Source organism: Pinus tabuliformis, chromosome 4_1 (genome assembly GCF_031772625.1).
Source record: "Pinus tabuliformis cultivar Carrire ecotype Pingquan chromosome 4_1, CPIR1, whole genome shotgun sequence".
Lineage (NCBI taxonomy): Eukaryota > Viridiplantae > Streptophyta > Pinopsida > Pinales > Pinaceae > Pinus > Pinus tabuliformis.
The window spans coordinates 414,007,061-414,079,149 of NC_142303.1; positions in this window are offsets into that span (position 1 = coordinate 414,007,061).

Genomic DNA, 72,089 nt, shown 5'->3' on the forward strand with positions numbered 1-72,089 from the left:
CTCCCTCTTTCACTTTTGGATTTTGATTTGATCACTTTGAGTGTGTTTCTTTGATTGGGCTTTGTTTTCCTAGTTGTGACACTTTTGGAGTGCTTTGCATTCTTTCTTGGGAATTTTTACTTTGGTTTCTTTTCATTTCTTTGGTTTGCCTTGGTTTGTTTTGGGTCATTAATTCAAAACATATTGGGATAATTTGCATTTAAAAAGATTTAGTGAAGAGGTGCATCAAAATAGGCATTGGTGTGTTATAAGGCTCTTACCCTCCTGTAGTTAGCATTCATCAAAGTGAAAATCGAAAATTGCATATAGCTGCATTAGGGTGACTAACTAAGAGTCATTCACACCATATTAGTTTCATGCCACATCCCATTTGTGTAAAAAACATCCACTAAAATAAATGCGATAATAAAATTAACTAGATTCGTCTTTCATTTTTACTGGTAGTACACCAACACTAGCTTAGGCTAGGGTCTTGGAGATAGGAGTGTGAGTTAACTACTCTAGGACTACAAAATCCATTTGCAGTAGTGCGGTCTGGGAAACCCTTTTCACAAGAGGGTTAAGCACGAGGTCACACTTGGACTAGGGAGTGTGACATGACCCATTTCACTTAGTTTCGGGTTCCGTGATATAGCGGAATCTCCACACATACAAACAGTCTCATTATCACTTGGGGACCACTTGGGAGATAACTATCAAGGGGGTTTCAGTCTTAGCTCCTTTTTAGGGTTAAGTTTCTTTCCCTTGCATGTGAATTTTTCCTGGTACTGTTCCCCCAGGTCATGTTATTGTAGGTGGTGACCATAGTGGCCTATCTTCTTAGGGCTCATACATAGGTGCAGGGTCGGGGTTGTCTTCTCTGTACCTAGGATAGATATTAGTCATACTCTCTCAATCCTCTCGGGGGGTGTTCCACATCTTGTGAGGGCACTTGGTCCGAGTTCACAACTAAAAGTGCTAGGAAGCAGGTCGCTAGTATAACTGTTCCACCACCAACTTCTTTTTATTTTGGTTTGCATGTGCTATCTTCTAGGACATTTCAAGTGTGTGTCGTTTGGTCCTAGTGAGTAGTTTTGGACTTAGGGTGTTTTCACTAACATAATTGTATTTAAATTATAAGTTATCATCCTGGTTGAATTTGTTCATCAACAATTTTTTCGTCTTCACGATTTACCTCCTGAACGAGGTGGAATTGTTAAACCTTCAAGTAGAGTGCCCATCAGTTCTCAAGACTTATACCAACACATAGTTTGGACTCCATACCTGGTACTTCTGGTACTAATATAGTTTCTATTGAGACTTTGGCAGATGATTCTACTACTCTTGCCAACCCAACTTTGACCGATCCATTGGGACCTGAGTTATTGCAACTAAACACTAACGGTTCCACACCAGCCTACCCTTATGTGCCTTTGTCTGTACTTTACCCTATGAAGGAGCCTGAGACTTCCTTAGCTTCTACATCAATAGTATGAGCTGCCATGACATCATTTCCACCTATTAGCATGGATATACCCACTCCTCCATCCACACCTCTCACTTCTTCTTCGGGAATTCCATCAGTTTCTTCTATGACTCCTGCAAATTTCTCAAACATTTCCATGCCCACACTATCTCCTATGCCGACCATGGCACCTCAACCTATTTAGTTGGTAGGTTCAGGAATCTTTGCACTACGTTTTGCCCAACCAACTATTCATGTCCCTTAGTTAGGCATGGTTACTTATAGTAATATGTGGGTGGGATCGCTAGTTGTCCCTGGTTAGCTTGGGGGCAATGCCACCTCTAGTATGTCATAAGCCTAGTACAATTCGATTTTTAGAGAGGCACCACTGACTAGTACTTTTACTAGAGGGTCTAGTTTACTTTGTGTAAAACCCCCTGCTAGTACCATTTCTCACATGAATTATCACCCTAATGTTGGTCCTATTGTGTAGAGTGGTCCGTCTTCTATTCCTAGGTACAACCCCATCAACAAAAATTCTTTTGGGGGTCCCTCGCTCTCTGGAAATACTTATCCTAGGGTGAAACATCCCTTTACTAGTCATGGTGGTCTGCAATAATCCTATGTCATGGTGAACCCTTTTCTTCACCAACAAGTGCATAATTCCACTCCTTATATGGGAGGACCACACAGTTGGTTAGGGGCTTCTCCTGCCTATGACCCATTTAGTCAACCTCAAAATCCATGTTTATCTTCTCTCGATTTACCAGATTTGGTGCAATTGACTAATGACCCCATTCATCATGATCCTTGGTGGCCACCCATGCCTACAAAATTACCATATGATATTCCCAAGTTTAAAGGGAAGCCTCGTGATAATCCATCCACACATATTACCACTTATCATTTGTGGTGCTCGTCCAATTCTTTGGTGGATGATTATGTTAGACTTCATTTATTCCAATGTACATTGACTGGGGACATTGCAAAGTGGTACATCGAGTTAGATATTGCATCCTACAATGACTTTGGCTCCCTAGCTCAATAATTTTTAACACACTTTCAGTTACCCACTGGGTATGACATCAATTCTGACCTCTTATCTAATTTTAAGCAAGCCAATGCAATGTTAATCTCTGATCATATTCATGAGTGGTGTTGTCGCAAGAGGTTGGTGAGAACCAAGTTACTTGATGAGATATTACATAAATGATTCATCTGATCTCTCTGACCTCATATTGCCAAGGATGTGTAAATGTTTCAAGCTGTTATCAAGGAATAAGCAATTTTAGCTACCCAACAGTTGGATCTTATCTATTCACAATTAGGTATGCTCTACGAAGTGTTGCCTAATGTCCCTAGGTCTTCTGTTGACCCTCCCAAACTTGTTCCTAGCCAACATGTTGATGGCATGATTGGGTCTATTTTCGATTCTATGAGACAACTTGCTGCCCAAATTGGGTAGTTGATTATTACATCTCAAGCCCCAACAAGTGTTTTCGGCTCTTCTAAATAACCTCCTCCTAAGTAGTCCATTGATGTTCTCATGGTAAAGTCCACTCAACCGAAGAACAACCAACAATCAGGTGGTAAAAACAATAATAAGAAAAATAAACAAAAAGATCAAAATGCTCAAGAGTCTCAACCTAGCCCTTAGAGTCAGGGAGGGGGCACTAGTGAACATCCTCGTAAAGTAAATTTCCCCTATAAAATTTGTCAAGGTGACCACCTACCCATGAATTCCCTCGAATGGATGAGGTCCATAGGCTTATTTCACCATTGTCCACTCTACAACCTCCCATTTTGACTCATCTGTTCCCTGCAGAACCCTAGCAACAAATGGTTGCTCAACCTCCTCAACCTCCACATGGGGGTAATGAGCGGTCATCTTCCCATCCTCCTTATAATTTATCCATATTCATGTGCAAGGAAGATGTCAATGTGACTATGCAAGCCAAATATTACAATTTTCTTGAGTCGAGTTCTACTTCTAAGGACTCATAAACTCCACTACCTTCCATTAGACCTATCACTTTTGATAAACCTATGGAACTTGTTAATCACCCTCCAAAGGGTGTTCTCTGAAAGATGACACACAATCCTTCTGCCAGGGCTACTTAGCATTACAGTATTGTTGAAGATCTCTCCCACGCTCCTTGTGCCATGTCTGCCTTGAAGGTCTTACGAAGCTATCGTCATGGTCCAAGTGGATGTTGGTGGCCACCCACCTATCCCACTTGGATCCCCACAATTGTCTCTTTTACTTTTTCAGTTCCCATAATTATAGCAAAATTTACTATTTTTAGCAGTTTTTCGGGTCCTAAACTTCCGAAGTCGTTTTGAGGACCTAAACGACGTTTTTTCGGAAAATCATGAGCAACATGGGTCATGCACCAATGTTCCTCTTCCCAAAGTTATATTCCTCAAATATATCTTTCTAATGAGCTATTGTGCATATCAAACAGAGATCGTATGTCAAAGTTACGACCCCAGGAAGTTGATGTACCAATTTACCCAAACGGGGCCCACAATTTGGCGTTTCATATTTTAGGGTTAGGTTTTTGGATGTTTAGGGTTTTCTATTGTTTCTCAATAATAAATAGGCCTTTGAGCCTCATTTTAACATAGTTTAGAGACATGTAGCCACCACATCTCTTCTCAGAGATAAGCTACCATCGCCCTAGCTGGTTTATTTCCATTTCTATTTGTAAGCATATTTTAGTATTTTACATTAATGAAATGAAGCATTATTTTTGCTGCATCTCTATGTTTATGGTTATATCTGTAATTTGTTGCGTTCTTATTTAAATCTAGATCAGTGGTATCAGAGCGGTCTGCTTTTTCTCTATTTTTCTTTGCGTGTCCCCAACAAGGTTGGGATATAAGGAGTTAGGGCTTGAACTGGTCGTACCTTTACAAGACCAACCTCTCAAAGCCCGATGGCCTCCCATGGCAGATGAAAAGAAAGACGAGGGGGTAGGATATCTTATAAAAATCTTGCTCAAAGAAGCCCTCGAGCAGCAAAGGAACACGATGATGGACAACTTTGCCCAAATCCTTCAGCGACTACCTAGGGGTGATGCATTGGCTTTCAACACATACTCTAGAAATGCCACATCATTTAAGGTACAATTTGATTTTGAAATCCCCACATTCGAGGGTCAGATAGATGTAGATGTCGTCGATAAATGGTTAAATCTGCTAGAGGGTTATTTTTTGGTTCATGATTTTTCTAGTCAGGAAAAGATTATTTTCTCTCTTCTCAAAGCAGCCCCCCACGTCAAGGACTGGTGGGAAACCTACTGCAAGTAGAAGGATGAAAGTACAAGCTCACTATTTTCAACCACACCCACCTGGAATTCATTTCAGGATGCTGTCAAGGAGCAATACTACCCTGTCAGAAGCTATGAAGACAAATACATAAAGTTGACCACACTGTGGTAGGGAAGGGACCAAGATGTGCCAGAGTTCACCAACATTGTTCATACCCTTCGCACGCAGTTGGGTATCAAGGATTCTGAACTACATTTGGTACTCAAATATCGTGGCTACCTACATAGGTACATCCAATAAGAGATGGAGTTCCTTAACATCTCCTCGCTCAGCGTGGCGTACCGATACATTGCCAAAATCAAGAAAAAGTTTAAATAGAAGAAGCGAGACTTTGGATCTGCAAATCCGAATACCAGGACAGAGCCAAGGCGGGGTGACCCAAGACAACTCATCAAAGACACAAGAAAAGAAAAACACCACGAAGTCAAAGAAGGAAACAGGAAAGTGGTGTGAGTTCCACAAGAACCCCACTCACAACACAAGTGAGTGTTGGACCAAGCGGTCGCTGGTGGCCGATTTGAAGGCTTTAGAATCAAATGCATGTTCTGAGAAGTAGATCATTGACATAGAGGCCAGTGCCACTTTTGCAACTGCCAAGGTCCAAGAGAATGAGTCCAAAGATCCAGAGGAGGGGGAGCGTCTTTTCCACTCACAGATGTGGGTGAAGTGTTCGTCACTGCAATTCATTGTCGACAATGGTAGCCAAAAGAACCTCATTTTAGCAGAGCTCGTGAAGTGGTTGGGCCTAACGACTACACCACACCTAGAACCGTACAATATCGGGTGGCTTCACTAACGACAAGATCTTTGAGTCCGCCAGCAATGTTGCATTCCCTACAGCATCAGGCCCTTTATAGATGAGGTATTGTGTGATGTTGCACCTCTTAATGTTTGTGATGTATTATTAGGCCAACTTATGGAGGCAACATGCTATGTATGAGTCAAGGCCTCGCTCTATTATTATTACTTTGGGTAATTCATTATACAGGTTACCAGAGGTAGCCCCACCTATCACCACCTCTTTGATTACTACTAAGAAATGTAGCAAGCTCATCTCCCAGATTAGGAAATTCATTTTTTATCTGGTTCGCTCCCAAAGTAAGGGGAAGATCGTCGCCACATCCATGACCACTATGAAGGGTTCCTCCATGAATAAGATGGATACAATCATGAAAATAAATAGGAACATATTATCCTCACCCACAGGGACACTATTACACTATCAGGTACCACACAAGTTTCAGGTGGGCAACAAAGTCTAATTGCATCTGCAGAAAGAACACCTTACAAGAGCCCCTTAGAAGCTCCAACCACTCTGACATGGTCCTTACACTAGTACCAAGGCTGGGGGGAACAATGCTTTGGAGCACAACATTCCCCCATTCCTTCACTTTCATTGAGTGTTCAATGTGGACTGCCCTCAACCATGCTTCCCACCATTACTGGACACATTAGAGATCACAGAACAACTCACCAAGGACCATGTTTAGCAGATGGAGGAACTCAATGCAATGGGGACCATTGCTTCCTAAGTGGGGAGGAATGATCCATGTGGATGTTGGTGGCCACCCACCTATCCCACTTGGACCCCCACAACTGTCTCTTTCAGTTTTTTAGTTTATGTAATTGTAGCACAATTTACTATTTTTAGCCATTTTTCAGGTCCTGAACTTTCAGAGCCGTTTTGAGGCCCTAAACAACGTCTTTTGGGAAAATCGGGAGCAACATGGGTCAAAAATCGATGTTTCTCTTCCCAAAGTTATAGTCCTCGGATAGATCTTTCTAACGAGCTATTGTCCGTGTCAAACAAAGATCGTATGCCAAAGTTACAACCCCAGGAAGTTGATGTACCAATTTACCCAAACGAGGCCCACAGTTTGGCGTTTCATCTTCTAGGGTTAGGTTTTTGGATGTTTAGGGTTTTCTATTAATTCTCAACAATAAATAGTCCTTCAAACCTCATTGTAACACATTTCAGAGGCATGTAGCCACCACATCTCTTCTCAGAGATAAGCTACCATCGCCCTAGCTGGTTTATTTCCATTTCTGTTTGTAAGCATATTTCAGTATTTTACATTAATGAAATGAAGCATTATTTCCACTGCATCTATGTGTTTATGGTTATATCTGTAATTTGTTGCATTCTTTTTTAAATCTGGATCACCTCAGCTGCGCAAAGACTTGATGTCTGCCATTGGTGGAGTTGACCTGTCCGACTCTAATCAAATCTTTTTTAACAACGATAAAGCCACTCCTCGCCTTTCCCTTCAAATTTCTTTCCACATAATTGTGTATATTTTCCATCAGAATATTCATCACACATTGGTGAATGAGGGCTCTTCCACATGTGTTATGTCTATATCTTGCTGGAAGGATATTGGCTCTCTGGTGCTCACCACATCCAACATGACTCTCTAAGCTTTTGACAGACACAACTTTGTACCCAAGGGGGTTCTTCCAAATTTTTCCATTGAGTTAGGAGGGAAAACTGTCCATGTTGATGTCGAAGTTGTTGATGCCACGTTAGATTACAACCTACTCCTTGGACGTAGCTAGTTTTATGTGATGACCAAAGTCGCCTCATCTATTTTTTGTTTGGTTTGCTTTCCTCATGAAGGGAATATTTCCACTATCAATCAAATTGACTTATGCATGCCATCTGCTCAAATTTCCACTACTAGGAATTATGTACGACTTGTGCGAGATCACCCTGATCAATTTCAAAGTGTTGGGTCTAGGCTCCTCAAGAGTTCCACTCATATGGGGGGTTTTCCTCAACTCCCTCGACCAAACACTCCATATACTCCTACCATTTCTCACTGCCATATGATCTCTTCGCACACCAGTGTACCCAACTTCTTGATGATCCCTGGGTGGTGCCTACTGAATCTAAGCTTAATCAATATGGCATGTCTATGCCATTGAGTCTAGTGGAGCTGGCTTATCAAGCCATCCAACTAGCTTCTTCATCTGGTAAGTCTTGTGATGCCACCTCCGAACAACCTGACGATCTCTTCTTACCTTCTTGGGCTATTAACCCTCCTCCCTCTTATGAATTTCTTGACTTCTCGTTACCATATGATGAAGTTATTCGAGAAGTCATTTCCATTTACGACCATCCTTGGGGGATCTCCATCATTGTTCTTCTTTTCATGCCCACATAGAGGATTTTGATGGATTCCATCAAACCCTGGCTTCCTCTAGCGATGCCAATAACTCCCTAAATTTCCAATGGGTTTTTACCATTTCTTCTTAAGGGAATTTGGACAATGTTTCTATTATTATTCCTATTAATATTGCCACAAAACTAAGGGTCACGGAAAATAACTTGATTTGGGATGATTGTACTCGTTCCAATGTTGATACTTACACCTCCCTTATCAAAAAAATCCATGATGTTTTTGCATGGTCTTACTGTGGAATGCCTGGCATTGATCCACAATTTGTCCAACACAAAATTAAGACTTATCCTGGAGCTAAACCTATTCGGAAAAGGCTCCCTCCGGTTAACCTATGTAAAGTAGCAAGTATCAAAGATGAGGTCGAAAAACTCCTTCATGCTGGTTTTATTTATCTTGTACCTTTGATGGAATGGCTCTCGAATCTTGTTCTTGTCGATAAAAAACAAGGAACTATTTGCATCTGCATTGATTAACATGACTTGAACCTAGCCTTCCCTAAGGATAATTATCCTACCCCCTTCATTGACCAGATTCTCGATGTGTGTGCCAATAACACTATCTTTTCCTTTATGGATGGCTTCTCTAGCTATAACTAGATTGAAATTAAACCTGAAGACCAACACAAGACTACTTTTATCTATCCTTGGGGTACATTTTCCTATTGTAAACTGCCTTTTGGTCTTAAAAATGTTGGTGCTACTTTCCAGCGGGCCATGTCCTATGCGTTTCACGATATAAAACACATCGTTGAAGTGTATCTCAATGATCTTACTACTCATTCTTTGTTTCATGGGGACCATCCTTCCCACCTTCGAGAAGTATTCCTCTAATGTAGTTTTTACAAAATTTGTCTCAATCCACACAAATGTGTTTTTTGTGTACAATTTGGATGATTTTTAGGCTTCATCATTTCGCAAGATGAGAACCGTGTCAATCCCTCAAAGGTCGAAGCAATTCTTAATCTGTCTCCTTGCATTGTTCGCCAACTTCAAAAACTTCAAGGAAAAGCCAATTATTTACAACATTTCATTGCCAATTATGTCCACATTACCCAAGGCTTCATGTGCTTTTTGAAGAAAGGAGTTCTTTTCATTTTTGATGACCAAGCCCAACAATCATTTGATGATCTTAAACAAGCTTTGTTGTCCACACCTTTACTAAAACTTCTTGGTTTCAACTGTGATTTTCTGTTATATCATGCCACATCAGAGTCTTCTTTAGGAATGGTTCTCATCCAAGAGGATGGTATGCACAATGAAAATCCTATTTATTACCTTAGAAAAGGCATGATTGGTCTTGAACTTCACTATTCCCATGATGAGAAGTTGACTCTCACAGCCGTTGTTGCTGTGCTTTGAGGAAATAATTTTTACTCTGAAATACTACGTCATTGCTAACTCCAACCCCATGAAAAATATTTGTAGCCATCAAATTATAAGGGAAAAGTACTCCAAATGGATTTTTATCCTTCAAGAGTTTGATTTGGAGTTTTCTATTGCCAAATATAAAAAATCCCTTGCTTTTGTCGAGATTCTTGTTGAGTTTCCTCCCACTGATGAGGAAACCGCGGATGTGGATTGTTTTCCTGATGAATCCTTGTTCCTCATTAGTACTTCTGACCCTCGGTATGAAGACATTTTTCTGTATCGCCAAAAACAACGATTTCATCCTGAACTGTCTCATGATGACCTATGACATATACGCCATCAGTCTCAACACTATCTAATTATTGAGGATAGTTTTTATCGTCAGGGTGTTGACACTATTTTATGCCAATGTCTTACTCATACTAAATCCGAACACATATTGAATGATTTCCACACAGGGGCATGTGGTGGCCATTTATCTGGGCTTGCCACTGCTCAGAAAATATTGCGTGCCGACTACTTTTGGCCTACACTTTTTAAAGATTGTATTACAGCTATCCAAAAATGCCATCCATGTCAAATCTTTTCTCGTAAGATGTGTGCTCACCCTGCCCCATTACATCTAGTCATTGCTGTTAGACCTTTTTCCAAGTGGGGAATTTATTTTATGCAATGTAACCCACCCTTTCCCATGGTCATCGTTGTATCATTATCTTCATTCACTATTTCACCAAATCGGCAAAGGCTATGCCTACACATCTTAATGATGGTGATATTGTTGCCTTATTCTTCTTCAACCTTGTCATCGCCAAGTTTGGTGTACCCAAATGCATCATGACCAATCATGGCAAACATTTTAAAAATCATATGATGCAATAATTAGCTGCCAAGTTAGGTTTTCGCCATGAACATTCCTCACCTTATTATCCTCAAGCCAATGGTTAAGTAGAAGTTGTTAATCGAACTTTGAAAACCATGTTACAATAGATTGTAGGGAAACATAAATCCAACTGGCACATTATGCTATTCTCCACTTTATGGGCATACTGAACCTTAGTGAAATCTTTCATCGACTTTACTCCATTCCAATTGGTGTATGGGGTCAAGTCAGTTCTTCCTATCTAGTGTGAAATCTCTTCTCTTGAACTAGTTGTCAAGTTACTCCTTGACACCTCAGCCGAGGAAGCATGCCTTGTACAACTTAACCAACTTGATGAAAAATGCCTTCTCTCCTTGGTCAATCAAGAAATTCATAAGAAGAGAGTGAAGTTCCAATACAACAAATCTATCTGACCTCGCGTATTTTTTAAGGGAGATCATGTTTTGGTTTATGACCAAGACCATGATAAGTTAGGTGCTAGTAAACTCGAACCACTGTGGCATGGTCCCTATATTTTTAAATGTGTTGTTAAGAAAGGGACCTATGAGTTAGTTGATTATGAAGGGAATCCACTATCGGAGCCATGAAATGGGCTCTATCTGAAATTCTACTACGCTTAGTCTATCTGCATGGTCCTTTGCACATAGTGTATATAGGTGTAAGTGTGACATATTTTCTTTAGTTCTGTGTGTAATTCATGTTTCTGGTCTTTGGTGCAAAGATGTGAACACCCTCACTACCTTATAGAGGATTTGTAGATGGTGCAAGTCATTACACTTAGAATTCCACTTCCGCCGCTTGGGTCCTCTTTTAACCCACTGATGAGCTTGTGAATTCTAGGGGTATTTGTCTTCACTGTGTCACAAACAATGTGGTCGATCATACCACTATCATTTAGCTCTTAACCGAGTCTAGTCATGATCCAAGTGGATATTGGTGGCCACCCACCTATTCCACCTAGACCCCCTAGTTAGTTTCATCTGTTTCCTTGTTCATTTCAACATTTACTATGTTTAGAAAATTTTCTGGTCTTGAACTTTCGAAGTAGTTTTGACCCTCTAAACGACATTTTTTGGGGGTCTGCAATAGTCCTGTAGCAGAGGTCGTGAAGCGGATTGGCTTAAATACTACAACACATCCACAGTCATACACCATGGGGTAGTATCACCAAGGACAAGATCTTAATGTAAGCCAACAATGTTGCCTTCCCTACTATTGGGATGGGGTTCCTAGGGGTAGAATTGAATAAACTAGTCATTTTTTGCAAAGAATTTTGTAAAATATGTAAAGTCTCCTCGAAATGTGGAAGTAGAGCATGCAGATAGATAAGAGTCAAAGGGCTTTTAGCCCCTTGTTTTTGGTCAATTTTGAAGACTCACCCATGAGCCGAGGGCCATGGTATTGTATTAGGAAAGCTATAAATAGTTTAGTCTTGGCGAGCCTTAGAGATAACTAGGGATAGAAATTTGGGTATGTTGAAGATTTTTTGTTGTCTTGAGCAAGAGATGAGGGAGGAAGGCTATGCTTCCTATGCTTAGGTAGAGAAAGGAAGGCTCTTACAGCTAAGTGCACAAGAGGCTTAGGTAGATTCTGCAACTGAGTGCACAGACCCCTACAATTGTGTGCGTAGGGTAAGAATAGTTTGTAATCAGTGAATTGAAGATCAATAAAGACATTGACTTTTTGAAGAATTACTGAGTATTTCCATTGAATCTATTTATGTTATATGTTGTTGATTAATGATATGTTTTCTGAAATATTGAATGAATGCTATGCGAATTCACTAAATCTGTCTTAATAATATATGAATTGAATGGTTATCCACTTCCGTGAAGTTAGAAGCTATTTCTATTATGTTTTCTGACGAATTAAGTAGAGCAACACGAACTCCAATCTAGGGTTGCTTTTTGATGCGAGAAAGTACGCGAATCAATTGTTTAAGGTTCACAAGGACTAATTGTGGACCTTCGCGAAGGTCTAGAAGCAGCTTTAACTTAGTTACAGTAAAGAGCCCTAGGAGTCTACTGATCTACACGAAATCATATCCAAGGCGCTGGAAGACATCACACTAGTCCGTGGATGAAAAAAATTGGTTCTTGCATCCCCCAATACTTCTTCAGGTGAGACTACAGCCTATGCTGCACTGGTTGTTTCTGAAAGGGTCAGAAGTGTATGGTTTTGTTGGTTGGCAAAACTAACTCTGAACTTGGGTTAGGACCCTATAAGCCAATAAATGGTTCCGCTACCAGGACCTGGATCTACTTAAAAGAGATGTGTGATGTCGCATCATTGGAATCTGACTAAGAAAGAGATTGAAAAGTGGTTAGATCAGAAGATTCATGAGTTTGCGGCTCAAGAAAACAAGAATCTGCGCTTGTCAAAGGAAGATTGGTTGAATAGGTATCTGTATATAGAGGTACACAAAATTTTCTTTAGCACTTTTCCAATTGAATTATATGAGTGGTTAGCTAAATTGGCAAACAATCAAGGAAGGTGGAAGCTCGATAGTCCTATAGTGTGGATGCCAGAATTGGTGCGAAGATTAGAGACATTTGATAACAAGATCACGCGGGCTATCAATCATTGGCTTGATCGAATTCTAGGAGGATTTGTTACTAAATTTGTAGTAGATGCATCAGTTACTTATAGCGAAGCGGAGAAAAAAATCTTCAAAGGACTGTGTGGTAAGTACGTTAGGTCATTGAATACTTGGATTAAAATGTTTTTGTGTGAAAAGAATATGATTCCATTACCTTGATGTTCGTAGCTACATGAAGTCGAATATTCTTTATAAATCGTGAAGAATCAGGTCTAGAGTATAGCCCATTGATTGGACGTCCTTCAAGTGATGATGAAGGGGTGGTGCAGACTACGCCACGCACCATTGTTTAGCTAATAACTTAGGGTATTCCTAGAACACATCTTCCATCCACTCCACCTCCAACGCATACACCTTCACCCACACCTCCACCTCCACCTCTAACGCATACACCTTCACCCACACCTCCACCTCCACCATTCAACATAGAGAATGCAATGAAGATTCCGATCTTCAAGGGGATAAGAAGTGAAGAACTAGAGAAATTTTAGTTTGTTGCAAATGATATATGGACAATGCAACAAATCATTGATGATAGTATAAATAAGGCGCAATTGGTTACCGCCTTGTAGAATTGTGCGCTAACCTGGTATATTAAGTATTTCACTAATAATCCTCATGCATCATTAGCAGAGACTCAGACAACTTTGAAGAAAGAATTTAGTAAACCTATAGTGGAGGTGCATTCAGTAATTGAATTTAAGGAGATCCTAATGAGAGTTGAGGAGACACCTTGGGAATTTTATCAGAGGTTGAAGTCCCAGATCAGACAAACTAACATGCAAATCTCAGATAGCTAGCATCGCAACTGGTTTATCACATCTCTTTCTCCACATTTAAGAATTTATCTATCACAACAGAAGATAGAAACACAGGAAGAAGCCTTGGAGATTGCGATGAGGTTGCACACATCACCTATTCTGGATACAAACCTGGGGGAACAATAGATCCACTAGTAGTTAGCAAGCTTGCACCTAGAATAACAGAGTTTAAAGAAAGAAAGGGAGACTAAGCTAGAAGTGCACGTAGAGGTTTGGTGCTTGAAGTGCAAAGGCCATAGGCACGATAAAGATCATTGTCTAGTCTACATGAATTATATTATGGGGGGGGCCTAGTCCCCCTAACAACAGAAGCCCTAGCTAGGTCAAGCATGGGAGTTGTGCTATGGTGCTCCATTTTTGAAGTTACCAGGAATCATGCGATGAATAACCGCCATTTACTTTAGAAGTTCGTTCAAACACTCCAACAACTGTTCTGTAATATATATAAATCTGTGGGCCATGATGAGCACCACTATCAAAGCTATGAGCTGATGATGGAAAGAACCCCTACTTATCGTATGAAAGCAGAAACTCGAGCCTCCAAATCAAGGCATAGAAGGAGGGCACAGGGGTTTTCAAGGCCGAGGATGAGGATGAGGAGGAGGACCTAGTAGAGTTCATGGTTATATTATCTGCTACAACTACTGATAGAAAAGGAACTTCACACGAGACTGCTTGAATCCTACATACCCTTCGTGTCAATACTGTAGACATTTCGACCATGCCATAGAAGAATGTTTGGTGCTAATAGCTAAAATGCAAGAGAAGAAAATGTAGCCTCAGTAGCCTACGCAGAATTTACAAATGATGAGGGTTGAGCCCCATGAGGAGGATTAGAGCATTAATATTGTACTAAGAAGTGGCATGACGACTAACATATATAAGGGTAAGAAGCCTAAAGAAGAGAGATGGGTACACAATGCTCCTGAGAAATATGTTTCCTTTAACCTTAATCGTGCTAAGGAAACATTCATGGAGGCAAAGAAGAGCTTCACTGAGGCCTCCACCTCAGGAAGCCAGGAAAAGACACCAGAAACTAGTACGACACAAGAGGTTGACCCTTCCATACTCACTACATTTTTAGAGACCTGTATGAAGTTACTGCACGATAGGAAGGTTACGGAAGGATTATAAGACTTAATAGACAAGTGTGACAATAAGGAAAATACTTCTACAGAGCAGCGCATAGTTAGAAAGATTGGTAAACATAAGGCACAAACAGGATGTGAGATGAGGCTAATAGCACAGATAGGTGATTTTGAAATGGATCAAGTCATTTTGGATTTGGGGTCCGATGTGAATGTTCTACCAAAATAGACATAGGAAAGGATGGGGAGACTTGCACTACAGTGGTCTCCGATTTAGCTCAGGATGGAAAATCAACAAAAAATTGTCTCCATGGGACAATTATATGGAGTAACAATTAATATTGAAGGTGCGAGTGCATTAGAAGACTTTGAAGTTATTGAAATTGTTGATGACAGTAATCCCTACCCTGTGCTCTTAGGAATCAAATGGGATATTGAAATGAATGGGGTTATTAATTTGAAGAAGAGGACAATGTCGTTTGAAAGGAAGTCGCTAAGATTTGTAGTGCCATTGGATCTTGTGAAAGGGGCACTCTATACTGAATGAGTCCACGATTATGTAAAAAGTGGTGATGAGATGGATCAAATCTACAAGCTAACAATGTGAGATCAAGATTGGATCAGTCCAACAATGGATCGACGGATTGCATGGGACCGGGAGAGTTCCTGCACTTCTGACTTAGATGAAGAATTAGATCATTGGAAAAAATGCTTACATGAATTATCTACATTGTGATGCAATATGATGACAAGGTAATTGTGTTGCGTTTCATCAAAGGTAAGAAATTTGCCTTATTATCATGGTTTGACTTACATAGATATATTTCTAGATCACTTTGATCGTGAAGTCTGTGAAGACCACCGTTTTCAAGCATTGGAGTTCGCGATGTACATTATGCTCACATAATGGTGGGATGCGCATAAGGATAGTTTTGTGGACGGCAAGATTATAGGAGAATGATGAAGTTACGATTTGGGCATGCTAATACAAGAATTATTGAGAAGTATAATGGGAAGGATGATCCGTGTGATCACCTTGCAAAGTGGAATAATGCGTGGGGGATAGAGCCATACCCAGAATGGGTACATATATTTTGTCATACCTTGGATACAATCCCCATGAACTGGTACCTTGAAACATAGCTTTGCCATGACACTGCAGAATGGGATGTATTGAAGGTGTTATCACTCAGATTTTCCCTTAGAAGTTATCAAAGTAAGGGACACTTTGAGGTAGCCACAAACCAATCTTTTAAGTATAGAATCTAGCCAATTTGTACTTAGAGAGGGCTCTCTCTTTATGATTTAGTTTTATTTTGTGAGATATTAGGCTAGCTATGAAAGCTTGTAGGGGATTTTTGTTTGGATGGTGGAATTCTGGGAAGAGATGGATAGAGCAAGGCCTTCAAGCCATTGGGCTATGGAGTCAATCGAATACTGGCTTAACTAGATCAGATCACTTACTAAAGGGAAAACTCACAGGGCAAGATAGTAAAACAAAAGGAAAATGTCAAGTTCAGGTGGATGAGATGGTCTTAACCAGGGAGAAAGGGCAATGAAGAATCCTTTAACTGAGGTCAAGATGAGGAATAGAAGAGGTTTATCAATAAAGGGAAATTAAGAATTTTTTTTTCAATTGAGCCAAAGGGATAAACTACGAAGTAAGGGAGCATTCAAGAATTCCCTAACTATGATAGTCTAGAAGAAAACATTAAGAAAGATAAACCTTTTAAAACAGATTGCAGCAAAGCAAATTCTGAGATATCATTATTTCATTTATCATTCAGATTTCATGAAAACACATATGATTATTAATAAACAGAGGAAAAACAATAATAAACAAGAGATATAGAATACTTATTTGATTTCTGTTTGACACAAGTATCCCGTGAATAGTCTTTACTTTATTCCTTGATCCAGTAAGCCATATAAGTCTTGGTACAGTAGCACTTCAATCCCAGAAGAAAATGTCTATAGAAAGGTCTTTGAATCCACCCTTAATACTTCAAATAAAGAATTATTTATACAAAATTTACATAAAAAATATCTCATAACTAAATGAGATTTATTCTAGGAAAATAAAAAATCTATTTACACAAATATAGAGACAGATGGTCTCAAATATAGTGACAGATAATGAACTGATTTTTGTTGTCCCTGTTTTTGTTGAAGGAGTTGGAGGTATGCTCTATGAATCTGCATCTTGTTGTTGTCTTCGTAACTTTGTGTTGGACATCTGATTTGATCTTTTTAACTGATACTCTTTCACCTGTAACTAATACTCTTTCACCTGTAACTGATACTCTTTACCTGTTCACCAGTATTCATCCTTTTTACCAAAATTTACTGTGGTAAATTTTTCTATTTATCTCACTGTTTACCATGGTAATTTAAAAGATGTCAGTCATGTTGGACCACCACTCATCCTTTGGTATTCTTGTTTTTGTCAGCTTCCTGTAAATTTCATCTACTTCTGTATATTTTAAAAATTGGGTTGTACTAGGAATAAGTGATTTACTTCATGTTCAATGAAAAAGAGGTTCTCTAAACTATCGTACAACACTTTCCCTGTTGGTAATGCCTTGGATAAAGATGAACTAGCTTGACTGTCAGACTACTGATGTAATTTTTTAATGTACTCAATCTAAACCATAAACTTATCATTCATGACTAAAGGGCTGGGGAGTCCTTTCATTCTTAAGATGTCAAATTTCTTCTTGAATTCATCTATATCTTCCTGCATGCTTTGACATCTTCGTTCCAGGACTTGCATTAGATTTCTTTTGGTCAACACTTTCTTTATTTCGAGGATGGTAGCAGTCCTATCCTCAATGTCTAATTGTTCTAACTATTACATGTTTTTGCTGTTAAGAAAATTGATTAATCTAGTGGCTTCGCCAGGTTTTATGCCCAGCTCTTCTCTGGTCTTCTTAATTTCTTCATGAGAAAGCTTTATTAAATCAATCTGTTCAAAAATAGTTTGAATTGATGACCAAATATCATTGATGGAATCAATGATATTGGTCCATAATATCTTCCTGATGTCCGTCAAATGTTTTTCAAATGATAGATCCTTCTCCAATGTTTTAATTTGCTGTGTCATTCTTTTGTTTTTCCTTATTTCTTCTGCATAATTCATCCTGGATATATCATATTTCTTCTCCAAAGTAGAGAATTTCTCTTTTACTTTCTGCAGCTCTGTGACTTGGAGTTTCATTTCTTCCATAGACTTGATTAAGTCCTCTGTGCTTTGTGTTGTTGTACCTGCCTGTGATGTACCTGTTGTCTTTATGGGTGTAGCTGTTGCCAGAGGGATGTTTGGTGCTAAAATAGTTGCCAGTGTGGGAGGGACTGCTATTGAAACTATTTGCACTACAGTTTGAGGCCATGTGGTCACCTCACTCTACCTTGACTGCATTGCATTCTCCTATTCCTGCTCTGTTTCCTTCATTTGCTCATTTAAATTAAGGACCAAGTCCATAAGTTCTTCTTCACTTTTCTTCTCTATTACTTCAATAGTCTGAGGGTGAATGAGTGGTGGTAGCTTCAACTATTTTCTAAGTGTAGCTATGTCTTCATTCTTTTTCTTAATTAAGCTCTCTTCTGCCTTAACATCTTTTGGGTCATGACCCAACTCAATTACTAACTCTTCCAATGATTTTATCCTATTATGTTTTTCCTGTGAGGAGGCTTTCTCTAGTTGCAATTGGGCTGTAGTGTTGCTCAATGAATTTTGCAATCTATGAGCCATTGTTGCTTTGCTGGTTAGTGTTGAGTAGACCATCTCACCTGTTTGCTTGTGTAATTAAATCTGATCAATAGGGTTGATTTCTTTAGCCATGACTTCAAAGTCAGTTTTGAGATAATCTGCCAATGATTTTGGCTATAGAACCGTGGGCTTTAGAAAACTCATTTGCATTTTTCCCTCTTTGATGTTAAAGGCTAACATCAATCTGGTTTGGTTTGAAGGGGGAATCTTTAAGTACTGAGCATAGGCTTGGGCCTTCAGTTGCTCATTCTTTGTCTTGATCTCTTTAAACTTACCCTTTATATCTATAACCTTCTCAGAAGAAGACCTGAGAGATGAAACTTCTATACTCTATTATCTTTCCAGCTCTTGCCTCTATGAACTTAAGGGTATCCCACGTATTGGGAATGTGCGCAAACTGTCTATACCTTCTTTCCTCAAGCTCTCTTTAGTTTTGTCTATGAACTCCTCCTCTGAATAAGGATTCAACCTTTGCCTCTTAGCAAAGCTTTGATCTATAGGTCTGCTAGAAGGGGTAGCTACTTCCGTGTCTCTTTTCAAATTCTTTTCCTCATTCTAGGGAGTCTGCATAATTGAGGGATTTCCCATGTTTGTAAGAGCTAGGTGTGGCTAGGGTGGAGCTCTTTCTTCAGAGATTTTAGGCTACTCTGATAGCTCTGGATGTTCTGATGCTTGTGGTTGTCCTGTTTGTCCTAATGTAGGAACACTATTTTCCTACGTTTGTCCCTGTGATGGCTCTTCAGAAGTTTTAGCTGGCACCTGTACAAAAGATTCTAGGTCAAGTCTCTTGTCCAAATATTTCATCACATTCTCAACTTCAAATTTATCACTATCTTTCTCTATCAATGTCCCTTCCCTCCATTCATTTAAATTGGCATAATGTTCTATCTCATGGATCCTGTGATGGATGTAGGGTGACAACTTATGTTTTGTCCTCCTATCAATGATGAAACCATGAAGGTCATAAGCCCAAGCAAAGATATTCTTTAAATGCATCTTCCTCTCTATGATTTGTTCTGCTTCTTGCCCTACTCTTCTGTTATTATACACAAATGGGCCTAAGTGGTCTTTGATCCTCAGCTGGGCTTTCTTCTTTGCTTTCATGAAATGGATTTGATTAGAGTTGATCAGTTGCCTATAGTACTCCAGGGCAAATAATCTCATGGGGACATGCTAGGGTAATTTGAATGGAGGTAGTTCACACCCATAGACTTTGATCTCAGTATGATTCTGGTATAAGTACAAGTCACCTATCCTATACTGTTTTGACAACTGAAGGATTCTTTTGATATCATCACTAATTCTAGGGGGAGAACTTCTTGTCAACATGGTAGTTATAGGATGGACAAACTGATCAATGAAATCTATATATGAATAGTGAGAAGAGGGTGAGTAGTGAAAGATAGAGGTCTAGAAAATTATTGACCTAGGGTTACCTTTGGTATCAAGCTTCTGCATAGAGAAGGGGAATTTGTCAGTTTGGTAGTAAAGGAAGAGGTGATACAGGACTATGGAATACTTAAAAACTCTCTCATTTTCTAGTCTCATGAACTGGTCATGGATTTTTTCAACAATGAATGCAGCATAGTCATATTTGACAGGAGGAGGCTATCCAAGGGTGAAGATAGACATGAGAACTAGGGTCAAGTCATCAACAAACTCACTAGTATTGAAACCCATAATGGTAGCAATCATATTAACAATATCTTTGCTTATCTTAGTGAAAAAACATGTCAAATAGGGAGGGGGATCTTTGGGTAGATGATTCTTATCCATGAAGGTATGGCAAATAGGGCTGAGTTCAAATTTATACATTTTGGTGGATTTTTCAAGTAATTCTCCAATGGAAATGGGGGTGAGCTTCTGGCCAAGCTAAAGCTATAACATTTCGTTAATTGAATCGGTAGTAATGGTAAACAAGACTGACTGGTCAGGGGACATTACAACTTTGAGGTTAGGGTTATAATTGGCCTGACATTGGTGGATAATGTCCAGGAAAATGTGTACAGAAGAGAATGTGTACTTTGGGAGATTTGATTCCCAAAGTCCTATGGTATGAAAGTTGTTCATGTAATTGTCTCGCCATCGACAATATACTTTCAAGGGGCTTTTATCAGGTTCAAGGTCCATTATTTGGATGTCTTTATCTGCTAATGGAAGGTAATCCAAGTCTTTATAGGGAGCATTGGCTGGAGCTACATTGAGGGCCACGAGGGTTTCCCTTTCTGGTTCTTATGGATTCAAAAATGAAAATGGGGCTTTTTTGAGTGAGATAGGTGAAACAGGGGTCATGGGAGTCTTAATTTTAAGTTTAGCAACTAAATTACATTGGAATTTTGGGTTTCAACTTAATTGTAGCAGAATTTTAGTATTTGATAGGGTTTCTGGAAAAAAAATGGTAAATACCTATATTTGAGCTACTGGTAATGGTGCACTAGTTGACTGGAAGAACATTGTGGATTCGAGTGACATCGAGCAACAACTTTCAGGGTGGTTGATGGTTTGGGTATGAGCAGGTTGATTTTCTACATACTGGTTGTGTGCATGAGTATTTCATAATAAGGGACGAAAAAGGATTATACTTTGTTTTTTTATGCAAAGTCAATCCTTGGCGGGTTTGTGACATGGATAGGTTGCGTCAATGGGGATGATTTGACATTTTTTTTCATTTACGGGAAAGCAATAAGTGGGTTTCATCGCACTGCTTATGGGAGGAAAATGGGTTTTAGGGAGGACCGCGCGATTCCACACATCTTTCAACACGTAGCATTGACACTATTTTGGAAACCACTCACATCGCACGCTAAAGGTTGACCAAAAGGCCCGTGCGATATGGGTGATAGCCATCAGATCTGAGGGATCCGATCAGACAGTGGTTGGGGTAATGATGTGACTGATGGATAACGGAGGGCAGGCCCGATATTAATTAAAGGAGTTAATCATATCGGGGGCAATTTGATTGGTCACTGAGTTATTAGTTAATCCTGGTGACTAATTAATCCTCATTTAGTATGGCGGGGTTTCGGGTTCTTAATTAACCATAGATTGGTTAATTAATTCCATTTATTGACTTTGTTAAGGTTATATTTAACCGCGGGACAGGATATGTAAATATTTGGGATTTTTATAATAATACGAGCGCGGGTGTTTTGTTTTTGGGAGTTAAATAATAATACAAGTTAAAAGTTAATTTGACTTTGTTGAAATTTAACATGCACTAAGATAAAACATTTCCGAAAGTGTATTTCATCATATAATATTTATAACTTAGGCTAAACAAATATGAAGGTTTTGAGCTATGGAAATGTTTTTAATTTCCCTAAGTAAAATAGGGATTTTACTTAGGCAAATCTTTTGAAGGGGATGAATGAATTTATGAAGGGGTAAATATTGATGAAAGGGACTTAAGTACTTTAGGCATTCCAAATTATTGGGCCGAGGGTCTGATCCCTCCAAAAGTCAGAGAAATGCTCTAAGACCCTCTAACCTATTATAGATATCTTTAGTACTTAGGGGAAATTAGTGATTTTTTAGGGAAAAATGGAGTAAGGAAGTTAATCAATTTGACTTTGTTTTCTTGATGTGTTGTTTCTAATGTGAGTTGTGCTTTGTCCAAGTGATGAAAGCAAAAGATTTAAGCATTAAACTTAACCATTCACCACACATCTATTCTGCAACTGTCATCTACTTACCCTACCTACTTTATCCTAGAATTTTCACTTCTTTATTAGGGTGCACTTAGATTGGAAAACCCTTTTCACACTTTCTTTTCTTTTACATAGTGATAGCTATCTAAATCTACACTTATTATACCCAAGGGCTTAGATTAAACTATTGAGCTTCTTTTATTCACTCTACCTATCTACTTATCTTCCAAGATTAAACTGTTTGGTCAGATTTTATTCTCTATCTCTAAGCATGAAATTCAAGACATGGAATAACCAAGTTTAAACTATTTGGTTACCATGGATTGTGGCATAAGTAACAATTTGCACACAATCTTTATTATGCATAAATTAAATAGTAGTGGCATTTAGACTTGCACACTTTCATGGTCTTTTCTTTTTGTTGGGGTTCATTTTCTTTTATTATTATTATTAATATTTATTTATTTATTTATTTATTCCTTTTACCCTTTTATTCTTTTTCTAGGGTATACCCTCTTTATATTTTTTAAATTTTTGTTCTTCAAAAATATGAAAAACATTTGCAATAAGCAAATGTATGAACATATTTCAGAGTTAAAACAAGTCAATCATGATATATGACACCTATTGGTATAGGGGCATAATAGTGGCTCCACTTGGGGATGGCTTTCCTTGGTGGAAAGTCAAGAACAATAGATCAATGGTCTTCTGAACAACTTTGATTGTGCTCTGCAATCTCCCTCTTGCCTGATGCATTATTTGTATGTATGACAGTAATACTTCTGAAGCTTAGGGCCTTCTCTTCGGGCTTCAACTTCACAATTTTACCATCCAATCAACACTGACATTATAAAGGATATATTATGTATAGTTAGAAATCTAATGAGAGTTAAAAACTAGTATCAAAGTAATGTTTCAACATCTGACCATTAACTGGTCCTCCTTCAAGTTCTGCACCATCTAACTCTTTAAGAAAATATGCATTGTTTCCTCTGAAAGCATATATTATATATGGTCCTTTCCACAAGAAGTCAAACTTCCCATGTTTTCCTTTCTCCTCCCTTGTGGAATCCCGTCTTAATACTTTGTCTCGTAGATAGAAATTGTTTGCTTTGGTCCTTCTGTCAAAGATTTTCTTGAGTTTTTCTTGTAGCAATTGTGTTCTTTGGTGCACCTCCTCCCTAGTTTGCTGCAAATGAATGGTCTGGCTTATCCTTCTCTATATATCATTTGGTTCCACTCGGGCTTCTTGGAGTATTTTCATGATAGGAACCCCTAAAGATGATGGAAAAATAGCCTCCATGCCATATACTAGCTCGTAGGGACTAGTTCCAATGGATTTCTTGGTTGTAAGCCTATCTGCCCACAGAGCATTGATCAATTTTTTGTTCCAAGTTTTCTTATTCTCTTCCAATATTTTTTTGATAATATTAATTAGAATTTTATTGGAAGATTCTACAAGTCCATTCCCTTGAGGATAGTAGGCTGTGGAATGACCTAGTGTGATATGATACTTGTTACAGAAATTAATCATTTTATTTGACTTGAAGGTTGCAGCACTATCTGTGATAATTTTATGGGGGCAACCAAATCTGGACAAAATATTGGCCTCCAGAAATCCTATGATGACAGTGTCTGTGGCTTGTCTAGAGGGAATAACTTCTATCCACTTAGTAAAATAGTCAGTTGTAGTAAGTATCCATTTATGTTGGCCAGAAGAGGGTGGATGAATTTCCCCAATGAAATGAAGACCCCATTGTTGAAAAGGTTTATCGGTGGAAATGAGTTTCAATGGTAAAGGTAACAATTTTCTTTTTCCTTCAAATATTTTTCATTTGTGGCAAGAAGTTACAAATTTCTTTACATTTGCAAACAAGTTTGGCCAATAAAATCTAGCTCTTAGAATTTTGTCAGCAGTTGACTTCCAATAGAGATGTCCACCACAGTCCCATGCAAGAAATTCTTGGGGAGTCTTGTCAGATTCTTCTTTCAATAAACAACTTAACAAAATGCCTTCATGATTTTTCCAAAATAAAGAATTACCTAAGATGCAAAATTTTGAAGACTTCATTTTCAAAAATCTATTCTTGGTTCTGGACAACCCTGGAGGAGCCTGTAGGTTTTGTAACACATAAATAATATCAGCTTACCATGGTGAATTTGAAAAGGCCTGGCTGATCTGTGGAGTCACCATCTCCTGCTTGTTATCTAGCTCCACAATGAGATTTATGTCCAGGGCTTGGCAATTAGTTTCTGCCATGAGTTTAGCCAATCCCTGACCTTTAATTAGCTTGGTGGGTTTTATCTCTATATCATATTCTAAGATAGTAGCTATCCACTTTCCTCGTTTGCCATCAACTCCATCCCGAGTTAGGATGTATTTGATTACTGCATTAGGAACGTAAGCTATTACATGAGAATACAAGATATAGACCCTGAAATCTTTAAGAGCTTTCACCAATGCAAAAGCTTGTTTCTCCATTATTTTGTATTTTAACGATGCATCTCTAAGAGCTTTACTAAAAAAATGCTATGGGTTTTTCATATCCTTGATCATCTTTTTGTAGTAAAACTGTAGTTATGGTGTGTTCTGATGCAAAAGAAAAAATGATGAAGTCTCTATCAAACTATGGGCTTGTGAGGACTGGTGTTCTTGTTAAGGCTATTTTAATTTCTTCAAATGATTGTTTAGCCTCAATTGTCCAATTAATGGTTTAATCCTTCTTTAACATGTTATTAAATGATCTAATGAGTTCAGCTAAGTTAGAGATAAACCTCCTTAAAAATTTAATCTTTCCTAAAAATGCCTGCAACTCTTTAATGTTTCTAGGATAGGGAATTTGTAAAATAGCTTCGATCCTAGAGGGGTCAATTCAAATTCCATCCGTAGAAATGATATGACCTAATAGTTTTCCATCCTCCAAACCGAGCAAACACTTCTTTGGATTCAAATAAATACCATATTTTCTGCACTTTAAAAAGACTTTCTTGAGATGCTCCAAGTGCTCTTGATCTGATTTAGAAAAAACAGTGAGATCATCAAGATATATAACAAGAAAATCATGAATTTCTTTTGCAAAGGCAATGTCCATTGCTCTTTGAAAAGTTGCTCCTGCATTTTTTAGTCCAAAGGGCATTTTAATGTACATGAAGGTACCCCATGGTGTTGTAAATGTTGTTTTCTCTTCGTCGTCGGGATGAACTAAGATTTGGTTATAGCCTGAAAACCCATCTAAAAGTGAGATTCTAGAAGAACCAACTACCCTTTGAAATATATGGTCCATTTTGGGTAACGGATAGTTATCTTTCAGAGAGACCTTGCGCACATTTATTAGGTCAACACATAATATTATTTCACCTGTTTTCTTTCTAGTAGGTACCAAATTAGATACCCATTCTGAGAATCTAATAGGGGCAATAATCCCTACTTCATACATGCATTTGATTTCTTTCTCAATTGATGGTAATAACACAGGGTTAATTCTTCTGAGTTTTTGTTTAAAGGGCTTTTGATTTTCTTTCAAAGGTATAGTGTGTTGAATGATAGAGGTGTTATAGGATTTCAAATCTTCATAACTCCAGGGAAAGACATCCTGGAATTCCCTCATAAGTTCAACATATTTTAGCTTTTGATCAGGAGGCAAATATTTTGACAATTTTATCAATTTGGGATTATCCTGGGTTCCTAAGTTATACTCTTCAATGTTTTCTTTTAAGGGCTCCATTTTAGGTTTATTTGGAATGTCATTAGAGTTAAACAAATCTTCTAGAGGAGTCAATCCTTTGGGTAAATGATTGTCTTTTAGGTTGATAACCTCGGTTTCTTCTTCAATTATTTCATCTAGGTCCATTTGTTTCAAGTCTTGAATTTCTTTTCGTGTGAATTTGGTTGGGTGAAGCATATTTATTGAATTCTCTTCCCAAATGTTAATTTATTCCTCATTTATTTGATTAGAATTAGTAACTGTATCAACATCTATTTTGAGGTTAGAAAATTCCTCATCTAAAGTTAAAAAATTATTAATATGCTTATCACTATCAAAAACTTGCCAGTTCTTAAGATTATTAGGGATGGTTGGTCTGTGCCTAATCTCAGCAGTATACTGATGATTAGGTTGAAAAGGTAATTTGCAGGTGCTGGCAAACATTGCCAGGCTGTGGGCTTGCATGTTGTGTTTTCCTGGGAACAGTTGCAAGCTGAGTTTCCAAAAAAGTATTGAGGGTTTCTATGACTATTCCTCTGTAATATCCTAGTCTAGCATCCCTGGTTGAGTAAGTCCCTTTAATCTGTTTAACTATTAATTCTGAATCTCCCATGATGGACTCCCTTATAGCTCCTAATCTTTTAACAAGTTTAAGACCTAATAAGAGAGCTTCATATTCTGCCATATTATTGGTGCATTTAAAATTTAATCTGTAGGCATGGCCTTTAGCATCATCATTTTCCAAATTGTACACCCAAAATCCCGCCCTTGCTCCTAATTTATTTACAGATCCATCAAACTCTAAGTGCCAAAGGATTTCGTGTGCATAATTTGTATATGGGGTAGTGGGAATTTGTTTAACCATGGCATTTGGGTTTTCATTGTCATATGATTTTTCTTTGTTTTTTGATATTTCCTAAATATGAACAATTGATTTATCTTTTTCAATTTCTTTTGGTTCTGCTGCCAAAACCTCTAAGGTATTTGAAGGATTGGCTTCCGCATTGTAAAGAATGAAAGAATCCATGTCAGAGTGTATTGAGTAGATGGGGAAATTTTGGGGTTTTTCCTGACTACTTACTACATATTTCATCAATGTTTATCTATATAGTTTCTTGGGTTGTCCAAAAACCAATATAATGGCATATGACATATCCAGTTGAAGAGATCCCTGAAGTTTATCACCCCAGGATCTTGACAACAACATGCCATATTTGGGTGGTATATCAGTGACCACTATGTCCATTAATATTGTTTTTGCAGGATATTGAACCAATGAAACACATAAGTCTTTTATCAATCCTAAACATCTCACTTGGTTGGAATCAAAAGAAAACAAATCTTTGTATGGTCTAGTGATGTCTAGGTCTAGCTTTTCCATGACAGATTTAGGCATAAGATTTTGAGATGCACCTGAGTCAAACATGGCATTGTGAAGAATCTTATCATGTATGTTTAGGCTAACATAGAAGGGAGGAATTCCTCCTTCTAATGGTTTCCCATTCACTTCTGGGCCAAAGACTAACTCAGGTTGATCATCATAAAGATTAATTGAGTCTTCAGTTCCAATAATTTTCAGTGATCTATTGATTTGAGTCTAGTAAACATCATGTTTAGCTAATTCAGATAATGGAATAGAAATTTTTAGCTTGCCAACTTCTGTTTCTAGATTAAAGGAATTTTCTATTTTGGCTCTTGGATTTTGAGCAGCCATGTTTTCTATGTCTTTCTCCTTTTTAGGATTACATTCATGATTGGTTGATTCTCCTAAATCAACCTTTGGAAGTTCTTCCACAATTTCCTTGGGAGGAAGGGAAGTGGAAGGCTTTTCATTGTTTGGTTGATTATCAGAGATATCTTCAATTATGGGGTCAGGAGGATTAGTGTTTGGTCTAGAAAGAATTTGCAAAGGTCTGTTTATTGTCTTACCTTTTTTGGGTTGATTTGGGATCATTTTCTTGTTTGTTTTAGGGACATCAATTTTCATACCTCTTAAATTGTATTGCTTGTGCACGTCAAAGATGGCTGAGTCATATCCCTATCTAAAGTCGAAAGATTCTCCTGATTGGGTTTGAAATTATTTAAGTATGTGGGCCTCTTGATCATCTTGGGATAAGAAAACTTCTTATTCATCATCAAGCCCCATCAAATTAATTTGAGTATCTTCTTCTGGGCCTTCAGAGTGAGAATCTTTTGCATAGTTCTCCTGGAAAAGGGGTCTAATGTTTTGATCAGGACCATTTTTTCCAGTGCTCTGGTTTTGATTTTTCCTAAAATTAGGATTTCTCCCTTCATTAGTTTGCTGGTTATCCCAGGGAGATTTCTTTTCAATTATCTCCACTCTCTCTCCTAGTCTATCCATTCCTTTAATTATGGCATCTAGATTTTGTTTGAAGCATGAGCTTCCTTCTTTTAATGGTATCCTTCTTTCACTCCTAGCTTTGGATCTTTTAGAGAGCAGGTTGGCTTTGACGCTTATTGCTATGCTTTGCATATCTTCCAATGTAGGAGGGTTTCATTCTCTCAGCTGGAAAGCCATATCAGAATCAAATCCATCAGGGAATTTGATTAAGGCTAAACCAGGGGGAGGCCTAAGGTCAAGGGGAATGGAATTATACACACTATTAAATCTCATGCAATAGTCCTGCATAGTTTCTTGTGGTCCTCTCTTTAGGTTCTCGTATTCAGATAAGATCTGAAGGGGATCTTTTCTTTTCTCCCATCTGTTCAGGAACTGTTGGTAGAGGGCTCTAAGACTTTCTATACTATGAGGGACTAATGCTCTAAACCAAGTTCTAACATCTCTGATAAGGATTTTCACAAAAATCCTCATTTTCACATCAGCAGTGTCTATTTCATACATTTCGAAGTAATCAATCATTTTCCTAGTATGCTGCTGGGTTGTATAGGTTCCAGTGCCATCAAAGGATGTGACCTTACTTTGATAGTCAGGAGGAATTGCACCTAGATTAGCTGTCAGCACAAGAGAAGTATATATGTTAGCCATTTTTGTAGGTAGTGTTGAAACAATGACTGGAGTTGGGGTAACAATGGAGGTTTGAGGTGTGGATGGAGGACTAGGAGTTGAAGTCAACTACGGAGTGGTTTGAGGTTGAGAGATATGAGGGACGGATGAGGAGCTTGCAGAAAAAGAATTGACTACAGAAGGATTAGGAGTTCCTTTAGTGGTAAGATCAGATTGAGGTGAGTTCTACAAATGTCTATCAATTAAGAAATTAGCTCTTTGAACTTCGATTTCTCTAATGAACTCTGCGTCTTGGACTAGGTCTATTAATTCAGAATTAGATGAAGTTCGAAACAAAGAGGTTTCCAAGTACTCATCAAAGGGAGAGGTCTTCTAGAAACAACCACTCAACAGGACAAGATTGAGATCTAAATATGGGTCGAGGGCTAACTGAACTTTCTTGTCTTCTAAGAATTCTGGGGATCAAATTGGGGCTCTCGAACACTGGGGGTCGATTAGGGTCAGGATTAGCCTTAGTGTATCGAGTTCTTCCTGAAGAAAGATTTTAGGTATTTTGTTTTGCAATTTCTTATAAAGACATCAAAATAACTTCTGTGAATACTTTAAGATGCATATAATCAAAACTTCGTGTTCCTTAAAGATTTTTTTTAACTGAGGAATTGGTCTTCCCCAGTATGGTCGTGTTGTGGCCAACAACAACCCTCCTTCTTATTTAGTTTTATTACTAATACTAAATAAGTGGGGACCCTTATTCAAAAATTTTAAAAAGTAAATTAGTGCTTGTATTCCCTTTTTGAATAAAACCTACTATCATAAACTTAGGAGAATACCTGAAAAATCTAAAAATACTTGAGTTTTATGATAAGTTTGAACAAAACCATTCCCTTAATAAAAAGCGTCGCATTGCAAAAAGGTAATGGATGCCTTCCTACAAGCAGAATCCTAAGATTGTGAAATTGTGATGCGAAATCATGCATCAAAAGACCCTCATCGCATCGCATGCCTCAAATATCACCTAAGCTGAAATGCCTCAAATCGCCGATATGCGATGGCACATCTCGCAAATCGCATTTCGTAGAAAACACATTGTAATGGATGATTGCCACACGCAACGAATTTGCGATATTGCGAAGGAAATCACAAAATCACCTTATCGCAGACCTACAAGGCTCGTTGTTCGAAAAAGCTTTTTCCATAAACCGATGCCCAATTATGCGTGTTAACATTAATTAATGAGTTAGTTGACAATTAGTAATGAAATATGGTTTTGATCTGATCGAAGAGCCATTTCACGTAGGGTGATATATTTTATATGTTTTCGACGTTTAAAGCTTTCCCGTCCCCTTTTTCTTATCATTACTCTTGCCTCATTTGTAAACTGCAGGAGCAAAGAGCAGAGAAGTGTACATAGCAGTGTTCAAAATATTATGGGAAAGAAGGGTAAAGCTCCGAGTTCTGAAGATAAAGAGATGGTGCCCTTATACATAGACACCACCTGTAACAAAGATGCTGGTATTACTACTTGGGAAGGCATCTACAGTCTACTCGAGGAAGAAAACCCCAGAATACTGGAGGTTACAACTACTGCTAGCTCACACGGGTCATCTAAGGTGTCTATTACAGAACTAGCATGTTCATTCTTGCACCGGATAGTGGCAAGGCCTAAAATTCTTCCATACACGGACATGGTCAAATGGGCACTGGATAAGGCAAAGCCAAGAATGTACAAAGTCGTTCTTTCCACAAAATTTAAGGTTTATATCCTCTAACAAAAGGCGCGCAAGAGGCAAAAAATAGCACTAGGGAAGCCCGGATCAAGAAATGGAGGCAATTTCCGATGCGCGATTAGTGCCCATCGCCAGGAAAAATCCCTCAAGAAGGAAAGCCTATAATCACTCAGTCACCTGTAAGTCTGGATATTTTTAGGAAAAAGTGCTAAAGGTGAAAGGAAAAACTTGAACTCAAAAACCAGTGGTATTTATCAGGGATATCCTCAAGTGGTATGTAAATATCTACCAAATGTACAACATCTATAGACAAGTTGGAGATAGAAGGCTTGAGAAAAAGAAGAGTCCATCAAAAGGTTAACCAAGTTGAATTGGGATTCTTACTGGACGTACTTGGTAAAACCACACAACCAGTGCATGACTCTCAAATGTATCATTAATTCTGCTGAGAAGATGGCACCAGCTCTTGTCGATTCCATTTTCACAAGACAACTAAAGTCGGAAGTCGGCCAACCAACTCTCCTCAAGCAAATGCTGAATGCTTGTGACTACAAGGAACAGATACATAGATAGTTAGTTGTCAGTTTTAGTTTTAGATTCAGTTTTAGTTTTAGTTTTGCTTTATTTTTTCCTAAAATGAGGACGGTCATTTAAATCGTATCCTACATTTTTGTAATAAATTATTTTTAGATTTAGCTAGTAGTATTTAAACCCTTCTCATGCATTTAGAGAAGGGTCCTGAAATTTGTCAAAAACTTGTCCTCAGAACATGCACTTTTGTACCCTATGAGGAGGTTTTGATGAATGAATGGAACAGGATTTATTGATATCTGCGTTTAATATCTACTACTAATGTTGTACTTTTGTACTTTTAGTAGATGTTGGATTAAGAAGAGATAGATCATTATTGCTGAAGCTCATGAGTAGAACTAGTTATAAATGGTACTTTTATCTCTTAACTATTTCTGCTTATGTGTTAAGGTGATATTCATGTTTAGTTATTTATATATGAATGCTTGAATGCTTGAGCTATCATTTGGCACTTCTGTACGGTGATAGCTATTTATTTATGCTTTAACATATGAGTAACTTATCATGTGATATGTTTTTCACAATTGTTTTGTCTAACTTTTTATACGAAATGGTTTATCTTTATTGAATTCTTTTCTCATAGTAGTTGAATGATATTTATTACCAATTTCCATTTGAAATCATTCTAGATTGCATAACTGAAAGATTAAATCCTGGGTTAGTTTTAGAATTAGATATTTCTGTTCATTAGAATAAAATTACATTAGATTTAGAATAAAAGCATTTTACTTAGAAATCATTAGGAAAGAAATATCAATTCTCAACACACATGCACATAAATTGGGAAACTGGTCCCATATCCCTAGTCGGACCCACTATACCAAACAGAAAAGGAGCTGCTAACCAGGGTCTGGACCGGGTGGGTATCCCCCTTGTTGTAGACTTGATTTTTGGGCCTTCAACATATTTGGCACTAGAAGGAGGGCCCCGAACTATGAATGGCAAGTAAATCTAAATATAAATACCATTCTGAGAGTAAATCACCCTCACCATCTCCCCCGACGTCCCCATTGCATTTAGATTATTTAAATCTTGAGCAAGAAGTCGATAAAACAACAACCACTGCCACAAACCTAAACATTTCAGAGAAATATACTATAGAATCTCCCGAAGTCGAATATTTGATCCATATACTTCAATGATTTTCTATATCACCCCAAAGATCTGAAAAATCTCAAGGTAGTGTGACTTCGCAATATAACCCTGCTCATCCTCTTACCAGATTGAAGAGAAAAAAGTTTAGTATTGAACCAACCAAGTTACCTCTACCTACAAGGAAGAGAGCAAGGAAATCACCTAAAGGGTCTGATAGTGAGACTCTTTCGTCATCATCATCCATCTCAACCTCTCCATCGCGAAGTCAACCATCCACCCCTCCACTTCAGATTATTGTCCACCAGTCCACTGGAACTTCCACATCTCCTTCTCAATCATCTGGAACTGTAATATCCTCATCTTCCCAACTGCAGGGATCATCTTCTACACCTTCCTCTGTTAATAGTTCAATGATGGCCCAAACTCCATGGAATAACCCAGGGGCAGTCTTAATGCCTGTGCCCTTGAGTCAAATATCGGCCCATCCTGAAAAATGGCTGCCTAAGTTTAATCCTAAAGCAGGCATGCTAGCAGAAGAACATATTAACAACTTTATGTTATCTATAAATCTCAATGGGGTTACTAATGAAGATGCTGTTGTCTGGCTCTTTCCTTACACTTTGCAAGGAGCAGCTGGATCATGGTATTTCTCATTACCATCCGGATCTATTACTAGTTGGGATATTTTCCAAGAACAATTCTTGACTAAGTTCGGTGATGACAGGTCTACTGTGACACTGATCAATGACCTGTCTAACCTTAGGGCTGAGTCAAAGGAACCTATCGAAGAATTTAACTCATGTTTCAATAAACTGTTGAACAAAATTCCTACTGCTTCCAAGCCTAGCGAAGAAGTTTGAAGTGAATGGTACATATCTGCTTTACCATCAAACATAGCAATCTTCGTTGATAGGGCTAACAAAACAACTTTAGCTGACAATATGAAGGAAGCAATAGCAGTAGAGAAACGTATCATAGCCTTAGAAAAGAAAAACGTTGTTGATGAATGAAAATCTAAGAAGGTTACTTTTAAAGAAGATCCAAAGAAAAAATCGAAAGACCCATTCGATTTAGAAGGATTGCAGAAAGTTTTGAAAACCATGTCTAACGAAATGGTTGACATTAAGAAACAAGTAGTAGAAACTTCTTCTAAAAATCCATACAAGCCTTATAGAAGAAATCCTTCGACTGATTCAAAGCCTCCCAATGCTATTACAAATGCTGAATCAGAAGAAGAAGAAGAGGAAATTGCTAACGAAGAGCCTACCGATGAAGAAGAAGTTGTAGAAGTACAAGGTATGTGGGATTTCATCCTACCAAATGAAGAGGATCAAGAGGCATCCGGTCAGTACTAGAAGTAGAAATCAACTTGATCCTCCTCAACCTACTCCTAAGCTAAAGAGCGCAAGCTCAATGACTAAGGATAAAGTCACAGCTAAGAAAATGTCACCCAAAGCGACTCAAACAAGCCCAATCCAAACAGATTCACCAACTCCGTCTAAAATGTTGATTGTTTCTGATGAGATAGAGTATAATATCATAGAAGACATGAAGAAGACTAGTAACATCACTTTTTATGAATTGAGCAAGTTAAAACACCAGCAAAAGATACTTTTGAAAGAGTTACATGCAGTACCAATTGCACCTCTGCCCGCCACTATAATCTTGCAAGCTTCCCATGAGATGGGAATACCTCCAACTAATGTGTCTAATAAAGTTGATCCAAATGATATCGCTTTAATTGGAGGAAGTTCAAGATCTCATACTCCCCCATTTCTTCTTACTTACGAAGTTTTCAACAAAAATTTGCATAATTGTTTAGTGGATTCAGGAGCTTCATCTAATATATTACCTAAATCAATATGTGCAAAGTTACCATAAGGTTGTCATCTAATCCGAAGGTATGTCAAGTTATCGACATTTTAGTTGCAGATATTCCAGAATTTTATGGCTTAATTCTTAGCAGAGATTGGTCTGAAAAGCTTCATGGATATTTTGCAACTGATTGGTCGCATATGTGGCTCGCTTATAATGGTAAACCAAATCAAATAAAGGTTGAGCAAGAAAGACATCTGAAATACATGGTAATAGAATTAGAAGGAGAAAATGAACCTGTAGCATACAACAACAATATAATTGGCAACTATTCTGTTGATTCCTTCTTAGGAAATTTTAATGCTCATACTTCACCTTACTTAGAACATTCTGTTTTATCTCAAGTGGAAATTTTTTCTCAAATAGATAGTTCTAAATGTATTAATTTTATAGATAATCCTGTAAATAAATATTTATTTTGGAAGTTATTTTTTGATGATTCTAAGTCTAACGAAGGAGCAGGAGAAAGATGCGTATTAATCAGTCCAAAGGGAAACAAAACTATGCTAACTTGTAGACTCGAGTTCGATTGCACCAATAATACTGCAGAGTACGAGGCTTTAGTCCAAGGATTATACAAAGCAATCAGATTAGATATCAAATATCTACAAGTCTTCGGAGATTCTGAAATTGTTATCAGACATGTACGAAATACTATACATTGTCTATCAGGTCATTTAAAGCATTATCAATCTTTAGTACAAGATCTGACTGAACATTTTATAGCATTCAATATTTCATCAATTCTCAGACTCCAAAATGCTACTGCTAACCTCTTGGTAAACGTAGCTTCCAAGCTCACTCCCTCAGAAGACTTTAGCCCTGATAGATTTTGAATCGAATTAATCTTTAGACCTTCGATTCCTGATAACATTACAAATTGGAGAATTTTCAATGATGATCCTGATATTGTAAGCTTCCTCACATCAAAGGGATCTTACACCAATCAGATAATTGATGAGGACCAACATGACAAACAATTGCAACAAGATAGCACTAATAATTCTATGCCAAAGTCAGTAGTCAAATTAGAAGACCTATATGATTTAAAAGATTGATTCAAAAGATCTACTAATTCAAAACTTCAAAGTTCAACTCTGAACTATGAATTAGTAAACCTAGGAACTGATTCCAAGCCGTAGAATATCAATCTAGGTCTTGGCCTAGCCCTTGAAGAGAGATTAGCGTATGTTTGTCTCCTGAAACAATACAAAAATGTCTTTGCTTGGAACTATGATGAACTTAAGACTTACGACACTTCTATCATTCAACATACCATCCCAATGATAAATGATGAAAAACTGGTCCAACAAAAGCTGAGAAAGATCCATCCTAACCTAGAAAACCAGATCAAATCTGAGCTCAATAAGTTATTGAAAGCCAAAATCATTTTTCCCATTCGACATTCTAAATGGGTTTCCAATATGGTTCCCGTTAGAAAGAAAAATGGAGACATTAGAATTTGCATTGACTTTCGAAATCTTAACAAAGCTTGCCAAAAGGATAATTTTCCTTTGCCTCCCATGGAGCAAATATTACAGGCAGTTGCAGGGTCAGAATTAATGTCCTTTTTAGATGGTTTCTCAGGCTACAACCAAGTTTTGGTCCATCCCGATGATCAATTAAAAACCACGTTCAGAACCAAATGGGGTACTTATGCATATCAAAAGATGCCTTTCGGTCTGATCAACACTGGCGCCACATTTCAAAGGGCCATGGACATCGCATTTAAGGGATTAGTAAACAAATCAGTAGTAATCTACTTGGATGATATAACTGTATATTCCAAGAAACGAGGTAATCATCTCAGAGATTTAAAACAGATCTTCCAACGTTGTCTAAGGTATGGAATTTCACTTAACCCGAAAAAAGTCCTTTTTCGCATTAAGTGAAGGAAAAATTCTTGGATTTATAGTGTCAAAATCTAGAATCCATATTGATCCTAATAGAATCAAGGAGATTTCTGAAATACCCTTACCTCACAACAAGAAAGCTATGCAATCTTTCCTTGGCCAGATTAATTTTGTAAAGAGATTTGTTCCCAACTTTTCAAGAATCGTATCTCCCTTACAAGCAATGATTAAAAAGAATTCAATCTTCAAATGGGGCCAAGACGAATATGAAGCATTCAATCTGATTAAACAAGCGATTGTTAACACCCCATCTTTAGCAACTCCAAATTTTTCTAACCCTTTCATTTTATATTCATTTTCCTCTGATAGATCATATGCTACAATACTCACTCAAGCAAATCAAGACAAGGCAGAAGCCCCAATTGCCTTTTTCAGTTCAAATCTACAAGGGGATGAATTAAATTATTCAGACGTCGAGAAACAAGCTTATGCTGTTTTCAAAGCGATCAAACATTTCAGACCCTTTCTGCTTAAAACCCATACAAAAATCATAGTATCGTTTCCAGCGGTAAGAAATCTCTTAGTACAGAAAGACGTGGGTGAGAAAAGAGCCAATTGGGTTACTACCTTACAAGAATACGATGCAGAAATTAAACCAGCAAATATTGTAAAAGGTCAAGGCTTTTGTAAAATGCTGGCTGGAGCATCACTTATTTCCGAAATACCATCTTCAGAAGTACAAATGTATGAGGTAAGCCTAAACGATCTTGAATCATTATACATTGATATCATATTTTATCTAAAGAATGGATATGCTCCTTCAAACCTAGATTATACAAAGAAAAGAGCCCTAAGGTTGAAGGCTAAGCAATATCAGCTCGTGAATGATGTACTTTTTAGGATGAATTATGATTCTGTTCTCCTTAGATGTCTTGAGAAATCTGAAGCTGAAAAAGTGTTGCAGGAACTCTACGATGGACCTGTAGGTGGACATTATGCTGGAGATGCTACCGTACATAAAATCCAACGTGCAGGATATTATTGGCCTACACTATTCAAAGACGCACATACCTACGTAAGGAAATGTCAAGTTTGTCAAACTACTGCTGGGAGACAAAAGAAACCATCATTGCCTTTGTAACCAGTCAACATTGAGTAGCCTTTTGATCAATGGGATTGGATATAATAGGTGAGATTGTTCCTCACTCTTCTAAACAACATAGGTATATCCTTACAGCTACAGATTATTTTACTAAATCGGTAGAAGTAGTTCCTCTCAAGACAGCTAATGCTGAACACATCATTGATTTCATAGATCAGTTCATAATCACCAGGTTTGGTTTACCCTATGCTTTAATGTTTGATAATGCATCATATTTTCCTGGCAATGCTATGACTGAATTTGCACTCAAAAGAGGTTTTAAACTTAAATACTCTACCAATTATTACCCACATGGGAATGGATTAGCTGAATCAATGAATAAAAACTTAATTTAAATCATTAAGTGAACCATTGATCAAAATCATAAGCATTGGCACACATCCTTAATATATGCTCTATGGGTAGACCGAATAACGTAGAAAGCCTCCATTGGCACTTATCCCTTTAATTTAGTTTATGGGAAAGAAGTGGTCCTTCCAACTCATCTAGCGATTCCCTCTTTGGCCTTAGTTCAATATATTGATGAAACACCAACCTCTTCCTCACAACTAAGGCAGCTGCAAATCCATAAGCTAGAAGAGCAACAATAACAGGCTAAAATAACTCATGCTCATCACCAAGCATTAGTAAAAGCTTCTTTTGATTCAAACATGATATCCAAAAAGGAATTTCAGGTTGGAGATCTAGTTTTAAAATGGGATAAGGCCCATGAGGAAAAGGGAAAACATACGAAATTTCAACGAATGTGGCTTGGCCCTTTCCAAATTGTAGAAATCATAGGTCCATCTACTTTTATGTTACAGGATTTAATAGGAAAAAGAGAATCTTTACCTCTTAATGGACAAATCCTCAAAAAATACTTTCCATAGGAGATCATTCTTCTATTTTTGTAAATTAGTTTTTCCTTTAGTTTGATAATAAAACCAATTGTAAATGGTTACATTTGGAATTCACGAAAAAAAACAAGTATTTCTCTTAGATTTTGTTTTTTCACTTGTATAAATAGAACTAATTTAGAAAATTGGTCATTATTATTATAAGATAAACTCAAAAGCTATAATCCTGAAAATGATACTAATTCCAACCCTGTAAATTTTGATAAAAAGTGACCTTTAGTTGGAATTTGTTTTATATCAGTCAAATGAAAGGTATCAATAACAAAACAAAGATTCTCTGTAGAAAAGCTCTTTCCAAAAACTCTACCATTTTTGTCCAGAGGTATTCTTAAGGAAACAATGACTTCCTCCCCACCTAGGGAATTACGAGCTTCAAGGAATAATCCAGCGATACACTTTAACTTAAAGAATAAGAGGTCTCATCATGAGTTGACTTATCATGGTCATAGATATTATTGCTTGCTGACTTTGCCAAAACTGCATGCCACAACAGGGCAATGACTCGAGATTGTTGCAATCAAAAGACAAAGGGTCTCATCACGAGCCAGCTTGTTCAGCAAAGTTATAAATCAAGTGAGTGGCACTGTCATAATTTGGCTACCAAACCAAGGCATTGTTCTTTAAGGATTAAAAGAAAATGAAAGCAATAAGTGTGGATATGGATTTCCCTTAGAAAATCATACGTTTCTCCAAGTAGGATACATGATCATTGTTGGGTAACAGGTAACCCTGTCGAGGCTATAAACTCTTGCTGGCAGTAGAGGCTCTACCTATGACAAATGAGCATATTTAAAATTGATTTACAGAGAAGCCTTTGTTTTTATCTTTATAAACTAAGTAGCGACTGATGTAGATACAATGACTAGCTCTAGGAAGTAAATAACCAAAGTTAACATAGAAGAAACGAACTATCATTGACAGCTGAAAGCATGGTGTACTTTATCTTTCTATAATAAAGTTTGATTTTCTGGAAAATTTTCTGTTTTGGAAGTTTAGAAAATTCAAAAGAAAAGCAGAGATAACTGGTTCTTCCAAGTGAATCGCCAATTGTTGTGGCCAGCAACAACCCCCCTTCTTATTTAGTTTTATTACTAATACTAAATAAGTGGGGACCCTTATTCAAAAATTTTAAAAAATAAATTAGTGCTTGTATTCCCTTTTTGAATAAAACCTACTATCATAAACTTAGGAGAATACCCAAAAAATCTAAAAAGACTTGAGTTTTATGATAAGTTCGAACAAAACCATTCCCTTAATAAAAAGCGTCGCATCGCAAAAAGGTAATGGATGCCTTCCTACAAGCGGAATCCTAAGATTGTGAAATCGTGATGCGAAATCATGCATCAAAAGACCCTCATCGCATCGCATGCCTCAAATATCACTTAAGCTGAAATGCCTCAAACCGTCGATATGCGATGGCGCATCTTGCAAATCACATTTCGTAGAAAACACATTGTAACGGATGATTGCCACACGCAACAAATTTGCAATATTGCGATCTGTGATATTGCGAAGCAAATCGCAAAATCACCTTATCGCAGATCTACAGGGCTCATTGTTCAAAAAAGATTTTTCCATAAATTGATGCCCAGTTATGCATGTTAATGTTAATTAATGAGTTAATTGACAATCCTTAGTGAAATATGGTTTTGATCTGATCGAAGAGCCATTTCACATAGGGTGATATATTTTATATGTTTTCAGCATTTAAAGCTTTCCCATCACCTTTTTCTTATCATTACTCTTGCCTCATTTGTAAACTACAGGAGCGAAGAGTAGAGAAGTGTACATAGCAGTGTTCAGAATATTATGGGAAAGAAGGGTAAAGCTCCGAGTTCTGAAGATAAAGAGATGACGCCCTTATACACAGACACCACTTGTAACAAAGATGTCGGTATTACTACTTGGGAAGGCATGTACAGTCTACTCGAGGAAGAAAACCCCAGAATAATGGAGGTTACAGCTACTGCTGGCTCACATGGGTCATCTAAGGCATCTATTACAGAACTAGCATGTTCGTTCTTGCACCGGATAGTGGCAAGGCCTAAAATTCTTCCATACACGGACACGGTCAAACAGGTATTGGATAAGGCTGAGATAACAGACCAACAGTTTAAGACTCAGAGCCAAGAACATACAAAGTCATTCTTTCCACAAAATTTAAGGTTTATATCCTCTAACAAAAGGCACGCAAGAGGCGAAAAATAGCACTAGGGAAGCTCGAATCGAGAAACAGAGGCAGTTTTCGATGTGCGATTAGCTCCATCACTAGGAAAAACCCCTCGAGAAGGAAAGCCTCTAATCACTCAGTCAGCTGTAAGCCCGGAAATTTATAGGAAAAAGTGCTAAAGGCGAAAGGAAAAACTTGAACTCAAAAACCTGTGGTATTTATCAGGGATATCCTCAAGTGGTATGTAAATATCTACGAAATGTACATCATCTAGAGATAAGCTAGAGACAGAAGGCTCAAGAAAAGGTAGAGTCCATCAAAAGGTTAACCAAGTTGAATTGGGATTCTTATTGGACGTACTTAGTAAAACCACACAGCCAGTGCACGACTCTCAAATGTATCATTAATTCTTCCGAGAAGATGGTGCCAACTCTTGTCGATTCCATTTTCACAAGATAGCTAAAGTCGGAAGTCGGCCAACCAACTCTCCTCAAGCAAATGTTGAATGCTTGCGACTACAAGGAACAGATACATAGATAGTTAGTTGTCAGTTTTAGTTTTAGTTTTGCTTTATTTTTTCCTAAAATGAGGACAGTCATTTAAACCGTATCCTACATTTTTGTAATAAATTATTTTTATATTTAGCTAGAAGTATTTAAACCCTTCTCATGCATTTAGAGAAGGGTCCTAAAATTTGTCAAAAACTTGTCCTCAAAACATGCACTTTTGCACCCTCTGAGGAGATTTTGATGAATGAATAGAACAAGATTTATTGATATCTACATTTAATATCTACTACTAATGTTTCACTTTTGTACTCTTAGTAGATGTTGGATTAAGAAGAGATAGATCATTATTGCTGAAGCTCATGAGTAGAACTAGTTATAAATGGTACTTTTATCTCTTAACTATTTCTGCTTATGTGTTAAGGTGATATTCATGTTTAGTTATTTGTATATGAATGCTTGAATGCTTGAGCTATCATTTGGCACTTCTGTGCGATGATAGCTATTTATTTATGCTTTAATATATGAGTAACTTATTATGCGATATGTTTTTCACAATTGTTTCGTCTAACTTTTTATATGAAATGGTTTATCTTTATTGAATTCTTTTCTCATAGCAGTTGAATGATCTTTATTACCAATTGCCATTTGAAATCATTTTAGATCACATAACTGAAAGATTAAATCCCGGGTTAGTTTTAGAATTAGATATTTCTGTTCATTAGAATACAATTACATTAGATTTAGAATAAAAGCATTTTACTTAGAAATCATTAGGAAAGAAATATCAATTCTCAACACACATGCACATAAATTGGGAAACTGGTCCCATATCCCTAGTCATACCCACTATACCAAACGGAAAAGGAGTTGCTAACCAAGGTCCGGACCGGGTGGGTATCCCCCTTGTTGTAGACCTGATTTTCGAGGCTTCAACAAGTCGCCACTATGTTATCACTCAGAATTTCCCTTAGAAGTTATCAAAAGAAGGGACACTCCGAGGTAACCACAAACCAATCTCTTAAGTACAGAATCTAGCCAATTTGTACTCAGAGAGGGCTCTCTCTTTATGATTTAGCTTTGTTTTGTGAGATATTAGGCTAGCTATGAAAGCTTGTAGGGGATTTTTGTTTGGATGGTGGAATTCTGGGAAACAATGGATAGAGAAAGGCCTTCAAGCCATTGGGCTATGGAGTTAATCAAATACTGGGTTAAATGGATCAGATCACTTACTAAAGGGAAAACTCACAGAGCAAGATAGTAAAACAAAAGGCAAATGTCAAGTTCAGGTGGATGAGATGGTCTTAACTAGGGAGAAAGGACAATGAAGAATCCTTTAACCGAGGTCAAGATGAGGAATAGAAGAGGCTTATCAACAAAGGGAAATTAAGAATTCTTTGTTCAATTGAGCTAGAGGGATAAACTACGAAGTAAGGGCGCATTTAAGAATTCCCTAACTATGATAGTCTAGAAGAAAACATTAAGAAAGATAAACCCTTTAAAACAGATTACAGCAAAGCAAATTCTGAGATATCATTATTTCATTTATCATTCAGATGTCATGAAAACACATATGGTTGTTAATAAATAGAGGAAAAACAATAATAAACAAGAGACATAGAATACTTATTTGATTTCTGTTTGATACAAGTATCCCGTGAACAGTCTTTACTTTATTCCTTGATCCCGCAAGCCATATAAGTCTTGGTATAGTAGCACTTCAATCCTAGAAGAAAATGTCTATAGAAAGGTATTTGAATCCACCCTTAATACTTTGAATAAAGAAGTATTTATACAAAATTTACATCAAAAATATCTCATAACTAAATGAGATTTATTCTAGGAAAATAAAATATCTATTTACACAAATATAGAGACAGATGGTCTCGAATATAGTGACAGATAATGAACTGATTTTTGCTGTCCCTATTTTTGTTGAAGGAGCTGGAGGTATGCTCTATGAATCTACATCTTGCTGTTGTCTTATTGACTCTGTGTTGAACATCTGATTTGATCTTTTTAACTGATACTCTTTCACCTGTAACTGATACTCTTTACCTGTTCACCAGTATTCATCCTTTTTACCAAAATTTGATGTGGTAAACTTTTCTATTTATCTCACTGTTTACCATGGTAATTTAAAGGATGTTAGTCATGTTGGACCACCACTCATCCTTCGGTATTCTTGTTTTTGTCAACTTCCTGTAAATTTTATCTACTTCTGTATATTTTACAAAATTGGGCTATACTGGGAATAAGTGCTTTACTTCATGTTCAATGAAAAAAGGGTTCTCTAAACTGTCGTACAACACTTTCCCTATTGGTAATGCCTTGGCTGAAGATGAACTAGCTTGACTGTCAACCTGCTAATGTAATTTGTTAATGTACTCAATCTAAACCATTAACTTATCATTGATGACTAAAGGACTGGGGAGTCCTTTCACTCTTAAGATGTCAAATTTCTTCATGAACTCATCTATATCATCTTGCTACTTTGACATCTTCATTCCAGGCCTTGCATTAGATTTCTTTTGGTCAACACTTTCTTTATTTCGAGGATGGTAGCAGTTATATCCTCAATGTCTAATTGTTCTAACTGTTTCCTATTTTTGCTGTTCAGAAATTGATTAATCTAATGGCTTCCTTAGGTTTTATGCCCAACTCTTCTCTGGTCTTCTTAATTTCTTCAAGAGCAAGCTTTACTAAATCAATCTGTTCAAAAGTAATTTGGATTGATGACCAAATATCATTGATGGAATCAATGATATTGGTCCATAATATCTTCCTGATGTCAGTCAAAAGTTTTTCAAATGATGGATCCTTCTCCGATGATTTAATTTGTTGTGTCATGCTTTTGTTTTTCCCTATTTCTTTTGCATAATTCATCTTGGATATATCATATTTCTGCTCCAATGTAGTGAATTTCTCTTTTACTTTCTGCAGCTCTGTGACTTGGAGTTTCATTTCTTCCATAGACTTGATTAAGTTCTCTGTGCTCTGTGTTGCTATACCTGCCTATGATGTACCTGTTGTTTCTATGGGTGCAGCCATTGCCAAAGGAATGTTTGGTGCTAAAACAGTTGCCAGTGTGGAAGGGACTGTTGTTGAAACTATTGGCACTATAGTTTGAGTCCGTGTGGTCAACTTGCTCTGTGTTGACTGCACTGCCTTCTCCAATTCCTACTTTGTTTCCTTCAGTTTCTCGTTTAACTGAAGGACCAAATCCATAAGTTCTTCTTCATTTTTCTTCTCTATTACTTCAGCAGTCTAAGGGTGAATGAGTGGTGGTATCTTCAATTGTTTTCTAAGTGCAGCTATGTCTTCATTCTTTTTCTTAATAAAGCTCTCTACTGCCTTAACATCTTTTGGGTCATGACCCAACTCAATTACTAACTCTTCCAATGATTTTATCCTGTTATCTTTTTCCTGTGAGGAGGCTTTCTCCAGCTACAATTGGGCTGTAGTGTTTCTCAATGAATTTTGCAATCTATGAGCCATCATTGCTTTGTTGGTCAGTGTTGAGTAGACCATCTCACCTGTTTTCTTGTGTAATTCAATCTGATCAATAGGGTGGATGTCTTTAGCCATGACTTCAAAGTCAGTTTTGAGATAATCTGCCAAGGATTTTTGCTACAGCACCGTGGGCTTTAGAAAACTCATTTGCATTTTGCTCTCTTTGATGTCAAAGGCTGACATCAATCTAGTTTGGTTTGAAGGGGCCATCTTTAAGTACTGAGCATAGGCTTGGGCCTTTAGTTGCTCATTCTTTGCCTTGATCTATTTAAACTTCTCCTTTATATCTATAACCTTCTCAGAAGAAGACGTAAGAGATGAAACTTCTATACTATGTTGTCTTTCTAGCTCTTGCCTCTGTGAACTTGAGGGTGTCCCACCTGTTGGGAATGTGTGCAAACTGTCTATACCTTCTTTCCTCAAGCTCTCTATACCTTCTTTCCTCTTAGCAAAGGTTTGATCTGTAGGTATGCTAGAAGGAGTAGCTACTTCCCTGTCTCTTTTCAAATTCTTTTCCTCATTCAAAGGAGTCTTCACAACTGGGGGATTTCCCATGTTTGTAGGAGCTAGGTGTGGTTGGGGTGGAGCTCTTTCTTCAGAGATTTCAGGTTGCTCTAATACCTATGGTTGTTCTGATGCTTGTGTTTGTCCTATTTGTCCTGATGTAGGAACACTAGTTTCCTGTGTTTGTCCCTGTGATGGCTCTTGAGAAGTTTCAGCTGGCACCTGTACAAAAGAGTCCAGGTCAAGTCTCTTCTCCAAATCTTTCATCATATTCTTAACTTCAAATTTATCACTTTTTTTCTCTATCAATGTCCCTTCCCTCCATTCATTTAAATTGTCATATTGTCCTATCTCAGGGATTCTGTGATGAATGTAGGGTGACAACTTATGTTTTGTCCTCCTATCACTGATGAAACCATGAGGGTCATAACCCAAAGCAAAGCTCTTCTTTAAATGCATCTTCCTCTCTATGATTTGTTCTGATTCTTGCCCTGCTCTTCTGTTATTGCACACAAATGGGCCTAAGTGGTCTTTGATCCTCAGCTGGGCTTTCTTCTTCACTTTCATGAAATGGATTTGATCAGAGTTGATTAGTTGCATGTACTACTCCAGGGAAAATAATCTCATGGGGACATACTTGGGTAATTTGAATGGAGGTAGTTCACACCCATAGTCTCTGATCTCAGTATGATTCTGGTATAAGTACCAGTCACCTATCCTATACTGTTTTGACAACTGAAGGATTATTTTGATATCATCACTGATTCTAGGGGGAAAACTTCCTGTCAACATGGTAGTTATAGGATGGACAAAATGATCAATGAAATCTATATATGAATAGTGAGAAGAGGGTGAGTAGTGAAAGATAGAGGTCCAGAAAATGATTGACCTAGGGTTACCTTTGGTATCAAGCTTCTACAAAGAGAAGGGGAATTTGTTAGTTTGGTAGTAAAGGAAGAGGTGATACAGGACTGTGGAATCCTTAAACACTCTCTCATTTTCTAGCCTCATGAACTGGTCATGGGTTTTTTTAGCAATGAATGCAGCATAGTCATATTTGATAGTAGGAGGTTGTCCATGGGTGAAGATAGACATGAGAACTAGGTTCAAGTTATCAACAAACTCACTAGTATTGAAACCCATAATGGCAGCGATCATATTAACAATATCTTTGCCTATTTCAGTGAAAAAACATGTCAAATAGGGAGGGGGATCTTTGGGTAGATGATTCTTATCCATGAAGGTATGGAAAATATGGTTGAGTTCAGATTTAGACATTCTGGTGGATTTTTCAAGTAATTCTCCAATGGAAATGGGGGTGAGGTTCTGGCCATGCTGAAGCTGTAACATTTCGTTAGTTGAATCGGCAGTAATGGTAAACAAGACTGACTGGTCGGACGACATTACAGCTCTGAGGTTAGGGTTATAATTGGCCTGACATTGGTGGATAATGTTGAGGAAAATGTGCACAGAAGGGAATATGTACTTTGGGAGATTTGATTCCCAAAGTCCTATGGTATCAGAGTTGTTCATGTAATCGTCTCGACATCAGAAATATACCTTCAAGGGGCTTTTATCAGGTTCAAGGTCCTTTATTTCGAAGCCTTTATCTGCTAATGGAAGGTAATCCAAGTCTTTATGGGGAGCATTGACTGGAGCTACATTGAGGGCCATAGGGGTTTCCATTTCTAGTTCTTGTGGATTCAGAAATGAAAATGGGGCTTTTTTTAGTGAGATAGGTGAAACAGGGGTCCTGGGAGTCTTAATTTTAAGTTTAGCAACTAAATTACACTGGAATTTTGGGTTTCAACTTAATTGCAGTGGACTTTTAGTATTTGACAGGGTTTCTGGAAAAAATTGGTAAATACTTGTATTTGAGCAAGTGGAAATGGTGCACTGGTTGACTGGAAGCACACCGTGGACTGGAGCGACATCGGGAAGCAACTTTCAGGGTGGTTGATGGTTTGGGTATGAGTAGGTTGATTTTCTACGTACTGGCTGCATGCATGAGTTTTTCAGAATAAGGGACGAAAAAGGATTATACTTTGTTTTTTATGCAAAGTCAATCCTTGGCGGGTTTGTGACACGGACAGGTTGCGTCAGCGGGGATGATTTGACATTTTTTTGTCATTTACTGGAAAGTGGTAAGCGGGTTTCATCGCACTTATTATGGGAGATAAATGCTTTTTAGGGAGGACCGCGCGATTCCACACATCTTTCGACACATAGCATCGTCACTATTTTTGAAACTGCTCACATCGCACACTAAAGGTTGACCAAAAGGCTCGTGTGATATGAGCAATAACCATCGGATCTGAGTGATCAGATCAGATAGTGGTCAGGGTAATGATGTGACTAATGGATAACGCAGGGTGGGCCCGATATTAATTAAAGGAGTTAATCATATCGGAGGCGATTGTATTGGTCACTAAATTATTAGTTAATCCTGGTGACTAATTAATCCTGATTTAGTATGGTGGGGTTTTGGATTATTAATTAACCACAGATTGGTTAATTAATTCTATTTATTGACTTTGTTAAGGTTATATTTAACCACGGGATGAGATATGTAAATATTTGGGATTTTTATAATAATATGGGTGCGGGTGTTTTGTTTTTGGGAGTTAAATAATAATACAAGTTAAAAGTTAATATGACTTTGTGGAAATTTAACATGTGCTAAGATAAAATGTTTCTGAAAGTGTATTTCATCATATAACATTCATAACTTAGGCTAAACGAATATGAGGGTTTTGAGATATGGAACTGTTTTTAAGTTCCCTAAGTAAAATACAGATTTTACTTAGTAAAATACAGATTTTACTTAGTAAAATCTTTTAAACGGGATGAATGAATTTATGAAGGGGTAAATATTGATGAAAGGGACTTAAGTACTTTAGGCATTCCAAATTATTGGGTCGAGGGTCCGGTCACTCCAAAAGTTAGAGAAATGCTCTGAGCCCCTCTAACCTGTTATAGATACCTTTAGTACTTAGGGGAAATTAGTGAATTTTTAGGGAAAAATGGAATAAGGAAGTTAATCAATTTGACTTTGTTTCCTTGATTTGTTGTTTCTAATGTGAGTTGTGCTTTTTCCAAGTGATGAAAGCAAAAGATTTAAGCATTAAACTTAACCATTCACCACACATATATTCTGCAACCGTCATCTACTTACCCTACCTACTTTATCCTAACATTTTCACTTCTTTATTAGGGTGCACTTAGACTGACAAACCCTTTTCACACTTTCTTTTCTTTTACATAGTGATAGCTATCTAAATCTACACTTATTACATCCAAGGGCTCAGATTAAACTATTGAGCTCCTTTTATTCACTCTACCTATCTACTTATCTGCCAAGATTAAACTGTTTAGTCAGATTTTATTCTCTATCTATAAGCATGAAATTCAAGACATGGAATAACCAAGTTTAAACTATTTGGTTACCATGGATTGTGGCATAAGTAACAAGCTGCACACAATCTTTATTATGCATAAATTAAATAGTAGTTGCATTTAGACTTGCACACTTTCATGGTCTTTTCTTTTTGTTGGGGTTCATTTTCTTTTATTTTTTTATTTTTTTATTTTTTATTTTAACCTTTTCTTTATTCTTTTTACCCTTTTATTCTTTCTCTAGGGTATACCCTCTTTACATTTTTTAATTCTTTTGTTCTTCACAAATATGAAAAACATTTGCAACAAGCAAAGATATGAACATATTTCAGAGTTAAACCAAGTCAATCATGATATATGACACCTATTGGTATAGGGGTATAACAGAAGGAAGGGTTTTTTATTGAATTTCAGCTTTGAGGACAAGTTTGCAAGCATCGATGAAGCACTTTAGGAAATTAAAGCAGTTATCTTCTGAACACCAATGGAACCTATGGAATGGACCCAACTAGATTAGAGCACCTAGCTGCACCACACATTGGAATGCTATAATGTGACCATTGAAGAGGAGGAAGAAGACCCGAGAAATATCAACCTTCTGGAGATAGAAGGGCATCGCGCAGTATAAGGACCACAAGTAGAGAAACCAGACATCTGCGCACCTTTAAAATCAAGACAAGTAAAAATTGACATTGAAGAAGAACCGAAGTTCACGAATATTGGAGACTATTGGGATGACGCTAAAGTAGAAAAACTTGCTCAATTACTTTGAGAATACTAGGATCTCTTCCCTACTAAGTTTTCAGATTTAAATGGCTTACTTGGTGACTTGGGTGTTATGAGAATCACATTGAAGTCAAATGAAAAGCCTGTTTAACATAGGGCCTATTGTCTTAATCCTAAGTATAAGGAGAAGGTTCGCTAAGAGCTGGATAAAATGCTAGAGGCAAGCATTATAGAACATGTTGAGGAGTTTGATTGGGTGAGCCTGATGGTAGTCCAAGAGAAGAAACAAAAGGGTGAAATAAGGATCTGCATAGATCTGCGGAAGCTTAATGATGCATGTGTTCATGATCCATTTCCAATGTCATTTATAGATGAAGTGTTAGACAATGTCGGAGGGTAGGAGGCCTATTCCTTTACTAACAGGTTTTCTGGTTATCATCAAATTAAGATTGCCCCAGAGGATAGAAGCAAAACCACCTTCGCGATAGAATGGGGTTGCTTTCAATATATTGTTATGACATTTGGGTTGAAGAACGCGCCTGCAATATTTTCTCGCATAGTCATAGTAGCGTTCAAATAGTTCATTCACAAGTTTTTGAAAGTATATTTTGATGACTGGATTGTGTTTGGCTTGGTGAAGTGCCATATAGCAAGTCTACGCCTTAAGTTGGATACATGTCAAAGATACTAGATTGCACTAAACTTAAAAAAATGTATATTTTGTGTTCCTTTTGGGATCTTGCTTGTTCATGTCATGTGTAACTAAGGACTGATGGTGGGCTGTGCAAATATCACGTTATTTTGAACATGGAGGCCCCTAGGAACGTCAAGCAGTTGCGTGTGATGTTGGGACACACAAGATACTATAGAAAATTCATTAAAGCTTATGATCAAATTACCATGCCCATGGAAAAACTGGTAAAATAGTATACGAGATTTTGTTGGGATGAATAATGTCAGTGCATCTTGGATGTGTTAAATGAAAAGATGGGGATTGCACCAATCTTGGTATTTCCTGATTGGAAAAAGGAGTTTCATGTACATGTGGATTCTTATTGCATTGCACTGGGTGCAGTACTAACTCAGGCAGGTGGAGGAGAACTGGACCATCTATAGGCTTCACAAGTAGGAAATTATCAAAGGCGAAGAAAGATTATTGAACAATAGAGCACGAGGGGTTGGGCATGATCTACGCGCTGCAAAAATTTAGGAATTATCTGTTAGGATGACATTTCAAGATGTATATAGATCATTCTGCCTTAAAGTACTTGGTCAAAAACGTTGTGTTGGGGGGAAATATTTTTAGGTGGTTGTTATTATTTCAAGAGTATGATTTTGAAGTGATTGTGAAGCCGGGGAGGTTGAATGTTGGAGCCAGTGATTTGAAATTGGTGAAGAACCCAATAATTTGGAGGATGGATTGCCCGATGCATAGCTCTTTGCAGTATGTGTATCTGATGAACATTTTTCTAAAATTATTCACTTCTTAACTACATGGATGGCGCCTAAGGATATACAAATTAACAAAAGAAAGAATTAGTAGTTTACACAACCAATTTTTTAGTCATTGTGGGAAATTTGCACAAAATGGGGATAGATGAAATATTTTGAAGATATGTGACAAATTTTTCACATGATAGTATTCTCACTAAAGTTCATGGGGGAGATACAGGAATCCATTATGTAGGGAAAGGAACCGCGCAGAAGATTTTGTGCGTAGGATTATGGTGGCCAACATTGCACAAGGAATCCAAAACATATTATAAGGCGTGCAATGCATGTCAAAGGAGTGGTAGACCATCGTGAAGGGATGAACTACCACTACGTCCTCAGGTCTCTTTACATGCATTTGAGAAATGGGTGATCAATTTTATTGGGCTAATTCAACCACCTGCAAAGAAAATGGGCGCGCACTACATTATCATTGCGACAAAATATTAAACCTGATGGGTGGAAGCACAACCAGTAAAATATTGTATGGGGGATATGACAACACACTTCTTGTTTGAACATGTCTTAACACGATTTAGATACCAAAAACTATTAACGAGTGATAGGGAGAACACACTTTCTGAATGAAACAACTAATGCGCTGACAGATGAATTCCAGGTCCACCATCAGAAGAGTACACCATATCACCCGTAAGCTAATGGGACAGTCGAAGTTTTAACGTGTTGACACAGATCTGTAATGGGGAATAGAATGATTGGGATGTGTGAGTACCTATAGTACTATGGGCCTATAGGATAACCTGTAAAACGTTGATAGGACAAACACCATTCAGATTGGTATATGGCATTGATGCAGTGATGCCTATGGAATACATTATACCTAGATTGCGCATAGCAGCTTTGACAGATATGGTGGATTGTGAGGTTTTGGAGGGATGGACCACGCAACTAATGGAGCTAAAGGAAGATCAATTTCTGGTAGGATTCCACCAAAAAGTACAAAAGGAATAAGAAAAAGCATGGCATGATTGCCATATCAAGCTTCACACATTCAAGGTAAATGATCTTGTGTTGTTATATGATAGTAAATTCACTAACTTTATAGGTAACTTCCAGATGCATTCATTAAGACCACATATTGTCAAGGAAATTATAGACAGTGGCACATTTCAGCTCGTGAAGCTAAATGGGGAACCATTCCTGGGAAGAGTGAATTAGAGTAGGATGAAGTTGTATATAGGGGATCCTGCGCAATAACTATATGGAAGTAGGACAATCTTAGTACTCTAGGTAGTTGCAAGGAAGCACAAGACTATAAACTACACTACCTAATTTGGAGGACAAGGCAACGACTGAGCTGCACGGAAATTGATGATGGTGCACCAGTTAAGCTGCACTCAGGATGCTTTGCCATGGAGGGGGGTGCCACATAGCCCATTAAGAAAATGACTGTTGGAGTTACTATTCATGATTTAATGGCTAAAAAGTGGTCAAAAGGAGTTGGGAGGTTGCAATTAAGGCTAAAATATTTGAAGTCCTGCTACCAAAGCAACATATATTATCAGAATTTGGGGTGAATGGTCAGATTTGAATTCAAATCCCCTTATAAATTATGTGTGCTGGTCCAACAAAAAACACTTTGAATTATAAGAATTGCTGGAGAACTTCGTTGTTTGACACATATGAATCAAGCATTCTGGGAAGAATTTGTGACGTGCCCCTCGTTTGCAAACTATTTTGCAGTAGCCCAAGAGAGATTCATTGAGAAGATGACTGATTCCAACCCCACTGTAGTTATCAGTTCTAGAGCACTTGTGTCTGATGCCCAAGGTCCCAAAGTATCTAGTATGGAGGCTATGCCTATTGTGCCCACGACGCCAAGGTCGCCTCTGCCAAAAGAAACTATGACAAAACAAAATCAGCCTGCCATGAAAGAAAAGCAGTCAAACGTGAAAGAAAAATAGAAGAAGATGGTGCTGGTGCGAATGTCACCAAGGAATCATATAGAGGCATAGCCGAAGAAGAAAAATGATAAGAAACCAAAAAAAGTGGTGGATTTAGAAGAAGAAGAGTACCAAGGTGTCGAAGAAGTTGATGCTGAGGGTATTGAGCCTATCTCTACAATGCCTGAGTACATCCCTCTATGGAAGGGGAAAACTAAAGTGACCAAAGATCCTGATTCGGGAAGAGCTGGGGTATCCACTCCCCTACTGCCAGAGCAAGCCGCATTTGAAGGACCTAAGATTGCATGTATCCAGCTGTTGAAAATGGAGGACTGGGACCTCACAGATCATGAAACATTTCCATATCTGGTGACCCATAAGTATATGATGAAGATACATTATGATGAAACAAGCCTTACACAGTTAGAACCCATGAAGTGGGTCCGCGGCGTTGAGCAGTCGAGGTTACTGAACATGCTTTTAGTACCGCATTATCACTGCTCACCTATCAATATGATTTGTGTGCGCCAGCTCCTCGTGCTGGTGCACGATGGGATCCTATGGCTAGGGAAACCTATTCCAATAACCGACATGTTGATCCATAGGATAACAAAGTTTCCTTACAAAGGAGTGGACCCTACCAAGGAGTTTGTAGGGAAAACCAGGGAAAAGGAGCTAGCTAATAAAATGGAGGAGTATGGTCTTGTCAAAAAGTCGCAAGGATACTTTATCATTTCAATTCAAGACCAAGCAATCTAGTTTACTACCGAGATCCTCACAGGCAAGATTATGGGGAAGTGCTATGCAGGCGAAGTTCCAGTGCCGGAGGTGTCACTTGCTACACAGTGTACGAAAGGCGTGCATTATAATTGGTCCAAGTATCTCAACCAGGAGTTCCTCATGATATACCGAGAAGCCTAAGAAGAAAGAAAGCCATTTCATTATTCTTTCCTTCTCTTGTCCATTGTATTAGTTGCATGGAGGTTGTCGAAGGACAATCAATTTCCTCTGCACAAAACGATTTGCCCAAGGAAAAGCGGTTCGCCTCGCTCTAGTCTACGAAGAATGTGATATGCATGAAGGAAACAAAGATTTTTTGGGTCCTAATGGAGATGGACCTTCGTATGGTGATCAATCAGTGGCCAAGGTTGTCCCCAACCTTGTTCAAGAAATTAATAGCCTACGTAGAGTTCAAGGCTAACTTTCACAACGTTTCAATCCATGTGCGAAAGGACCTAGAAGGAACTTGGCATGTGTTTTCTTATTTAGTGTCCAAGACGAATGTGCAGGAATTTGTATGGTATTGGCCACCAGAGTGGCATGAACCTACAACATTGGAGGTGGGAACCAACAAAGACACAGAAAGCTCTACTACGTAGAAGTAGAAGGAAGCTGCTTAGAAAGCTATGCACAACTTGGCTTAACAAAAGAAAAAGGAGGTTGCTAAGGCAGCTGCAGAGAAGGCACGTATGGTTAAAGAGCGTGTCGTTAAAGAGCAGGCTAAGAAAGAATGGAAGGATGCTAAGGAGAGTGAGAAGTATGCTTTGTATCATGCTAATGTGCAAGAGCTGTCAGAGAAAGGAGGAGGCGGCAATGAGGAGCAGAGCACTCCTTTCATCTTGAAGAAGCGCAAACAGGAACAGACGGGAAAACAAAAAAAGATGCATAAGTATGATAAGCAGACACATATTGATCCCATGGTATTGACATAAGGTGATCTCGATGATATAGGCAACAAGATATGAGACACAACAATAGAGGTGTTGCAACAATTTGAGCAACAATACATGCAGACATTGGGGAGTGTCTAGAACGATCTATGCGAGCTGTAGATTCAGGTGGGTGTCGAATAGGTGAGTGGAACACAAGTGAGCCTAACACATGAAAGTGGTCTAGTAACAAAGATTGAATGGAATCTAGATATCCAAGTCATTTCTCTGCCAAAGGGGTCAGTCCATGTGGAATCGGACCAGGATCGCGCTATGCTCAACTCAGTGAAAGATACGGGACTGATCCTTGCCACGCTTACACTCTAGATCCTTCATGCGCTACATCAGGGGGTCTTAGATGAGTTGAATATCATATAACATCACACTCTCACTATTGTCAGTGAGTTTAAAGTCAACAGCGAGTAGATTTTCGCTGAAGAAAATCAGGCACTGAAGGAATAAGAGGAATTGCAGACACATCGTCAGAACCTGGTAACAGCAATTGAGCAGGCCTGCAAGTCAGTGCCTGAGCTGAATATTCCATAGGATGCAGAGGTCTCAGCCAAAGTGAGGAAATTGGCTACTGCATTATGTGCTTCACAGGAGAAAATCGATAAGGTGACTTTCAATTTTTGAATAGAAATAGTTGAGTTGCAGCCAGCCACACCACTAGAAGTTTGGGAACAAAGAGGCGCAACTATAAAAGAGTCCATGGGTCAACTATATGTCGTAGTTCAGGGTTGTGACTAGCTATTCACTCAGGCGATGGGCCTATGGGATACATTGCAGGAGGATCCTATGGTGCAATAGTTGAACACAAGGATAAGGTAAGCACAACAAAACTATGATGAGATCAACAGAATGACGCAGATGTTGGCACCAGTCCAGCACTTCACGCACTTGTAGGAAGGCAAGGAAAAGTTGATACAAATCCAGGAGTTGTAGAAAAATAAGTCCTTGCTAAGAGACCGGGTTCAGCCTTAGACAAAGGAAACCTGCCAGGTTTCACATAACATTCATGAGAAGATGAAGGCCATGCAGCAGACCCAAAGGACTACGCAACTTGCAGCAGAGGAGCCAAACATTGAGAAACTAGTCAAGTAGGTACAAAAAGTAGCAGAATAGAGTACCGCAGAGCATCAGGCATTGACCAAGGCATTCGGTGAACTTTGCTAGAAAGTGGAACAACCAACTGAGTGACTTAGGGGTGAGTCACGATCTTTGTGTTAGGGGCCTGTTGGGATGGGGTCTCCAGGGGTAAAATTGAATAAACTAGTCATTTTTTGTAAATAATTTTTTAAAAGATGTAAAGTCTCCACGAAATGTGGACGCGAAGTGAACAGATAGATAAGAGTCAAAGGGGTTTTAGCCCCTTGTTTTTGGTCAGTTTTGAAAACCCACCCATGAGTTGGGGGCCATGGTATTGTACTAGGAAAGCTATAAATAGTTGAGTCTTAGAGATAACTGGGGATATAAATTTGGGTACATTGAAGAGTTTTTGGTGTCCTGAGTAAGAGCTGAGGTAGGCTCTGCCTCTTGCACTTAGGTAGAGAACGGAAGGCTCCTACAATTGAGTGCACAGGAGGCCTGGGTAGAGTCCCCAACTAAGTGCACGGAACCCTATATTTGTGTGTGCAGGGTAAGAAGATTCTATAACTGGTGAATTGAAGATCAATAAAGACAACTTTTTGAAGAATTATTGAGTATTTCCATTGAATCTGTTTATGTTATATGTTGTCGATTAATGATATGTTTTTTGAAATATTAAATGAATGCTATGTGAATTCATTGAATCTGTCTTAATAATATATGAATTGAATGGTTATCAAATTCCATGATGTTAGAAGCTATTTCTCTTATGTTTTCTGATGAATTAAGTACATCTATGCAAACTTCGATCTAGGGTTGCTTTTTGATGCGAGAAAGTAGGTGAATAAACTATTTAAGGTTTGCAAGGAGCGATTGTGGACCTTCGTGAAGGTCTAGAAGAAGATTTAACTCAGTTACAATAAATATCCCTAGGATTCTACCAATCTGCACGAAAGCAGATCCAAGGCACTCGAAGACATCACACTAGTCTCTGGATGTAGAAAATTAGTTCTTGCATCCCCCAATAATACTTCGAGTGAGACTGCAGCATGCATTATGCTAGTTGTTGCTGAAAGGGCCAAAAGTGTAGGGTTCTGTTGGTTGGCGCAACTAACTTTGAACCTAGGTCAGGACCCCCTAAGGCAACACCTACAACATCAAGCCCTTCATGGATCAGGTACTATGTGACGTTGCTCCTCTTGAAATTTGTGATGTGTTGTTAGGACAACCATACTTGTGGAAGTGATATGTTATACATGAATCTAGACCTCACTCTATTATTATTAGTTTGGCTAATAAGTTATACAAGATATTAGAGGTAGCCCCACCTACCATCATCTCTTTTATCACTGCAAAGAAATGCTGTAAGATCATTTCCCAGACCAGGAAATTTGTTTTCCTTATGATTCACCCCTAAGGTGAGAAGAAGGTTGTGGCCACGACTTCTAGATAGGGATCCTCTACATAACAACAACAAATGGACAAGTTTGTGGAGGAGTAGAAGGATATTTTTACCTCACCCATAGGGGTACCCCTTCACTGTCAGTTCAAGCACTCCATTGATCTGACCTTGCACCTGCTTCTACCCAATGGACCAATCTATCGATGCTCTGTTATGCATATAAATGAGATCAAGAGGAAGATTCAGGAACTATTGTAGAAACGACACATCAGAACAAACTCATCACCTTGTGGGAGCTCGATTATATTGGTACAAAAGAAGGATGGAACCTGGAGGCTCTATATTGACTATCGGGCACTGAAAAATATCACTGTCTAGAATAGGTACCCAATCCCATGGATTGATGATCATCTAGACCAAATCAAAGGGGCCAAATATTTCAGCAAGATTGACTTGAAGTCAGGTTATCACCAGGTGCCTCTAGAACCCTTTGATGTGTGGAAGACTACCTTCAAATCCAAGGAGGGCCTTTTCGAATGGTTGGTCATGTCGTTCGGATTGATGGACACCCTTGGAACCTTCATGAGACTAATGGAAAACATCTTGTGACCCTTCATCAATGCATTCATGGTGGTGTATTTAGATGACATCTTAATCTTCAGCCAGAGTTGGGGAGAGCACCTCCACCATATTCAACAGGTCCTTCAAACCCTATGCTAACACAAGCTGTGTGATAACTTGGAGAAATGCACCTTTGGCCTAACCTAGGTTCAATATATGGGGTACATCATTGATGACCAAGGTGTACATGTGGACCCATCCATGATACAAGTCATTTGGGATTGGCCAGTCCCAACCACTCTAACAAAGCTCACAGCTTTTTGGGTCTTGCCAATTTCAACCATAGGTTCATGTTGGGGTTCTCTCATATCACTTACCCTTTAAGTCAAGTCAACAAGGGCAGAGAGAAAGAAAAATTTTATGGTCGCAAAACCCAACAAGAAGCATTCTCTGAGTTGAATAATCACCTCTATTCTGCACCAGTGCTTACATTACCAGACCTGCAACAACCATTTGAGATTGAGACACATGCCTTCGACTATGTTATTGGTGTGGTTGTTACTCAGCACGGGCATCTAGTGGCTTACCACAGTGAGAATCTTTCAAACACAATCCGAAAGTACCCCACTTGCAACAAAGAAATGTATTCCATTGTGCAGGCTTTCTGTCAATGGAAGCATTACATTCTAGGGAAGGAAACAGTCATCCACACAGACAACTGATCTCTACAGTTCATATAGACACAAGGGAAGTTGCGGAACAATCACCATCAGAAATGTTCCACCTATTTGCAACAGTTCCATTTGAACATTAAGTATAAGAAGGACAACACCAATAGTGTTGTTGATTGCCTCACCTAACCATTGTTCATGGCATTGATCACTTTGTTCGACTCTTGTGGACATGGGATATCAAGGTGGACGCATATTTACAAGAGCGATCCACAACTCGGCAACATATACCGAACACTCCTGGAAGGGAAGCAAGATCCAAATTTTCACCTCCAGGATGCACTGTTATGCCACCTGGGACACATCTGTGTTCCTTCGAGTGAGCGTGCCAAGATGATTTTGGAGGTGCACTACAGTTGGTTCGCTAGACATTTTAGAGTAGAGAAAATAGTGGTCGTATTGTAGAAGTATTTTTATTAGCCGAAACTTCATCAAGATGTTGGGAAGTACATTAGATCTTGCACTACCTGTGCCATTATCAAACCAAGCATCATGAAGCAAGGCCTGTATACTCCTCTACCTACTCCTATCCAACCTTGGGAATCTGTATCCATGGATTACATGACGGGCCTTCCTTTTACTAAGCATAGAAACGATTTCATTTTTGTGGTCATCGATAGATTCTGTAAGATGGCCATCACGGTGGCCTGCGAGAAGAGTATCATAATAGAGCTCACTGCTAAGCTCTTATTTGAAAGAGTATGGGTACACTTTGGGATCCCACAATCCATTGTCTCATATAGGGACAGTAGATTCCTAAGTACATTTTGGTCAAGTCTCTAGTCAATGCTGGATAAAAAATTATGAAGTCCATGACTTTCCATCCCCAAATTGATGGCCAAATAGAGGTTTTCAACAGGATGATCATACACATTCCGCGCATGTACAACTCGAAGAATCCACGCACTTGGGATGGAAGTCTCCCTATGTCGAAAACAACTACAACAAATCTCTCCATAGCTCAACAGGCCACAATCCCTTTCAGGTAGGGCTGGGATTTCAGCCATTATACCCCATTGATGTGGCCATACCATGTACAATGATCAGGTAGATTTGACTCACGTTCAGTTCAAAGATGAGAGGGATAAAAACTTCATTGAGCACATTTAACACATATTTCAGCAGGTCCATGACATATTGAACAAAGCCAATGCTAAGTACAAGCAGTGCCATGATCAACATTGAGTGCCACATAAGTTCCAAGTGGGTGACAAAGTTTTGCTACATTTAGAGAAGGAGCACCTTGTTGGACCACACTGCAAGCTTTGACCACTGTGATATGGGACATACACCATCACCAGGGATGTCGATGAAAATACCTTCGAGCTCAACATCCCACCATTGCTTGGTCTACACCTAGTGTTCAATGCAGATCGCCTTCAACCATACTTTCCACCATTGTTGGACACATCTGACATTGCAGAACAACTCAAACCAACAGAGCTCAACTTGGACTACATGGAACAGGTCACAAATGACCAGATCATAGACACATAGATTAGGAATACTTTCCAACATATGATACAGCTATATCGAGTTGTTAAAGTTGGCCAACTCCTTCACCAGGGCGAGTGATTCACCAGGGACCGTGTTCAATAAAAAATTCCTCACCTCATAGAGGCTTTACATGCAATGGGGACCATTTCTTCTTGGGGACAGGAATGATTTGGGTGGATGTTGTTGGCCACCCTCCTATTCCACCTAGACCCCCTAGTCAATTTCATCTATCTCCTTGTTCATTTCAACATTTACTATTTTTAGCAGTTTTTCAGGTCCTGAACTTCTAGAGTAGTTTTGACCCCCTAAATGTCATTTTTTTAGGGTCCATATAAGCTTATAGCCATATGCATAGGCCATAGTAGAAACCTGTAGTACTTATAGAGACCTTTCCAACAAGGTATCATACGTGCCAAACAGAGATAATATGACCAAGTTACGACCTCGGGAAGTTGGCTGTCCAACTAACCCCAACGGGGCCCACAAACTCTTGGTGTTACATCTCCTAGGGTTAGGATTTTGGTTGTTTAAGATTTTCCATGGTTTTCCAATAATAAATAGGCCATTGATCCTCATTGTAACATAGTTTAGAGGCATGTAGCTACCACATCTCTTCTTAGAGATAAGCTACCATCGTCTGAGCTATCTTATTTCCATTATGTTTGTAAACATATTTCAATATTTTTTTATTAATGAAATGAAGTGTTTTTGTGTTACATCTCTATGTTTATAATTATATCTATAACTTGTTACGTTCCTTTCTAAGTTTGGAACAATGATATAAGAGCAGTCTACTCTTTTTCTATTTTTCATTGCACGTCCCCAACGACGTCAGGGTATAAGGAGTTAGGGCTTGATCTGGTTTAACCATTACAATATTAGCCTCACAAAACCCAATGACCTTCCATGGCAGAAGAAAAGAAAGATGAGGGGAAGGATATCCCTTCAAAATGTTGCTTGAGGAATCCCTCGAGGGACAGAGGGACACGATGATGGATAACTTTGCCTAGATCCTTCGATGACTACCCATATACGATGCATCTTCATCCAATAGGCACTTTGGAGGCACCACTCCTTTTAAGGTACAAGTTAACTTTGATATTACCATATTCGATGGCCTGATAGATGTGGATGTCATAGATAAATAGTTAAATATATTGGAAGGATATTTTTCATTTCATGACTTTTCCAATCAGGAAAATATAACTTTTTCACTTCTTAAAGCTGCCCCACATGTCAAGGATTGGTGGGAAACCTATTGTGAAGAAAAGGACGAGAGTGGACCCTCATTGTTTTCAACTGCACCCACTTGGAATTATTTCCGAGATGCCATCAAGGAACAATATTACCCTATCAAGAGCTATAAAGACAAATACGTAAAGTGGACCATGCTACGGAAGGGAAAGGACAAAGATGTGCCAGAGTTCACAAACAATTTCCACACCCTTTGCACGAAGTTGGGTATCAAGGATGCTGAGTGACATTGGTGCTCAAGTACTGTGACTATCTACACATGTACATCCAAGATGATATGGAGTTCCTAGATATTTCCTAGCTCGGCACGACATATCGATACGCTGTCAAGATTGAGTAAAAGTTTAAATATAAGAAGCATGACTTTGGATCTGTGAATCCAAATCAAGGAAAAGGTGCCCCCAAACCACAAAGCAATGGACCAAGCCAAGGTGGTGCTACCTAGTATAGGCCACCGAAGCTGCAAGAAAATAACAGCACCTTGAAGATGAAGAAGGAAATGGGAAAATGGTGTGAGTTCCATAAGAGCTACACTCAACATTAAAGTGAGTGTCGGGCCAAGCAGTCCTTGGTGGACGAACTGAAGGCTTCTAAATCACATGCAGGTTCTGACTCTGAATCATAACCTGATAAGGGAACTGAGAAAGGGAAGCAAATCATTGATTCAGATCCCAATGCCACCATGGCCACCACCAAGATCTAGAATATTGATCCTGAAGATCCAGAGGAGGGGGAACACCTCCTCCACTCACTGATGTGGGTGAAGGGTTCTCCGCTATAGTTCATTGTCGAAAGAGGGAGCCAAAAGAACCTCATTTCAACAGAGGTCATGAATCAGCTGGGCCTAAAGACTATAGCACATCCACAGAAATACACCATGGGGTGGCTTCACCAAGGATGAGATCTTCGTGTTAGTCAGTAGTGTCGCCTTCCCTACAACATGAAGCCCTTCATGGATGAGGTACTATGTGACATTGCTCCTCTTGGAGTTTGTGTTGTATTGTTGGGAAAACTGTACCTGTGTTGACAAATGCCATTCCAACCTTCATGAGACTGATGGATGACATCTTGTGACCCTTCACCTGTTGGGTTGTGTTATATTCTTTCCGCGACTAGCCCCAGTAGTTAAACCAGGGGGTTAGAAGGGGGGCGGAGACCCCCCTTCGTTGTGTCGATGCACAGCGGGGGGTCATAGGGGGTTTGAGCGGCGTAGTAGCCCCCCCTCTACGGGGTCAGAGGTAGCAGCCCAGGATTTTTTTAATTTTTTTTGGACCCTATATTAGGTGGGTGAACCTACCTATGGTTTTGTGCATGGTTTTCACACAAGGTTTTGGACGCGATGGTTTTCAGTCCATGATATTTTGTAGATCTGGTCAAGGGAACTATGGTTATATTCTAATCTAGGGTTAATGGATTGGGTTTATGAATTCTTCAGCATGTATATATATGTATTGTAACATTGAAAGGAGCATAATAAAAAATCAATCTCGCAGTCTTAGTTTTGGGGTCCAGGGGAAAATCGCTATGTATATTTGATTTATGTGTTATGCTATCACCATTGTTTATTTTATTTTTTTTAGAATTCATATGCTGGTAATTTATGTACGAGGTTAAAACCTACATTTGGTATCAGAGTTGTTTTGGCTTCAAGGGGAGACCTCTGTTGCTGAGGGGTTTTGCTCAGACCTGTGGTAGACCCTATTCAGTGGGAGATCTGCAGGATCAATTCTGGTGGTGAAATAAGATAGCAAGTAGTGGAAAGATAGAGATTGAGAAATTTAATGGTTAGAGTTTTGAGTTGTGGAAACTCAATATGGGGGATTTTTTGGTGGATAAAGATCAGTGTATTGCAGTAGAACTAGGTACTAAACCAATGGGAGTGTCTGATGAAGAATGGAAGAAGTTGGATTGGAAGGAAAAGAGCACAATATGATTGTGTCTGAGATTCAGTGTTGCTAAATGTATCAAGGGAAGATACGACAAAGGCTTTGTGGGACAAGTTAGGGACTTTGTACCAATCTAAGTCTCTAGTGAATAAAATGTTCCTACAGAAAAATTTGTATAACCTGAGGATAAAAGATGGAGACTTGGTGACAGTGTATTTGAACGCATTTAATACTGTGGTAAGCCTGTTATTGTCTGTTGATATTAAAATTTCAGATGAAGATAAGTGCATTAGTTTTTTGTGTTCTCTACCAGATTTGTGGGATAGTCTGGTTATTGCAATAGGTAACAATGAAATTGCCTTGCAGTTTGATGAAATAGTCTCATCCTTTCTCACAGAGGAGATGAGACAGAAAAATATGGAGAGCCAAAATGCTGATTCTTTGTCTATATGAGGACTTCGTAAAACAAAAACATAGATAAGTCCTTGAGTGGGAGATCTAAATATCCAGGAAAAATTATAAAGGTGTGCTGGAAATGCGGAAAGGAAGAGAACTACAAAAGGGATTGTAAATCTAAAGCTCCTGACAAAGCAAAGGGATCTGATGATGCTCCTTATGTAGAGGCGAAAACCACTGCAGATGAAGGTGGGGATGCGTACTTGGATTCTTCTTCAAGTACACATGTAGATCATGAGGCATGGTTGATTGAATCAGGTGCATCCTTTCACTTCACTCCCCATAGAGAGTGGTTCTGCGAGTATGAGAAATACAATGGTGGTGATGTATTCTTACGGGATGATAGGAAGGCTAGAAATGTTTGTTATGGAAAAGTAAAGTTGAATTTGCAAGGTGGAAGGATTATAATACTTTCGGGTGTCCTGCATTGGCCAGAAATCTGATTTCTGTAAGCTAGCTAGATGATACGGGTGTAAAAATAGTGTTCGAGAAAGATACCTGCAAGATGGTTCGAGGAGCACTGGTATTGATGTGAGGAGTTTAGATTGGAACTCTATACAATCTGCAAGGTAGAATTGTTATTAATGGGGCAACAATTATATGGTTCCTGAAAGAGGAGAAAAAAATCTAGTGGCCTATGGAGAAAAGACCATGCTATGGCATCAAAGGCTTGGACATATTGGAGAGAATGGGCTTCGAATACTTCATGGTAAAGGTATGATTGAAGGTATGACTAATAGCTCTCTAGATTTTGATTTCAGTGAAAATTGTGTATATGGGAAGCAAAATCAGGTGAGTTTCCCCTCTGGTGGTAAGAGGGCGAAACAAATATTAGAGCTTGTGCACAATGATGTGTTTGAAACTATGAAGGTTTTGTCACTATGTAATTCTGTGTACTATGTATCATTTATAAATGACTTCTCAAGTAATACATGGATATATTTACTCAAGAAGAAATCTAAAGTCTTTGATAGTTTTAAACAATTTAAGGCTCTGGTGGAATACTAGACAGCAAAGAAGATAAAGTAGCTGAGGACAGATAACAGTGGAGAGTTTTGCAAGAAGGAATTTGAAGAGTTCTGTAAGAAGTGTGGTATAACATGACATAAGACTACTCCATACACACCTTAACAAAATGGAGTTGCATAAAGAATGAACAAGACATTGATGGAAAGGGCAAGAAGCATGCTTAGTGGTGCTAGGTTAGGACAATAATTCTGGGTAGAGGTGGTGGAGACTGCATGTTACCTGGTCAATAGATCACCTTCATCAATGTTGGAGGATAAGACTCCACAAGAGGCATGGACTGGTAATAAACCTTCTCTTTCACATCTAAGGGTATTTGGATGTGATTCATATGTACATGTTCTAAAGGAGAAAAGAACAAAGTCGGATAGTAAATCTGAAAAGTTCATCTTAATTGGGTATAAGGATGGTTTAAAGGGTTATAAGATTTGGAACCTAGTAACAAGGAAGGTTGTGTACAACCGAGATGTGGTGTTCAGAGAGGTGAAATATGTTATTAAACATGAATTCCAACCAAAGGAACCTGAGAAGATAGAGTTTGAGCTTAAGGAGGAAGAATCAGACTCTACAATAGAAGAGGAATCAGAAGATGAAGGGCCACAAACTCTGATTATGAGAAGATTAGTTCGAGAAAGAAGGAAACTAGAAAGGTATATTCCATGTAATTTTTGTTCAAATTTTTCTTTATCTATTACCAATGATGATCCCAGAATTGTGAAGGAATAAGTAGATTTAGAGGATGAAAAACTCTAGAAAGAGGCCATGGTTGATGAAATGGCATCTTTGCACAAAAATGAAACTTGGGATCTGATGGAGTTGTCGGCTGGAAGGAAACCCATTGGCAGCAAATGGGTGTTCAAGAAGAAGATGAATGCAAAAGGAAAGGTGGAGAAATACAAAACTCGATTGGTAGCAAAAGGTTATTCCCAAGTGTCGGGAATTGATTTTGGTGATATTTTTTCTCCTATTTCCAAGGTAGCTTCTATTAGATTACTTTTATTTGTTGTAGCTTCTTTTGATTTTGAGGTATAACAGATGGATGTGAAGACAAAATTTCTTCATGGGGATCTAGAAGAAGAGATCTACATGAAGTAGCATAAAAGCTTTGTAGCGAAGGGTAAGGAATAACTAGTATGCAAGTTAAAAGATTCTCTGTATGGGTTGAAAAAGTCACCAAGGATGTGGTATCATAGATTTGATACATTTATACGAGGACTTGGCTTCACCAGAAGCAAAGAAAATCACTATGTGTATTTTAAATTAATTGGTGACCATGTTATTTATTTGGTCTTATATGTGGATGATATGTTGCTGGTTGGAAATGACAAAGAAATTATCGAGGATTTGAGGATCCAATTGTCCTCCAAATTCGACATGAAAGATCTTGTTACTGCAAATTGTATTTTGGGCATGGAAATTAAAAGAGATGCAGAAAAGAGGAAGGTCTGGTTAAACTAGAGGAAGTATGTTGAGACAATACTGTAGAGGTTTAACATGTAGGATAGTAAACTGGTGAAGGCTCCTATTCCTGTAAGTGTAAATTTATCTGCTGAATAGTGTTCCAAATCACAAGAAGAGGAAGAGGACATGTCCCATGTTCCATATGCAAGTGCAGTTGGTAGCCTGATGTATGTGATGGTTTGTACTAGATTAGACATTGCACATGAAGTGGGAGTATTGAGCAAGTTTATGTCAAAACCAAGGAAGGATCATTGGACAACAGTGAAGCAGGTTTTCAGGTATTTGCATGGCACTAGTGATTATGGTTTATACTACCAAGGAAGACCAGGATTGAACAGAGTTTTGGATATCCATGGCTTTGTTGATGCATACTAGGCTAGAGATATAGATCAAAGAAGATCTACAAGTGGGTGTGTGTTTAACCTATTTGGAGGTGCAATCAGTTGGATGAGTAAGAAACAATCTGTAGTGGCACTATCAACTATAGAGGCAGAATACATGGTAGCCACTCATGCAAGCAAGGAAGCAGTTTGGTTGTAGAGATTGTGTTCATGTATGGGGTTAATATAGGGAGTTATAAGGATAGACTGTGACAACCAAAGTGAAATTTCCTTGGTAAAGAACCCTGGTTACCATTCAAAGACAAATCACATTGATGTTTAGTATCACTTTGTGAGGGATATGATAGAAGACAAAATGGTGTTATTAGTAAAGGTGGACACTTTGAAGAATACCACAGATGCATTGACAAAATCTGTGAGCTCTGAGAAGCTATCTTGGTGTAGAGAAACAATGGGCGTTGCAGGGCTGGATCAATAGCTAAGCTATCTTGTGGAAATAAAACAACAAGTGGGAGCATGTTGGGTTGTGTTATATTCTTTCCACGACTAGCCCCAGTAGTTAAACTGAGGGTTTATAGGGGGCCAGGAGCCCCCCCTTCATTCTGCTAATTCGTAGTCGGGGGGTCATAGGGGGTTTGAGGGGTGTGGTAGCCCGAATATTTGGGGTCTAGGGAAGCATCCTAGGAATGTATTTTTTTGTACCCTATATTAGGTGGGCGAACCTACCTATGGTTTTGTGCATGGTTTTCGCACATGGTTTTGGGGGTGATGGTTTTCGGTCCATGGTATTTTGTAGATCTGGTCAAGGGAACTATGATTATGTTATAATCCAGGGTTGATGGATTGGGTTATATGGATGCTTTGGAATGTATATATATGTATTGTAACATTGAAAGGAACATAATGAAAAATCAATCTTGTACTCACGATTTTGGGATCCAAAGGAAAATCTCTATTATTTTTTGTTTTTTAGAATTTGTATGCAGGTAAGTTCTATATGGGGTTAAAACCTACATCACCAATGCATTCATGGTGGTGTATTTAGATGACATCTTGATCTTCATCCATAGTTGGGAAGAGCTTCGACAGGTCCTTCAAACCCTGTGCCAACAAAAGCTGTATGCTAACTTGGAGAAATGCACTTTTGGCCTGACCTAGGTTCAATATTTGGGGTACATCATTGATGAGCATGGTGTACATGTGGACCCATCCAACATACAAGTCATTCAGCATTGGCCATCCCCAACCACTCTAACAATGCTCTGCACCATTTTGGGTCTTGCCAATTTCTACCTTAGGTTTATGTTGGGGTTCTCTCATATCACTTGGCCTTTAAGTCAAGTCACTAAGGGCATAGTGAAAGCAAATTTTTGTTGGTCAGAAACCCAAAAAAAAGTGTTCTCTGAGTTGAAGAATCACTTCTGTTCTACACCAGTGCTCACATTACTAGACCTGCAATAACCATTTGAGATTGAGACAGATGCCTCCAACTATGCTATTGGTGTGGTTCTTACTCAACATAGGCATCTAGTGGCTCACCAAAGTGAGACACTTTAAGACACAATCTGAAAGTACACCACTTATGACAATTAAATGTATTCCATTGTGTAGGCCTGCAATCAAAGGAGGCATTACATTCAGGGGAAGGAAATGGTCATCCACACAGACCAACGACCTCTACAATTCATACAGGCACAACAGAAGTTGCAAAACGATTGCCATTAGAAATGGTCCACCTATTTGCCATAGTTCCATTTGAACATTAAGTATAAGAAGGGAAGCACCAATAATGTTTCTTATTGCCTCAGCTGACCATCGATCACGGTGCTTATCACTGTGTTTGATGACATGGAATATCAGAGTGGCCGCATCTTTACATGAGCAATCTAGAATTCAATAGAATATACCAGACACTCTTGGAAGGGAAGAAAGTTCCAAATTTTCACCTTCAAGATGCATTATTATGACAACTAGGAAACATCTGTGTTCCTTCAAGTGAGTGTGCCAAGATGATTTGGGAGGCGTGCTATAGTTGGGTAGCTAGACATTTTGGAGTAGAGAAAATAGTGGTGGTATTGCAGAAGTATTTTTATTGGTCGAAACTTCGTCATGATTTTGGGAAGTACATTCGATTTTGCAACGCCTGCGCCATTACCAAACCAACCATCAAGAAGAAAGGCCTTCATTCTACTAAGCATGACAACGGTTACATTTTCGTGGTCATCAACATATTCTCTAATGTGGCCATCATGGCAACCTGCAAGAAGAGTATCATATCAAAGGCCACTGCTAAGTGTAGAAATTTTGAATAATTTAACACATATTCATAGAGATTATCCTGATCATACAATTATAAGCGGAACATGTATAATACATAATCTCCTCTACGTTGATCATCAATTTACATAAGCAGAAACATTCACAGGCACACATAGAAGCATCAATCAAACTCATTAACACAGTATGTATCTTGGGGAAAGCATCTCGCTAAAAACCCCACACTATTTGTATATTATATTGATTGAATCATGTAACATTACAAAGTACAATGCTTATCACAAGCAATCCAGTACCAGCTCCACCTGTTACACACAATATAGCTCAAATCTGATCTCCAAATCTATTCCACTGCTTGCCTGCCTCCACTACTCAATACCTGCTCAAGAACTGATGAGAATGGCTTACCAAACTCGTATTTGACCTGCAAATAATCACTCACACTCTGTTGGACATGAGCACAGGCTACAATTCTTGATATTGGCCAATTCATTGGCATATTCAATCCCTCTAATTCTGCAAATCATCATGCACAACTATAGTCACAATTGATAGCAATCTGATCCTCTAACACCTGTCCCTGCTGAACTGAACATGCACTGACATGCAACTGAGTTAACTGATGTATTCTATAGTTGCATTATGAGTTAATAACTTGTGAATTAATTAATAACTAATTCACCCAACTCATCTCTAGTCTATTGATCAATTAGACTAAATACAACCAGTTTAACAAAGCTAAACTGAACACAACTCCATCAACTGCACCTCCAGTCCACTAAACTCAACTCACTTGAGTTCTAACTGAAGTCCTGCATGAAAATATTAGTCATCCCATAGGTAACCACGTATTTCCCTCTGGGATCTGCATGTACCACATCCGTAGCTCATCCTGAAGTGCTCCAAGAGAGTAAGATCAAGTTTATAATCCAAATATTATTATGAGACAATAATATTTGACTTTTCTATTTTTGACAGCCAGTCTAAAAATAGACTTTGATCACTCACACTGTGATCACTCACACTGTGGTCACCCACACTGTGGTCACCCACACTGTGGTCACCCACACTGTGATCACTCATACTGTGATCACCCACACTGTGATCATCCACACTGTGATAAAAAATAGAACTTGCGCCATAATTTGCCTGCGGTCCCACTTAGTGAAGGCGACTCTTTTCACTAAGCTCCATCATCTTGTTGCATTCTCAACAAGCATTTCTTGTTGCACACTTTTCAACACTCCCTCTCAACAAGAAAGGATTCATCTCAAACCCGATCCTGTAACTCTGGAATGTTCTCCATGCAACACATCTGGCCAGTCCACTTGCTCTGTCATCAAAGTCTCTGACTGTTATTGCCTCTGTCGACTGAAACTCTACATCTCTGTGCTCTTCAGTATCTGACTGCTCTAGCCTCTGTCACTTTGATCTCTGACTGCATCCATGCTGCTGCTGGTTCTATCTCTCAGCATTGCATCCGCACTGCACCTCCCAACTGACCTCCCTGTTGGGCTAGAAACATCCTTTGATGCTGAAGCTCTACTTGCTGCTGACAAGTGCTCCCTCTCTGACATCTGTGCTACTGCAACATCTCCATGCATCTCGCACCATTGCACACCTCTCTGTGCCACCTAGCACTGTGCAAAACACTTGTGCCTCTCGCATTGCTGAAGCCTGCTAGCTATGCATTGTCTTGGGATTCCCTGCACTGTCGCTCTCTCTGCCGCTCCATCCGCATCTGTCTCTACCCAATCAGTCAGTTCCTGCTACTACACATTTGGGGCTCCCGTAGCAAGGTCCCATCCAAGAGGTTGGGTACCTCAAGGATCCTGCCACTCCTCCTTGGGATGATCAATCCACATCACCCCACCTCCTACCTGGAGGTATGGCTTCATGCGATCCCTCAGCCCACCTAGCTTGAAGTTTCCCCCTACTGGAGGTCTATGGATGAGTAGATGTCTCTACTCTATCTCCTCTCAGCTTCCCTTGTTGTGGCTCCTCCACAACCTCCTGAAGCTGCTGCACCAATCGTGGCTCCTCCACAATCGTCTGAGACTTCTTCTGGCTCTGCATGTTGAGAGGTAATATACGCTCCCTCTTAACCACCAAGTCTCCATCAGTTGCCTCGCTGCTCAAGGCTTTGCATGCATCTTGAACCTCAAGAGCATACAGGTTCTTGACCCGTGAACCAATCTGCTTCACCTGTCTAGTGATGATGTGTCTAAGGAAAACCTTTCCCTTACTGAAGACTACATCATAGCTTCTGTCTTCCAACATCGCGATCGACACCAAGTTTCTCTTCAGTCCTGGTACATACTTGACATCGGTCAAGGTAAGGCGAGCTCCATGCTCCCTCTGAAAAATAACCGTGCCTACACCTGAGACACTATACTTTTCATCATTACCCATCCCTATGAGTATCTGGAGATCTTTCTCCTCCAAAGTACTGAACAAACTTTTGTCACCGGTCATGTGGAAAGAAGCTCCACTGTCAAGAAACCAACCACTTCCCACCATGGATAAAACCATGCATGCGAAGAGTGTGAAGTCCAACTCAAACTGTGAAGCAACTGAGGCTGCCTCACCTTCAGATCCTTCCCCGGATCCCTTCTTGGACTTCTTCTTTGGGCAATTAGTAGCATAATGACCCAACTCATGACAACAAAAGCATCTCACCTTCGCCTTGTCAACCTTCTTCCCATCATTGGAAGAACTGGATTCAGAAAGAGAAACCTTCCCCTTCCCCTTCTTTGCCTTACTCACTAAGGCACAGTTCTCCTCATCCTGCATGGATGAAGAACCGTTTCTGGTGCTCCGTCTAATCTCCTCCTGCATCAAATCCAACCATAGTCGTTCCCAATTTGGCAGTTTCTCCCTTCCATTCACCGAGTCCTGGTAGCTATGCCAACTCTTAGGAAGGTCAAGGAGTGCTAGACTCACCATCCTCATCCTGACAGTCACCCCCACACTTCCCAACTCATCCCAGCATTGGATGAACTTCGTGAGTTACCTGGGCATACTATCTCCATTCTCACACTGAATGTTTCTGAGTTTTATCTCTTGCTTTGGAATTAAATTCGAATTCCACCAGCACAAAACTCAACCGCTTCCGATCTAGAATTTGTGAGAACACAATATTTCTTGTACAGAGATCGACTGTATGGGCATTCACCAGATATTTCACCTTCCAAAAGAAGGATGAATCCAGAGGCTACCTGGCCCGATTACAGACTCTGCCTGAAGAAATAGAATGTAAACACTTCCTAAATAGTAGATCTGATGATCAATCCTCGCTTGATATCCTGTAAAAATCTCTTCTACAAATCAAGCAGCTCTGATACCATGTAGAAATTTTGAATAATTTAACACATATTCATAGAGATTATCCTGATCATACAATTATAAGCAGAACATGTATAATACATAATCTCCTCTACGTTGATCATCAATTTACATAAGTAGAAACATTCACAGGCACACATAGAAGCATCAATCAAACTCATTAACACAGCATGTATCCCGGGGAAAGCATCTCGCTAAAAACCCCACACTATCTATATATTATATTGATTGAATCATGTAACATTACAAAGTACAATGCTTATCACAAGCAATCCAATACCAGCTTCACCTGTTACACACAATACAACTCAGATCTGATCTCCAAATCTATTCCACTGCTTGCCTGCCTCCACTGCTCAATACCTGCTCAAGAACTGATGAGAATGGCTTACCAAACTCGTATTTGACCTGCAAATAATCACTCACACTCTGTTGGACGTGAGCACAGGCTACAATTCTTGATATTGGCCAATTCATTGGCATAATCAATCCCTCTGATTCTACAAATCATCATGCACAACTATAGTCACAATTGATAGCAATCTGATCCTCTAACACCTGTCCCTGCTGAACTGAACATGCACTGACATGCAACTGAGTTAACTGATGTATTCTATAGTTTCATTATGAGTTAATAACTTGTGAATTAATTAATAACTAATTCACCCAACTCATCTCTAGTCTATTGATCAGTTAGACTAAATACAACCAGTTTAACAAAGCAAAACTGAACACAACTCCATCAACTGCACCTCCAGTCCACTAAACTCAACTCACTTGAGTTCTAACTGAAGTCCTGCATGCAAATATTAGTCATCCCATAGG